Genomic DNA, 72,089 nt, shown 5'->3' on the forward strand with positions numbered 1-72,089 from the left:
AGCCCATTTTATGGCGAGACATTCTTTCTCCACAGTGGCATATTTTTGTTCCCTTGGAAGCAACTTACGGCTTAGGTACAGGACAGGATTTTCTACTCCATTCTTTTCCTGTGACAGGACTGCACCTAAGCCAACACCAGAAGCATCAGTTTGGAGGAAGAACCTCCAGGTAAAATCTGGTGCTTGTAGAACTGGGGAGGAACAAAGAGCTAACCGAAGATCAGACCAGGCGGTTTCTGCAGAATCAGACCAGGTTAATCTATCTGGACAACTTTTTTTTTTAACATGTCCGTTAGTGGAGCAGCTCTAGTGGCGAAGTGGCTTACAAACCGCCTGTAGTAACCTACTAAGCCTAAAAAGGTTCTTAACTGTGACTTTTTCTCTGGTCTTGCCCAATTTTTGACTGCCTCCACTTTGTCTAGCTGGGGTTTGACATGCCCTCGACCAACAACGTACCCCAAATATTTGGCTTCTCTCATGGCTATGGCACATTTCTCTGGGTTAGCTGTTAACCCTGCTGACCTTAATGAAGCTAAGACCGCCTCAACTTTGGCTAAATGTGATCCCCAGTCTGGGGTATAAATCACTTTATCGTCCAGGTATGCGGCTGCATAACCTGTGTGAGGTCGTAGCAATTTATTCATGGCCCTTTGGAAGGTGGCAGGTGCCCCATGCAATCCAAAGTTTAGGACTTTATATTGATAGAGACCATCAGGGGTGGAAAATGCAGTCTTTGGCTTGGCCGTGGAAGTCAGGGGAACTTGCCAATAACCCTTTGTTAGATCAAGGGTTGTCAAATAATTGCCACCAGCAAGATTTTCCACTAGTTCATCCACACGTGGCATTGGATAGGCATCAAACTGCGACATACTGTTTAGGCGCCTAAAGTCATTGCAGAACCTAATTGTCCCATTGGGTTTCGGGACAAGCACAATGGGACTATTCCACTCACTAGTGGACTCTTCAATCACATCTAACTGGAGCATCTTCTCGACCTCCTTTCTCACGTCCACCCGTCTGGCCTCTGGAATACGATAAGGCTTCTGCTTTATAATGACTCCTGGTGCAGTGACAATGTCGTGTTCGAATAAGGTAGTGCGCCCAGGAATGGAAGAGAAGACATCCCTGTTCCGGCGAATCATTTCTTCAGTCTGTTGTCTCTGCTGAATGGACAAAGCTGGCTCTATGGGCACTTCAGACTTTTCAATGGCAGTACTCACTACCTGAGGAGAGGTTTCCTCATCATGCCAAGGTTTAAGGAGGTTGACATGATATATTTGCTCCTCCCTTCTCCTACCTAACTGGCGGACTCTGTAATTGACAGGACCAACAGCCTCTAGAACTTCATATGGACCCTGCCAATGGGTGAAAAGTTTGCTTTTCTGGGTGGGAACCAGGACTAGGACCTTGTCCCCAGGCTTGAAAGATCAAACAACAGCACTTTTATCATAACTTTTTCTCTGTCGTTCCTGAGCCTCATTTACATGTTGCTGCACAATGGGCCCTATCTTTCCTAGCCTCTCATACATTTGTGACACAAATTGTACCAGATTTGGCTCCCTGGGACCTTGCTGCTCCCACCCTTCTTTTAACATATCCAAGATACCCCTGGGCTGTCTCCCAAAAAATAACTCAAAGGGACTAAACCCTGTTGAAGCTTGAGGTACCTCACGGATGGCAAACATCAAATAGGGAATAAGAGTGTCCCAATCTTTTTTCTCTTGAGCCACTGCTTTCCTGAGCATGTGATTTAATGTGCGGTTAAAGCGTTCCACCAAGCCATCTGTTTGTGGATGGTATACAGAGGTGTGAAGCGCCGTAACCCCTAGCAACTGGCACATGTCCTTCATCAGTTTAGACATGAATGGAGTACCCTGATCTGTGAGAATTTCTTTGGGTATTCCCAAGCGTGTAAACATCAATACAAGTTCCTAAGCTATGGTGCTGGACTTTATGTTTCGTAGGGGAATTGCCTCTGGATACCTGGTTGCATAGTCAAGCACCACTAGTATATATTGGTGCCCACGTGCAGATTTTTCCTGTGGCCCCACAAGGTCCATAGCTATCCATTCAAAGGGAACTTGTACTATTGGAATTGGAATGAGAGGTGCCCTGTACATGGGTTTGGGACAGGTTCTCTGACAAATGGGACATGACCGGCAATACTTTTTCACTGCCATGTGTACATCGGGCCAGTAAAACCTAAGCAGAACTCATTCCCGTGTTTTATCCTCCCCTAGGTGTCCCCCACAGACATGTGTATGTGCCGCTTTTAACACTAGGGTTACATGGACCTGAGGAACCATTAATTGTTCTACTTGATCCCCCTGTACAGTAGCAACTCCATACAGGAAATTATTTTTAACAATAAAATATGGTACACCTTCTGCAGGCTGGGCGGCTTTTGCTACCCCATTTACCTCAGTCACACTTTTAAAGGCATGTTCCAAAGTGGCATCATTAAGTTGGTCTCGAGCAAAGTCCTGCAAAGGAAACAAAATTGGTATTGCGGACCAGTCCGTATCCTCACTGACAGGAGGGGTGGACTCATCTGCGACATTAATGACCAATGCTAGTTTGGACTGTCCATGTTTCCCCGCAGATGGATGCTTTTGTGGAACTCCTGCTGTGACTCCCAGGATGGCATTCCGGTTTGGCGGTTCCCAAAGATCGATGCCCAGATGTTGTGGATTCTTAGGCGGTTCCTTTAAGACCAGGCTTCCGACTGTGGAATTAATTGCCGGCGTGTCCGGCCGGATCCGTTCACCGAGGACATCATTAAACAGTGGGAAGTCTCGCCCCAAAATGAGTGGATATGGGAGTTTAGGTGCTATGGCAGCTACCACCATAACAGTTTTGTCATTGAGTGTGACTGGTAGTATTGTTCTTTCATACTCCTCTGTCGTGCCATGTACGCAAAGAACCTTCACCTTGGGAAACCGAGACGTTGTGGTTTCGGGTAAGGCAGAGCTGGAAACCAATGAGAGTTCACTCCCCGAGTCAACCAAGGCCAGAACAAGGTTTTGGTTGATTAGCACAGTCACCCGGAACAAACAAGAACTTCCTGATGTGGGACTCATGGTAAAACAGCTTGGAAAAGCAGGCCCAATATGTGCCACGGAACAGTCCATGGGTTCCGGTAGTTTAGGACACTGCCTTAAAGTGGCCTGGCTCACCACATTCAAAACACTTCAGATTAGACAGCTTTGCACCTGGCCCTCTGTCCGTAGCAGTTTTGCCATTGGGCCCTGTAGCAAGGATTGTGGTGTGGCAGCGGCTTTGGCACAAATGCAGGTTCTTTAGTCATTTGCTGTAGCGCACAAAACCTTTCTACCACGGTGGCTAGTTCTTCATAAACAAATCGCGGTTCAGCCCCCGGATGCAGTGATCTATCGCCAGAACTTTAATAATCCGAGAAGGTGAATTCTCCTCAGGCTGCAGCCATTTCTTTAAAATTTTAGAAAGCTCAACCACTTGCGCTCTGACCAGTTTTTCTTTATCATAGCGCCATTGGTGATAGCGCTGGGCTCGGCCTGGCACGGAAACTCCAATGCGAGCCAATATCTTAGACTTTAGGCACAGATAGTCAGAGGCCCGTTCCTCATCTAGATCCATATAAGCTCGCTGAGCTTCACCAGTCAGATATGGCGCCAGCCTCTCAGCCCAGTCTTTAGGAGGCCATTTTGCCCTTTTTGCAAGTCTCTCAAAGGACACCAGATATGCTTCTATGTCATCACCTGGCGACATTTTCTGGAGAACAGGACCAAGTGATTCATTTCTGTCATGCCTCACCTGGCTTAACTCTTCTCTTAAGAGCCTTGTGTTTTCCACCTGTGCCTCGGCAACTCGTAGCATCTGAGCTTGCTGTTCTTGCTGCACAGCGGCCACATTCACGAGGGTTCTCAGTACTTCCTCCATGTTGATGTCTGCGTGGGTTGGGTAGCGGAAACTTGCTTCCCGGAGTATCCCACTTCTGACACCACTTGTGGCAAAAGCCCACTACTGCAGAAGCACACGCGAACAACTTCTTCCTTTTTACGTAGCTTTATTATCAGGATGGTAAATGTTTGACATCGTACAGATTCCGCAGCATTTCCTGGAGACCCTAAACGCTAGCTAGACATAGCTCAGCTCTCTCAAGACCAGCCAGCTTCCCCAGCGTTGATCTCCGTGCACAAATGATACAAACAAGCTTTTATACCTGATACTCCTCCCCCAGCCTTAGCTTGATGGACAGGTGACACACCCACCTTCTCTTTAAAAGGAAACGCCCATCACTGGCTCTGTAATTCAAACAGACACACTCTGTTTGCTGAGAGGAAGGATTTCAAGTCATGTAAGTTAAACCAAATTTAAACTATTGCTTTTCATACATAGGTCTTTACATTCAATCTAGGTGCATTACTGCACAAATGTTTTACTCTACTTCCCTGCTTTCTCTGCATATTGCCAGCTAAATGCCTCCTTTTGTTACAATATATATAATGTGTATGTGTGTGTGTATATATATATGTATATATATATATATATATATAATATATGTGTGTATGTGGTCGAAGTGGGCCAGGATACTGTCACTTCCCACTGCGCAGTCTAATTCACCACTTGGTGATCACCACTTGATGATCAATTGTAACAATTTGTCACCAAAGCAGAAACCATATTGGGTGAGCTATTTGCATAGACTTCAGTGAATTTTGGTCTACCCTGGACTGTTGCCTGTATATCTTAGTCAGTAATAGAGACACATTGTAAAGTAGAGGTTAATTCATCTGAAATTGATGTTCTTTTAGAATTAACAAATCAAGAGTTCTATTTATTTCTTAATTACTCAACACTATTCTCAGCATCTATCCCAGAACGTAGGCAGGTCTATGTCTGTCTGTGTCCCTTGTGTGTGTCAGTATATGTGTCCCCTATATGTTTATATCCAAAGGTCAGGCACAAGCAAAGATCTTAAAGGTTTACTTAGCATAAAGCAGAAACACAATTCAGAGTAAAGTGTTGCGTCCACTATCTGTTGGTCAAAGTGGATAGGGATTGGACTTCCCTGTTTGAGCAACTTTAGATACTCACTTTTCATCCTTCGTTCATTTAGTGATGGATTATATTTTTCTTTTTTATGTTACTGTCATCAGTTAATTATACTAGAGCACAATTTTTGACCTACAAATGTATGTTAGATCAATGTGACTGATAAACACCTGAAAGGTGCTGTAGATAACTTGTGTTATTGTTTTAATATATATTTAGACTTAGATGAAGATAAATCACATTGTAAGTCATATTGATGCAAAATTACAGAACAACCTAAAGGCATATACTTATTGGTGTGTGTAGAGCCTCCACTTGTATATTGCTTTGAACTGCATTTATCAGAAGGTGAATGCAGCATTAACAGACCTAAAAATGATGATCTTCTGATCACTATAAAAAATGCTTTCTCAGAACTTGCGATACATGTGACAGACCAGAAATGCCTCAAGTGCATCTCCAGAGTCCATCCAACATTTGAGTCGGCACTGTAAGTACTGACATGTTTCTTATTGTGATCAGGTGCTGCTCTACAATGGATATGTACTCATAGAAGATGAATACATATCCTTAGAGAGAACTAGTCACCTAAACATGCAAAATACACCTTTACATGATGTTTATGATTGTCAATTATAAGTAATGCATCTGAAATATACTCATTGTTTTAGCATTCTCATTATATTGAAATGCATTATTATATTTTATGCACCACATTGTATCTGTTAATTGTTGGCTTGAGCCCAGTCATGAAGTCAACACTTTGTTCTTATATATCCCAACAACTAAATTACCTGGTGCTTCTGACTGAACGGAATCAGTCATCCTGGATCCAATTTCATTTTACAAATAATTATACTCCGGTATTTCTATGCTATGGGGTGCTCTCCCTAATCAGTATGGAAAATAGTGCTAAGCTCATACTGTTGAACTCTCTCTGATTATTTTTGCAGAGACAAGTGTACATTTGCCTGATGGCAAATTTGTCAATATTTTAATTCTCAACCCATCTGTGCTGATAATAATTCATCATCATCATCATCATCATCAACATTTATTTATCTAGCGCCAGCAAATTCCGTAGTGCTTTACAATTGGGAACAAACAGTAATAAAACAATACTGGGTAATACATACAGAGAGGTTAGAGGCCCCTGCTCGCAAGATTACTATCAATTGCCAAATTGGGAAGAAATAATTTGATGAGTCTTCAAGTTACCATAAAAAACTATGTTACTATGCTTCACATTTAAAACACTCATATGATTATGATTAAATGTTCAGACCCAAGGTAACTGATTAATTATAATATGCAATGTATTTTCACCCCTGTACAGCAGAAAGGTATGTATTTGCCTAGAGGCAGTGTGTAGTTACAATTTGAACACCCCTTGTACTAATTAGAGTTTTAGGGATTCTTTTTTAAGTCCCAGTTTTATACAGAGCTGAATGTGCCCCCAGTCTCAGCATTGATCCTCCTCCTTGTGCCAGATCTTCATAGGCAAGTGTATGCCACATATTGATTGGTAACATTTGATGTTGAATTATCTGAATATGCATTCTTGTAATTATGCTGGAGTTTCCTAATGGTTCTTGGCAAAAATAAAAATAAGATTTATTTTGAACAATGCCCTTTATCAACAATTATAATAGATTAAATGACTTTAAGTGCTGTTCCTCTGGCTACCGCACCTTGCATTGCACAATACCGAACAAAAAATCAAATTAACAAATCCCATTTTACGTTTTCATACAAGTACAGGTTGTAACAACCTACAGTTTAGATAAAGGTAACATAGGTTTACATTTCTACTGCAGGGATTCTCTATTACCCTGATAGGAAAACATTCAGCCAGCTGCTTCTAGATTTTACTTGCAGCATTAACAGCTTCTGTTCATTCCCCCACTCTCCCTCCTCCTGCACAGCCTTTGTGTCAGCTTCAGTGCTAAGAGAACTAGCTATGCTTTGCCCAGACAGAGAATGGCACCGCTGCCGCAAGTGCTGGTACAATGTACTGAGGTAAAGGATTATTTTTCTTTGTTGGAAACTGTGAGAGGATATTTAAAGATTCCTAAAATGCAAGACATGTTTTCAATGAGCTTCCCTTGCTGCAGATGGAACCAGATACATTGTGAGAGCACACAGCAAGGTGTGATAATTGTTTTGGAGTGACATTAGATGAAGAGATACTGTATAGAAGGGAGGAGAGAGGCTGTCTCGTTTACAGCCCCTACACAGGCGCAGAGAATCGTCTTGTAAAACCTGCAGGCGGGGCTCTTCAGTACTTCTCTACATGTACAGCAGTGACAGCAGCAGTACAGCCAGGGAGAAGCAGCTTCAGAGGCAGAGGTCTCTCTGCTCCTGCTCCTTGACAACCCACAGAGCTTCACCTTATTCTCACTTATCTAGAACACAGACAAAGGAAAATTAAATGGAATTGTCTATTTCCCTGTGAATGGCTGATCTCACTAGCTTTTTATGCCCAGCCTTTAATCTGATCTCATGACATCTCTGCAACCTGTTTACTCGGAGGCTGAGAGGGATTATTTTCATTTGTGCTTAATAAGAGGAGAAAGAGCTGTGTCTTTGCAGTGAAGCAAAGGAAGACAATGTAAATGAGCAGTCAGGATAAAGCTAACAGTTCTTACAAAGACAGTGGCACAAGAAGGGTGGAGCCCCGGTATTTGTATGGATGTACAGCGTTAGCAATCTTAACTTTTTCTACTTGCAGCTTGTGCACCAATACTGGAATGGCTTCAGCACACTGAATTGCCTTGTCATTTACATTCTGTATCTTCAGTACTATACACCTGTAAAGAAAGGTGAAACTTAATCCCAGGAAGTGTGTAATTTATTTACACCATATCATTTCTCTCGTCTCACTGCTTTTGTCTAGCACCTTTGGATCAAGTGACATGTATGGAACAATCAATTTATTTCTTGTTTTTTTAACTGAATGTTGAATTATAAACATGCGGTTACCATATTACTCCCTTTTTTTTGCATTCTTTGGAACTTCAATAGTAATCAACCATGAATTGCAAGATTTAAACAATGTGGCACATGAAGATGGCACAAGATGGTGTCATGGTCTCTCTCTTTCTCCAGACAAAGTTTATTCTAGAGAATCAAGCAGTCAAACTGTTGGTGAGAACTCTACCCGTGAAGGGATTTTAAGGAATATTATTTGTAAATTTATACATGGGAGCTTAAGGAAGTCTATGGATCCCAGTTTGATTCAACAAAATAGACATCAACAAAATGACAAGCAAAAAGGAAACAGAACACCTGCACCACATAAGCAATCTGAAACCTTTCTCTGGGAGTATAGAAAGGTGAGCAACACAGCCGTGGACACCAGGTATAGTGCTGACACACCTGACAATGGGGCAATGATAAACATCAATTCTAGAAATAAAAGGGATACCTATGAGCACCAATGGAAGACAGGCGATGACAACTCAAACAAAATCAAGAATGAAAAAATAATTTTAGTGGATTTCAACGAAACTTCTCAAAACCCAAATGCACGAAAAGAGAGAGAACCCCACACATTATTCTTAAATGGATCAGTTCCCTTTGCGACCAATGATTTGAAAGTGTTTTCCGATAGCATGGAAGTTAATCAAGCGTTGGTACCAAAAAATACAACCAATAAAAAGCTGCACATAAAGAATCCATTTTATCCATTAACAGAAGATTCATATGGTGCCTATGCAGTTATGTGCTTATCCATTATTATATTTGTTATTGGGATTATGGGCAACATGGCTGTAATGTGCATAGTTTGCCACAATTACTATATGAGAAGTATATCCAACTCACTTTTGGCAAACTTGGCTTTTTGGGACTTTTTGATTATTTTTTTCTGCCTTCCACTGGTAATATTTCATGAACTCACTAAAAAGTGGCTACTGGAGGATTTCTCTTGCAAAATCATTCCGTATATTGAGGTAACATTCATAACCTTTATTAAATGGTTTGTTGATTCACATATGAACATGTCTAACAGATAGATATTAGCCCACCACCAAGATTTTAGGATCTATTTAGTGCCAGATTTCCTAAACAAGGCCTAAGTGTCATAATGTGTGGTGTATATATTTAATGTTTTTACTTTTGATTTCTGTGACCACTTTACAATTAATGTTTAGTGTTGCAATTTTCATTCATACTGCAAGCAGTGTAATATGAAAATATCCCTCAGAAATGTTTTTTTATGCACTTAATGTAAAGTTAATCAAAAATGGTGTGGACAATGTTGACACCATTCACATGTCTGGCATACTTAAGCAGGATTTGTTCCATTTTTAATCTTCTGCACATATCATAGTTAATTTGTGATAAAGTTATTTTTACTAGTTTAACATTTTTCTCCTCCATTCAATGGCCCTGTGATTTCATTGTCTGTTTAGCGTATGCATATCAGACATATGGGACCTTGCGCATGAACGTTTTTTCCTATGTTCTTCATCCCTCTTTTTGCTAATTTCTTTTACTCAGTCCTTTTCTTTACAGTTTTCTCTTTTTTTAAACATTGAGTATACAGGTGCAGATTTAAAAACATACAATGTGCTTTTCAAACCATTATAACATGATAATTGCATTTAAAAAGAAAATTGGGGGAAATTTTATTAATAAAAATAAAAAATCCTTTTTTTTTTTTTTTTTTTAACCAAAACATTTAATAATGTTCTTTCTTTTCATGGTAAAAACATTCTTGTTCGCATACCTTAACAAAATTTCGCTTCACAAGTCACAGCTGACATAGTATCCAGCAATAGACAGCATGGAAGATAGGATGCCAAGTTTTGGTCTGGGCTATGGAATGAAATATGGACTCCAAAAGCTGTTTGCCTGCTCTCAATTGCCATGCATATTTGTTCCTTATTTAAAAGTGACCAGCTTTACATCGGTGCCAGTTTTTCCCTTATTCACCTTGTTTCTCTGCCAAGATCACAGCTGTCAGTCCACCCATCATTCAAATCGTACATGATTGGAAAACAAAATAAATATTAGTGGATTCTATGCATCACTTTGGTTGCAAGCATTAGAATACTTTTTTTTTTATTTATTTTTTTGCTCTAATGAGTATATGGTGGGCTCTATCTAGCAGTGTTTGACCTACAAACAAGATACATGATATATTATTTTTAGAAACATTATTTTTCAAATGCTATGTTGTTTCTATTAGCTTCTGTCTGAATTACATAGATTTGATCTAATTGGTGTTGATGGAATGTGAATCATTTTCAAAGTCCTTCACAAGATCCAACTTGCAATGTTTTTCTTTATCTGTGAATGCTCTACTCATACCTTCGATACACTCTGCTTTATAACTCCAAATTTTTCTCTTAAACAAAACATACAGAATACTGCAATTATATTCCCTATATACAATTGACAAATGTTTGCCGAATATATTATCATTTATTTTATCAGGTTTTGTAATTTTTCTAATGTGGAATCAGACTAGATAAGATCATATACATCCATGAAAATAACTTTGGAACATTGACCATTGACAGTTATTGTTATTGTGTGAGTGAATGATGCTAGAAGCAAATAGTTGAACTATACATCAAAAGATGTAACGTTTATAGTAGCATGGGGTGCAGCCGCTACTGGGCCTGCAGCTGGGAGAGGGCAAGTGCCCCTGCTTAACCTCCTTTACTAAATCCACTGACCCTGCTGTCTTGTACAATCCGAGTGGTGACTTCTCCCAGGTGTTAAACAGTAGCTGGAAGCCCCTTCTCACCACCTACTTTTATTTAACATGGAGGTTTAGGCACCCGGTCTAAAGAAAGTAGTTTTCTAGGAGATTGGCATGGGTGCTAAACACTGATCTGGAATGAAGAGGAATACGGGAGACAGCAGCGGTCAACTTTTGTCTGACAGCTGGGAAAAGTCCAGAATTGTGTAAACCTACTAGCCAGCAGGGGATAGTTGTATGGTAAGAGGTAAATTGGCACAGTACTGACATAGCTGGAAGGGAGAGCCCCCTTTGTAATATTGCTTTGGGGCTTGGTAGTGTCTGGTTATGCTCCTGTGTACATAACTGCATTTTTTTTAGTTTTTAGGTTGATGAGATTTTTGAGTTTTCAGCACTTATTTCCAGGTTAAATGTGTTCATGTAGATCAATGATTGCTATTTAACCCAACAATGTAGATGATTTATCAACTGGTATATACTCCTAAGCTGTGGTCATTGTCTCTAGTTGTTTGACTTTACATTAAGTCGGTAGTTCCTGGCTCATAGAGATTGCTAACCCCATGCATCACAATGGTGCGCCAGTGACGTGCAGGAAACATAGTGACACTGACGTGATAAATTGCAGGCAGACTAAACTCTGCAGGAGCACCACAGGTTTACTTTACTGGCTGTGGCTATTTTTCTGATTAAAAATAAAACATTCAGATTTTTTAATATGTTTTAGAAAAGTATAATAAACATCACAAATTATGTATATTATTTCTCAGAATTTTTAGTTTAACAAACCAGTTGACTAAAATAACCCCATGGCACAAATCTTTAATCAGATTAATCACCCAATAGGCGTCAACTGGCGGTTCATGACTGCAGCGGGGAGCTTGTCATAAGCCCAGAGTGGTTATTATCACTTTTATTCCCTGGAGGTGGTCAGTTCAGCTCACTGGCTGGTGAAGTCTGCAGGAGTGAACTTTACTTCCCCAATGGGGCGGAGTGAGTCAACAGTTGAGGCTTTGCCAGCAAGAGCTCAGGGCTTGAGTGTAGTTCTCAGTTTGTGAGATTTAAGTTAACTTAGAACACAAATTATACATACACTTGCACTCCCTTCTTTGCACAATGGGATGATCACAACTTCAGATATATTCTTCCTCAGATGTAGTTTTATACACAAATATGCATGATCCTAATAGGACTCATATGTCCAGGAAAAAAAAAAGAAAATACCAAACATAGTGAAATATGTCACAATATGAATATTCAATAGCAAGTCCACCACCATACAGAAGGGGGTCTTCGACTTTCCACCATGGATGCCAGATGTGTAAATGGAAGTTCACCAGTTCTCTTCTACTTCCTAAATCCCCTTAGGGTATATGCTTACTGGAAACAATAAGCTTCTCAAAATCAGGCTTCTTCCTCCACTTTTTCGTCAAAATCTTCAATCCATACACTTGACCATGTGAACAGAAGAAATGACACCAAAAAAGGCGTTCTTATTGTTTCCAGTATTGTGTAAGCATATACCCTAAGGGGATGTGGGAAGTAGAAGAGCACTGTTGAACTTCCATTTACACATCTGGCATCCATGGTGAAAAGTCGAATACCCCCTTCTGTATGGTGGTGGACTTGCTATTGAATATTCATATTGTGACATATTACACTGTTTGGTATATTTTTTTTACCTGGACATATGAGTCCTATTAGGATCATGCATATTTGTGTATAAAACTGCATCTGGGAAAGAATATACCTGGAGTTTTGATCATCCCGTTGTGCAAAGAACGGAGCACAAATGTATGTATAATTTTGTGTTCTATACTATTTTCTGAATATTGGTGGATATTCTATTTACATGCATGGCTGCATACCTTAGTGAAGCAGCCCAACAGAATTCATTTCCATTATCTATGGATTTCAGTTAACCTGTCGGGGCTGAAGTCTTGGAATGACATAGTGGAGGACGCCTTTAGAGAGGATACGTAGAGCTCATCTCAAGGGATAAGACCTGCATCAAGTGAGGCTTCGGGGATATATGATATTGGGAAGAGGGCAGAGGGTTTAGATCTTATCTGCTGTTACTACAGGATTACGAAAGAGCAAAATTGGGGACAAGTAAAAATGAGGGGGGTTATTCCAGGGCATATACTGTATATCCTTGGAACTCTAATGTAGAAAAATGGATAAGAAAGTACAATAGTGTACACTGTGTGATAAGTGAATTTCTTTTACACATTGGTGTAATATTGTCCAAAGTGTTTACATGACCAACTTTGGGTGAGTGCTTTTCATTATCTAAAAGAAATCTACTTATCGCACAGTGTACACTATTGTTCTTCCTTAACCATTTTTTTACATTAGAGTTCCAAAGAACTATATGTGTCAGAATAACTCTGAAGGTTGCAAGCTTCATTTTTCCTGGCTGCTATTTTTTATTCTATATTTGATGCTACACATTTGGCATTGGCCATTCTTGTTTTAATTTGACAGGCAGGAAAGGCCAGGCCACTGGCAACATGCAGTTCTGTGAGTAGTGTTGTTACATGGTGCAGGTGAGACTGTGGCCTATAACAGTGTCAAACACCACATCTGACACATTAAAGAGGCATTGTGTGCATTGCTGGCTCAGCACGGGGTGGTAGGCAGATGTGGTCAACACCTGGTGGCACATTTGACTGCAGACATTAGACTTTGAGTTGAGACAGGAAATGCAGCAGACATTCATGGGGAAGCAATGGAGGAGATTAAGTGCTCAAACAAGGGCAGAGAATGGGGATTTAAAAGATGCTGGGTCTGCACAGTTAAATATGTGTGAAGCACTACTGGAAGCTCAAAATCCTGCAGCAATGGAATTGTAGCCAGACCCTAAAAAGGTGAAAGACACCAAACCTAGTCAGCCTCTAGTCAGGTGTGTTTTCTGTTTATTTAGGAGTTTTGGTTTAGTTAGTTAGCTATTCTTTTTCTCTCTTCCTAATGGGTAAAAAAAAGTAGAAAGTCTCACTACTTAGTGTGTGGTTATGTTGGAGTTTACTATACAGCTTGTGATACTGAGACTGATAATACTCAACCCTCTGAACGTGTTTAAGAAATAATTAGCTGGATGATGAAATCAATGAAAGATTATTTTGTTTTTAAATAAGACAATAAACAAGGGACAACAAGATGTCACATATTATTGAAAATATAAAGGATATAAGCCCTGATCTTTCTGTCTGTTAGTCATTTGATATGACTATAATTAATTATTTGTCCACCATTTTCCCAGGTTCTTTAACCTTGACATTGTTGAACACATTAATAAGTCTATGGGAATTAATTATTATGCGCAAGCTCCTATTTCCACCCATCCTTATTTTTCCATCCTTTTTCAAGATCATCAGAAAAATAGAGTTTTCATGTACACAAAGTTCTTACAAATATGGTTAATACATAATAACAACTACAGGCCAACCTAATAGGAAGATAATGGACCATAGGTATTCTTTCCAGGCAGATGAAGTCACAAAATGTGGTTTCAAGAAATTGCATATATCCTCCAGGATTATACTTAAGGGTGCGACAGTGGCTTCAGCTTCAAGAGCATTCTGATTAAGGGCCAGTACCCTACATGTGAACATAGAGAGAAGATTAGTAGACTATGACTACTTAAATACTTGGGTTTGCAAAACGGAATTGACTTTTTTGTGAATCATTTTTAGATTCTATTTTTTATGCTAGAGCTATGGCTTCAGCAGTGGTAGAATCCATGGGCATCCAGTTGGCTGCATCCATGGTAAACAGATCTAGAATAAAAATAGCGCCTAGCCCATGCTTCCTTTTGAATGTTCTTTCCTTTCGGTCAAAAAAAGGGCTGTATCATTTAAAGGATCACAGGAGATAGTCCATTCATTTTCCACAGGGCAGAGATCAAAATAATGTTTTCTTTTTTCTAGGCAGCCAATCAAGGAAGCACATAGTTATAGGCTTGGCTAACAATATTTCAGACAATATGGTAACATCTCTCTTAACCAGCACTTAATCTATTTATTCTTATTTAAGAATGTATCTATTCAAGCCACAAGAGAGTGTGGCTTGGAAATGACAACTAATCCAGCAACTTTTGTCATCCTGTTTCTGCACTCTTATTTAAAAAATAAAAGTATATTCCCCCCCACCACCACCACTATTCAGTTTCTACCATGCCACTGTCCTATACCTTGTCTCATTCACAACATTGTTGAACTGATTTTCGAAGTGGAGAAATGTTCTGAATAGTGCTGATGTTACAAATGTTAAAGTCATGCAAAGTTTGTTGCTCTGCTTAATCTCAGGTACGGTGATTTATGATAGAGCCTAGTGTATACGCCCTCTGCACCTATTGCATCTGCTTTTATGTGGAATTGCATGAATTTGCAGGTAAAGATGGCAGCGTCTGTGGGGGTGTAATGTTTGGGTAATCTTGTGATGAGACAAGCTCAGTAGATTGGTTGTGTTCCATGCTCAGTGCAGCCTAGGTAGATGAATATTTCTAGTTATGCATCCACATAAAGAATATTTCATTTTGCAGGACAAGATTATGTAAATGAGATTAATAGGTGTGTTTCCTTTTTATGGAGCCGCAGAGAAAATTTCCAGATGACTGGAATAGTACATGTCTTTGGAGATGTGGCGGCCTACACTTTCAATGAAATAACTGTTTTGCTTTCCAGGTACATGTCATACAGCAAAGAACATTTCTAACCATATTTCAACCAAATGTTATAACCACGTCTAGATAAATTAGTAACTTAGGTGCCACGACAAAAAGTTAGGAGGTGGCAATTTTCTAACAATCTACAGGCCGTGTAAAAGTTTTTACAGTTATGGCATGTTACAGAATATATCTGTCAGAATATTTCAGTGCCCCTGAAATCAGTGCAATCTACTTTTGTTCCTTCGTCCTTCTGCTGGGAACTATTCAGATTGGATCCAATTGATGAGTACTCGCATGCACTACATTGTAACACTGTGTAATTACAGCAGTCAAAGCTGCACTCTTTACTGATATATTAAAAACATCACTGGGGTTTCTGGGAAACTGGAATTTTAGCAGCTGTAAAAGAAAAGCACATTATATGGCCATCAACAAGGCTGCACCAACATACATCTCCTCTCTTGTCTCAAAATATCTCCCAACTCGGCAACTCCGTTCTGCAAAAGATCTGCGTCTCTCATCCACCCTCTTTACATCCTCCCATTCCCGGTTACAGGACTTTTTTCGGGCTGCACCCACTCTATGGAACTCTCTCCCTCGCACAATAAGACTCTCCTCTGTTCTACAAACTTTCAAGCGTTCTCTGAAAACCTACCTATTCAGACAAGCGTATAATATTCCTCAACCACCATCTTAACCTCACTACCTTTAGCCTGTTACACAATTTCACACAAGACAACTACCCCCGGACCAACATTATTGTGTGACAGGATCATTTAGCTTATGAGTCACCCTACCTTTGCAGTCTGGCTGGGCCAAGATGCAAAATGTATACTTAACCTCATGTGTCAATCTCCCATTGTCCCATAGATTGTAAGCTTGCGAGCAGGGCCTTCTCTCCTCTTTGTCTGTTTTACCCAGTTTGTTTATTAGTTTATTACGTTTGTCCCCAATTGTAAAGCGCTACGGAATATGTTGGCGCTATATAAATAACTGATGATGATGATGATGATGATAATGCTGTACATGAGGGATCTGAAGACCCTGAACCAGTTTTAATGGTTCCATTTAGAGGCATTGCAGATGGGATTCATTCACAGCCCGTATGCATTTACAGTCAGACCAATGTGACATTTACCAATCAAAACATTTGACATTAAAGAGCTTACATTGTAAGTGGTAGAGGGCACAGCTGAAACAAGAGGAGCAAGTGTGACTCAGAGTTGAGATTGGGGCAGTTGTGAGAGTGCATTAGTGTTTATAGTATAATCTGTGATAAGGTAAGCTCTAAAACAAGACTGGGTTTTCAGAGAGCGTCTAAAGATTTGAAGGTTGGTTGGATATGGTAGGGAATTCTGCAAGTGGGTAGCTGTGTGGGAGAAGTTTTGTAGGCAGGAGTGAGAGGTGGTTACCAGGGACGAGACAAGGCACAGGTCAGATGTAGATCTAAGAAGGAAGGAGAGTATTTTGGTATGAAATTTGAGATGTATGAAGGGAATGGTGGTGGTAAAGGCTTTGTAGGCAAGGGGGAGTAATTTGAATTGGATTAAGGAGGACACAGGAAGTGTTGGAATATGCAAAATGGTGCCGCAGATGTGGAATGGTGAGTGAGGTAGATCAATGTTGCAGGAGCATTTAGGATGCAATAATGTTGGGATACATGGGTATCGGGAATTCCAGATAGTAGGAGGTTGCTGTAGTCAAGATGGGAGTTGATGAGAGAATGTATAAGAATTTTGGTAGCATGTTGTTTAAGAAACTGGCACATACTGGCAATGTTTTTAAGGTGGAGTCAACAGGACTGGTAGAGATTCTGTATGTGAGGAATAAAGCAGAGGGAGGAGTAAAGTGTGACACCAAGGCATCAGGCTTGGGGAACTGAGGAAATTCTGGTGTTATTTACAGTAATGAAGATTTACGGGAGGTGGTAAATCTGGGAGGAGGAAAGATCATAGTTCTGTTTTGGACATGTTGAGCTTCAGGTAGCGTTGAGTTATCCATGTGGAGATAGCTGGAAGACATTTGGTTACACAAGATAGTACAGAAGGGGAGAGGTCAGGGGAAGAGATATAGATTTTTGTGTTTTCAGCGTAGAGGTGGTACTGGAGGCCGACTGAGTTAATTATTTTCCCAAGAGAAGAGGTGTACAGTGAAAAGAGTAAAGGGCCGTTAATAGAGCCTTGTGGGACCCCAACATATAATGGGATGGAGGGGTGGATGTGCCAGAGGTACAAACACTAAAGGAGTGGTTCAATAGGTAGGACGTGAACCAGAAAAGAACTGTATCATAAGGGCCAATGGAGAAGAAGAGAGATCAACAGTGTCAAAAGCAACAGAGGGGTCCAGGAGAAGGAGTATGGAGAAATGACCCTTAGACTTTGCAGTAAGTATATAATTAATCACTTTTGTGAGAGCTGTTTCAGTGGAATGTCGGGGGAAGAAGCCTGATTGCAGAGAGTCGAAAATGTAGTGAGAAGAGAGAAAGTGATACAGGCATTTGTACACTAATCGCTCAAATAGTTTAGTTGGCAAAGGAGAGGAGAGAAATAGAGCGGTAGTTGGAAAGAGTGGCTCGATTGAGAAATGGTTACTTTACAATTTGTGAGATGAATGCATGTTTAAAAGAGAATGAAAGTTTGCCACTGAAGAAAGACAGGTTGAAGAGGTGAGCTAGAAGTGGGGTTGCAGCAGGGGAGAGGGATTAGGGTTGATGGTGCGATGAGTGCAGAAAATACGTCTTCAGATACTTTATATATGCTATGTGCCTATGCAATTAAATGTTTTATTTACATTTCTTGTTAATATTAAGTCCAGAAGAATACAGTATTTTCATTACCTACATTACATCTATAATTTTGTCCAATACTGCTTATTTCATCAGATCAATGTCTAGTCCCTCTTTGCGCCTCTGGTCTTTCTTTCTTTCTCGATCACTCTTGTTTCTTGCTTTTGCTTTCTCCCTCTTTTTCATACTAATTTTTACTTTCCCACTTTACACCTCTCTTTTTTCTTTTTTCCCTTTAATTGTCCTTTGCTTACCCTCATTTCCCATAAGGCTATTGAAGTGTAACTTGACTAATACACATCATTCTCCATCTATGCTTGCAACCAAAACCACCTACCTAACTCCACTCATCTTTCTTAGCAATAACCATATGCAGCTTGGCCTCTGGTGCAACACCACTTCAGACAGCACTCCATGGCAACAAACAGCTTATACAGTATATCAAATGTTTCCTACCTATTAGATTGTAAGCTTGAGAAGGGTCATCTCTGCTATATATATATATATATATATATATATATAATTAGATATCACAAAAGCACTTGTAGTATTGGCTAGGCCTTACTTTTGTGATAAGTTTATATCCGCTAAACCTTTCTGCATGTCCTTTTCAATAATATGCAGGTTCTACTTTGCACATCTGACCAATTTGAGTCCTTTTTCGGGTACTTCCATATCTTGCCTTGGTTTCAATAGTTCCATATCTTAATCATGTCTCTAATAGTGGAATATATCCTTATAATATTCTCCTGCTTTGTAATAATCAGTTTTCTTTATTTTCAAGATTCATTGTTGAGAGTAGACACAATATCCTGAAAGGTTAGAAGGATCAGAGTATTTATTCAACTCTGGAAAATTTTAGCCCCTTACACCTGGAGAGGTAGAACGGGTGTCAGGCAAACATGAGTTGAGTAGAGTACCAGTGTGTACGTATGTGTAGCACCCTCCTGGAGAATTAGACTTGGCCTCATCACCAGATGTGCTTCATAAAAGGTGTATATTTTGCAGGTACCAGATGTCTGGTTTAAAGATATGTGCTGATGGTGATGACAACATCCGTGCTATCTAGCCAATTCTAATTGGCTGTTTGCATATTGACCGCTCCAGAGTCATAACTATATTATAATTATAAGTTGGGGTCTGTCTATTCAGATTTCTTCTTTTCATTTCCATTTCGATAATTACAGGAAAGAAGATTGATTCCCATTAAATTTAAAAAACTGTAAACAATGAAAATGGGGGTGTTTGTATTCAATTACATTTTATATGGAATATGCAACGTTCTCATTTATTGATAACATTGTACAAATACTATTCTTGGTTGTAAACATGACCCTTCTTTACATGATATTATGTATGAATAGAGTAATTCCACTTTCACATTTACACTGATAAGCCACATCTCTACACTATGGTTGGGTGTGCTAGAAAGTGTGAAGTTGGAACTCTGAATGGGTATCCTACTGTTACACTAACACTAAGGGTTGACACACTTCTAAGAAGCAAATCTGGTGATGTGGCCAAATCTAATTAGACTGCATCTCCAAGTGTGGTGATACACTTACATATGCTCGCCGTTACTGTACTCGGCTTACACTTGCTTGATCTCTATTCTCCAGACGTAAAAGGCCAAAAGTTTGAGATACATTATTATTATTATTATCCTTTATTTGTTAGGCGCCACAAGAGTTCCGCAGCGCCGTACAATGCACAAACAGTAGACAGTACAGGGTATTACATTACTGAACAGTAAACAAAAAATACTGACACTTCAGGAGCTCTAAGCAGGCTAATGCGGTAGAGATGGAGCAGAAGAGCTGGTAAGGACACAAGAGGGAGGAGGGCCCTGCTCAATGAGCTTAATTCCCAAGGGAGGGTGAACAAAACACAAGTACAGAGGGAGTGAGTTGGCGTATAAAGGAGGGGAGGCAGGCTTTAAGGAAAAGGTGGGTTTTTAGTGCCCGTTTGAAGGAGCTAAGAGTGGGAGAGAGACGGATGGAGCGAGGCAGGTCATTCCAGTGAAGGGGGCAGTGCGGGAGAAGTCTTGGATTCTGGAGTGGGAAGAGGTAATCAGAGTGGAGGAGAGGCGACGGTCATTGGCCGAGCGCAGAGAGCGGGCAGGAGTGTGAATGGAGAGGAGGTCAGTGATATAGGGGGCAGTGGACTGGGAGAGCGCCTTGTACGTTGTGGTCAGGAGTTTGAAAAGGATTCTGTGGGGTATGGGGAGCCAGTGTAGGGCAAGGCAGAGAGGGGATGCGGAGGAGGAGCGGCGAGATAGGAAGATGAGTCTAGCAGCCACGTTAAGAATAGAGCAGAGGGGGGCAAGATGGGGGAGGCCGGAGAGGAGGAGGTTGCAGTAGTCCAGGCGGGAGATAATGAGTGCATGAATGATAGTTTTGGTGGCATCCTGAGAGAGGAAAGGTCGGATGCGGGCAATGTTGCGAAGTTGGAAGCGACAGGCTTGGGCAAGGGATTGAATGTGGGGGGTGAAGGAGAGAGAAGAGTCGAAGGTAACGCCTAGGCAGCGAAATTGGGTGACAGAAGAGATGGAGGTGTTATTAACAGTGATAGAGAGGTCGTGGTGGGAGGGGAGCCTGGGGGGAGGAAAGACAATGAGCTCCGTTTTGGAGATGTTGATCTTGAGAAATCGCGAGGACATCCAGGAGGAGATGGCGGAGAGGCAGTCGGATATACGAGAGAGAAGGGAGGGGGAGAGGTCAGGCGAGGAGATGTAGAGTTGAATGTCGTCAGCGTAGAGATGATACTGAAGACCGAAGGAGGAGATGAGAGCGCCAAGGGAGGAGGTGTAGAGTGAAAAGAGTAGAGGGCCAAGAACAGAGCCTTGAGGGACTCCAACAGGGAGAGGGGAGGGGGTTGAGGAAGAGCCAGAGGTGGAAACCGAGAAGGAGCGGTTAGCGAGGTAAGAGGTGAACCAGGCGAGGACAGAACCCGATAGGCCAAGAGAGAGAAGAGTTTGTAGCAGGAGGGGGTGATCAACGGTATCAAAGGCCGCAGAGAGGTCGAGTAGGATGAGTAGGGAGAAGTGACCCTTGGATTTGGCTAGTAGGAGGTCATTGGTAACTTTGGCCAGGGCAGTTTCGGTGGAGTGGACGGGGCGGGAGCCTGATTGGAGAGGGTCAAGGAGGGAGTAGTCCGAGAGGTGTCTGGTGAGGCGTTGTAGACAATCCTCTCAAGTAATTTGGAAGCATAGGGGAGAAGAGAGATAGGGCGATAGTTAGCAGGAGAGGTAGGGTCAAGATTAGGTTTCTTGAGGATGGGAGAGATAAGAGCATGTTTAAAAGAAGAGGGGACCACGCCAGAGGAGAGTGAGAGGTTGAAGAGGTGAGCGAGGTAAGAGCAGGCCGTGGGGAGAGAGAGCGAAGGAGGCGAGAGGGGATAGGATCGAGAGGACAGGTGGAGGGTGGAGAGGATAGAATAAGTGAGCGAACTTCATCACCCGAGGTGGGGCAGAAGGAGCACCAGAGTTGGTTGGTGGAGGGAGGTGAAGGGAAAAGGGGGGAAAGAGAGGGAAGGGAGGAGGAGATGTTAAGTCTGATGGCCTCAATTTTGAAAGAGAAAAAGGTGGGGAAGTCAGAGGCGGAAAGTGGGAGGGGGGGGGTGGAGAGAGGAGGGAGTTGAAGGTGGCAAAGAGGCGGCGGGGATTGGAGGACTGAGAAGAAATGAGGGACTTAAAGAAGGATTGTTTGGCAAGGGAGAGGGCGGAGCAGAGTGAGGTGAGGATAAATTTAAAGTGAAGGAAGTCAGCCAGGGAACGAGATTTCCTCCAGAGGCGTTCGGCGGTGCGAGAGCATTTTTGGAGGAAACAGGTGAGGTTGGAGGGCCAGGGTTGGGGAATGAGGCGGCGTTGGGGGATGGAGGAGGCCGGGGCAACAGCATCAAGGGCAGTAGTGAGGGAGAGGTTGTAGAGAGAGGATGCCTGGTCAGGGCAGGCCAAGGAGGGAATAGGTGAGAGGAGAGTTTCTAGAGAGGAGGAGAAAGCTGTAGTGTCAATAGCGTCAAGGTTGTGCCTAGTGAGGGTAGATTTAGGCGAGGTGGGAGCCTGGGAGGAAGACAGAGTGAAGGAGAGGAGATGGTGGTCAGAGAGTGGGAAGGGAGAGATAGAGAAGTCGGAGAGGTCGCAGTGATGAGAGAAGACTAGGTCTGAGGCGTGGCCAAGACTGTGAGTGGGAGAGGAGGTCCACTGGGTGAGGCCAAGTGAGGTGGAAAGGGCGAGAAGTTTAGTGGTGGCGGGGTCAGAGCAGTTGTCAATGGGGATGTAAAAGTCGCCAAGTATCATGGAGGGAAGGTCAGAGGAAAGGTAGTGAGGGAGCTAGGCAGCAAAGTTGTCAAGGAAGAGGGAGGTAGGGCCAGGGGGACGGTAGATGACAGAGACACGGAGGAGGATGGGGAAGAAGAGACGGATAGAGTGAACTTCAAAGGAGGAGAAAGAGAGGGAAGGTATAGTGGGAATGACCCGAAAGGTGCAGCTAGGGGATAGGAGGCCCACTCCGCCTCCTTGGCGTCCATCAGGTCTGGTGGAGTGGGTGAAGGAGAGACCCCCGTAGGAGAGAGCAGCAGGAGAGACAGTGTCAGAAGTGGAAAGCCAGGTTTCAGTGATGGCGACGAGGTTAAGAGAGTGGGAGATGAAGAGGTCGTGGATGGAGGGGAGTTTGTTACAGATGGACCTGGAGTTCCAGAGGGCACATGAGAAGGGGAGGGAGGGGAGATTTGGATAAGATTGTCAGGGTTGATGGAGCGAGGCGGAGGGTGTGAGATGGGGCGGTGAGAGTTGGCGCCAAGAGGGTGGCGAGGGGAGAGGATGGGTATGGGAGCCGAGCGGGGCGGCATGGTGAGAGACAGGGAAACGGGAGCAACACAGATAAAAAGGAGAGGAAAGGGTGTGGCAATTACAAAGACGCGAGGACAAAACAGTAGATGGGGAACAATAAAAACAACTGACCAATTAAGCAATCAGGTACATCAATAGTGAGTGTACCGCAGGACACAACAGAAAGGATAACCAGAGAGTGAAGTGGTAAGAGGAGAGCAAAAACAGTCAGTAAAGCTAGATATAGAGCAATACAATACGTTCAGCATAGATTTCAATCAGGAGAAGGCAGAGTGATCACGGCAGCAGGATGTCCACGAAGGGTGTCCACGTGAACAGGACTGGGAAGCAAGTCCACAGGAGCTGAGGAGGCCGGTGGTGGGTAGATGGACGAATCCCAGATGTGCGCCGGGCAGTAACAGAGACCAAGTGCAGGGAGAAAGACGTGAAGGACCGTCGGACCGGACCAGGAGACCAAATGCAGGGAGAAAAAAACGTGGAGGACCGGAGGAGCAGGAGGCTGGAGCAGGAGACCAAATACAGGGTGGAAAATGTGGAGGACCGGAGGAGTAGGAGGCTGGAGCAGGAGACCGGACCTGGAGACCAAATGCAGGGGGGAAAACGTGGAGGACCGGAGACCAGAGGACAAGATGAGGATGAACAGGAGGCGACAGGCGGGAAACTCGGCTGTGTGCAGCGTGCAGGAGACACAGGCAGGCAGCGGCGATGTAACTGGAACCAGTCGGGCAGCAGCAAGGCATCCAGAGCAAGGGACAGCTGGAGGCGGCGGGACCAGAGAGCGGAGATCGCAGGAGGACCAGAACGGAGACCAGCAGAAGGTAGGCCGAGACCGCGGCCTATAGTAGGTGGAAGTCGCGGCGGCCGGAAGTCACACTCCAACGGAGGTCAGGACGGGAAGACCCGGGTTGAGGCAGCGACACTCTCAACAGGCACATTTTGGCGGAGGAGGCCACGCAGATGTTGGATGGCCCTCAGAGTAATTGGAGACCAGCTTGATGGAAGGCCGAAGCCGGGGCCAGCAGTGGATGGAAGAGGCGGCGGCAGCCGGGAGTCACGAGAGGATAAAGTCATGGATGGCGTCAATCGAGGTCAGTGAAGAGGCAGCGTGAGGAGGCATCCCAGGTAAGAGATTCGGGCCAGATGGGTGATCCCAGCAGGGCTCCAGCGGGAGCGCTCAGCAGACACGTCTGCACACCTCCAGGAACACTGATGAAAGTGGGGGCTGACACCACATGCAAATCTAAATAAGTACACATTTTGGTACGCATACACAGCATTATTTTAAGTATATTTTGTAATTTGTCCTTTAACAGTTAAATGGAAGGTGTGTTCATTATCACATCTCAAAGTGTCCCTGCAGCATAGTGAACTTTGCACTTCAATGTATGTTCACATGCTCTACAGTATTTTACCAAGTGTTAATGTTTCTGACCTTGCAAGCAACATCACATTTGAGTGTGTCGGTGTGTATATAAATGCAGTTGCATATAATATTTTTGTGACTCAACGTCAAGGAGCTTTAATAGGCTTTGAGAAGCATGATAAATGCTTTAAAATAACTCCCGTTTGTATGTAATGGAACTGTTTGTCCATTCTCACTTACTTGTAGAAAGAGATATCCAAGGTCTTATCCTAAACACTTCATGGCTGTTTTTGCTACTAAAAAGTTGTACTCTGGGCATGAATAGCTATGGTATATCTTCATAATGAAGTTTAGATTGTTTTTATGTGGGTTTTTTAGCATTTAAAGTGCATGGTATGCTGTTCAGATTAGTAAAGCAGTTTCTGCATTTTATTCATGTTGATTATTTACTACATATTACCATAAAATACCGTAGTGCCTAATAAAGAGGAATTGGCACAACAGACTTATAAATTACTACATATTCCAGAACTGACCACTGTTCTACAGTGATTTAGTTACACTTTTTGTTAACCTACAAAGCACCGAAAACAATATTGGTTAAGATCTAATATACCGTTTCAAAATGTTTTATTTTTTTACTATTCAATAAGTAATCTAAAAATGTACCCAGCCATTAAAGTGCATTTTGAAAAATATCTGGGATGTTTTATTAATGCTAGTTATTAAAAGGAAACGCATTAAAATTCATGGGAAAATGTACTATTACCAAGAAATGCATAATCACGTGCACCGGAATGTTTAATCTTCACAGTGCCTGTTTATGCTTGGCCTGAAATACTGTATAATAATTAGTTTAATGACCTATATACATAATACAGAGTAAAGCATTTTCTTTGTGGTCATCATGTGCATTTTTAATGAATTGTTATAATGAATGGCTGTAACAAAGGTTCTCTGTTTTACAGCACTATGTCAAGTAACAATGCACTTTGGTACAGAACTGGTGGGAAAGTACACAAGCTTTGTTAAACCATTAATCTTTTAGGAACCAGCCAACAAGTAAATATATGGGGATGTGATGATTTTGAGTTACCCATTTTGTAAAACTTTTCACATCTTCAGACTACCAAATAAAATATTCTAAAATAAAATAATATTTTGAAACATTTTGCATACAAAGTAGAGTTAATAATAATGTAGTTTAATCAAATACATTCATATATCAGCTAATAGTATCTGACAGTAGCCTGAGTAACACTTTCAATAACGGAGAGCTGTATCCTAAATCTTGATAGAGGACTCAGACAGGACCATGTCATAATCCACCATCTTTCTCAAAGAAAGTTGAGGCAAGTTTGCACAAGTGTGTAATAAGAATTCAACATAATTAATTCAAAATTGTTATGGCTTTATTCTCATAGCATCATGCTATATTATAGTCTACATTTTATAAAGGATTCTTCTTATCTACCCATGTAGCCTCCTATCTAAGGTCAATTACTGAGAAGTCTATTGGTAGCACCCTTGTCCTGGGTAAATGCTCACGCTGCCCACTTTTTTAAAAAAAACAAACTCAAATTAACTGTGAGGAAACCACCCTATGCTGGGATGGTGGTTGCTCTCTGTGATAGTAAACGCACTTGGGTAGACCAGAGTATATCCAAAATAATTCTTTGTTACAAGAGCACATCACCATAAGATGTTCACAAGCTACAGGGTAAATGGTAACGTGTACCCTCCAGCAACCTCTTGCAGTCAGCACTCCAAGCAATAATCTCAGTTTCAGAATCATATCTTCCCGCAGTATTACCACAACCATTTACCGAGACAGTTACCACGTTGCCCAGCCTTGGATACTTGCTCACACAGACCCTGTCCTGGTAGGTGTTCCTCCGGTGGCACTACATTGCCTGGTCCAGAGTACTTTTTGCTGATGTATTCTACACCAGTATCCTCCAAGATAGAATAGCCTTTATTGGCATTTGCTCTTGTTATATTCCTGGCTGTTTACACAGGGTATAGGGTAAAATGTCTCACTCCTCCCCTTTTCAGCAATGGGTCTATCATTGGACACTTAAATTATTTAACTGTTCAACATGCTGACTCTGTTATCTTGATTATACAATGGAATGGCTTGACTGAATTAGCTATTTGGCTGGACACACTTAACAAAGGGTTACAATATTGTACCAGGGAATGACACTACACACTTGCATGTAATATTAAGACATTTGACACATTGTATCTGCAGCATTATTACAATCTGTGTCTGTGATAGTTTGATACAGTAACATTTATATTAATACATATAATACATTTTCCAATGCTATTTCAGCCTGTATAGTACTGTGGAGGCACATTGCATATAATCTATAAGTTCTAACCTGATTTACCTGTTGACCTAGCTAATTAACTTTGGCTGCCAGCTAGCTACCTTAACAGTTACTCAGACATTGTTCTGATTACAAACCAGATCTAAACCACACCTCATTACAAAGGACATTTGAGACAAATGGTAATTACCTTAGCTAGCAGGAGCAAAATGACTTCTGTTGTCCTGTTGTTTTCACGCAATATGGAATATTCATTATATATCTAATACATATAATATTGCAGGTAATAGCAAGGGCAATATGTACGAAATAACAAAACACAGAATACATTGATGCTCTGGTGTATATACTTAGACTGGGCCAAGTATATTAAACTGAGAAATGGGTGATGAATAAAAAGTATTATAACCAAAAAGAAAAAAGAGACTAAACAAGTACTGCATGCAAAATTAACCAACTTTATTAATAGTGTACTGTAACATGTAAATGCTTAGTGGTTATGATGCTGATTTATACCCAGACAGTGGGATGGTTGTTTGATAGAAAAGGGACAGTAAAGGACTGTAGACTGCATAGTTGTTGGAATAGAAAGACCCTATCCTATCATGTTTAATCTTTTTTAAAATGCTGTGTTGATCCAGAGGGAGGTAAAACAAACCCCTAGTAATTGCTGCCAATTTAACCTCAGTAGAGGAGAATAATACTTCCTGTCCTTATAAAATGCTTTCTGATTTAATTCCTTGCAACTTTCAGTAGCGTAATTTGCTAATTACAGCTACATATACCATTTTAATAAGAATGGCATCATATCCCTTTTTAAATACAATTATTAAATTAGCCCTATAATAGGGAATTCCAGTGTGTGCACCGTTGCAGTACAAACTGCTGCTCATCGAATACCCTTTCTTTCAGTAACCATAATGTGCTTTTGTCACTTGTCTTGGGTACAAAAAGTTTGTGAAATTTTTGTATTGCCTTTTTCAGTGTAAACAAAACCAATGTATCTAACCTTTCCTTATAACATAACAGCTCTGTTATGTAAGTAACATAACTGTTACCATTCGCAACATAACCTTATATTTATCAACTATTTCTGCCAGTTAGGTACCCAAATTGCCATTTTGTTCAAGCTGTTCTAGTTCTATTGAGAGTTGCTATCATACTCTGTGCTACAAACCCCACAAAACTTAGTTTTAAGTGCAAACATGGAAGACTTACAGGATATTATTATTCATTAGATTAGTACTGGGTCACTGGTACTTTCAGTAAAAAGTAAGTGGGGCATTTGAGGAGCATTTTCTATTACATTTTAGGGATGTGAAGAATTTGAGGGGTGATTGGGTGCATTAGAACAAGTTGTAGGTGTTATAGGGTTAATAGGCTTCTAAATGGCACATCAGGGTCCTTTGGGGTGAGAGGATTGAGTGGTATGTGTGAAACTCTGAATTTTGTAATACATGTGATATCTGTTTTATGGTAATGTGGTGTTGCTGACTGGTTAAATGTTATTTATTACTGAGATTAAGTGTAATGTGTGGCCATTGTAAAGGTTTTAGGGCTGTACATTTGGCCTTTGACTCCCTAATACAGATGACAAACACAAGAAAATACTTTGGAGACGATTTTGCCACAAAAAAGATGCAAACTTGACCATCATTGGAGATATATTAACAAACAATACAAAATGTAAGTTGCATCATAAGTGTCTCTTCAAATCAGCAATGTGCACAAACCTTGATGCCCAAGTGCACATTTAGAAGTAAAATGCAAGACAATTGTTATTATACGTACTTACAGTACAGAAGCAGGACAGACAGAGTAAACAATTGGTACAGGGCTACGTTTTAGGAACGATTAGGGGTATCAGGTGATGCAAAGGCATGTAGGAGCAGTGCTGGCTTAATAATTTGGTGTAGTTTACAAGTACTTATTTCCATATTGAATATATAATTCATATTAATAAGTCCAAATAATTAGCAGTCATCCCCTCAAAATTGTAGGTGCATATTATAATCATGTATTTGCGCTCTGACTTTACAATGAACTATCACAACTGATATTATAATTAGTAAATCTGTTTTATATATATATTATCATACTTAAATTGTTTTTTTCCCCAGCAAATTGGGTATGCTTACAAATTTCTCATATTTTATACCTACGATATGGTTGTAGGCTAAGGAGAGGAAAAGTTGTGTTCTAGTTCTTGGATCTTATGAGCAAAAAGAAAAGTCTTGCTTAATTGAATGTGTATGACTTTCCATATCAATTAGCTGAAACAGCCTCATGAGATAAAACATGTTCAATTAAGCAAGTGTTCTTCCTGTACCAGATCTCCATTGCACTGCCCTGCACAGTGTACACTCAACCGCTTCCACTTTTATTGGTTAGAAGAGAAAACAGAAGTCAAGGATTCTCAGTTTACACTTCCAAAAGGTCTGTGATCTCCCTGGCCGAATCAGTCTACTTCTTCTCCAGGACTGATGACAAACTGTAGGGTGTTGACAACAGTTTCATCAGTGTCAGCTATTTCCTCTCTCTCATAAGACAAAAGCGAAACACTAACTTTAGTGCTTTCAGGTGGTGTGGTCACTTCTGAGATAAATATTCAGAGGTCTGGCAAAAACAGGCTGATAGACAAAAAGCCCTCTTATGTCTGTTTTAATACCACTGGTTGTACACATGTAAATAATAGTAATAATCTGTTGCCTCTCCTCTTTCTAAAACAAATGTATTAAGCAGGCAGTTCCCTTAAAGCCCCATTACCATCTAATGTGGTGAATATTTTCATTCACCCTTTTAAATGGCTGCTGGATTGGGGAAGGAGGACCTATCAGCCGCAATGTTAGCGATTGTGACCTCTCTTTGTTCCTCCGCCCCTCCTCACCACTACACTGCATCTCACAGCCCAAATTTTGCATGTAGTAGACCCCTTTGTAGTACGGAGCTAATTAGCTCCTAGTGGCAGTGTAGGTTTAAAGCCTTGTATACTTTCTCAAAGGTTCTAGACCTGTACTCACACACTTGTCACTTTGCGTTATGTCAATTTCAACATTGCATGCAGTGTTCAGATGCATTAATTGTAGGTCTTCTATATAAACACTTATTAATTATATGGTACACTGTGCAGCAGTGAAGCTTTTAGACATGATAATGAGCGTGCTTCAAATATTCTTTTTCCATGCTTTAACTAGTGGTGTTTTTAATGCCCATATGTACAAATCCTAAGAAATATCAATGTAAATAAAGTATGGGTTCAAATTACAGTATTTGGGTTATGTTTGTAACTATGTGGTCAGAAGTATGCTGTTTTTGAATTTGGTTTATGAATGAAACTTTGAATTTCTTTAATGAGAGATTGCTCCCTAAACAAAACACTTGGGGCATTGTATTCATTCTGTCCATTTTAATAAAAATAGCAGATTGTTAGGAAATGTAAGATGTGCAGAAAACTGTTCCCCCACACTAAACCTTCTTCCACATGTCTTGCATTTAAAAAAAAAAAAACTGATTACGGTTTAACAAACATCAACTTGTGCTCATTGTCTCACACAGTAGTAGCAGAATAATTTGCAATGAATTATTTAACATGCTAATATTTACAGTGCTGATTTTGAAAATTAATTAGGAGAGAAAATGGTGTGTTAGATAAAGTGAAGTAAGTAAAGACACATTTCAACGAATAATTGTTTACAGGAAGAGATGTGGTCATCCAGTGTAATAGTTTAATTATAAAATACAGTCACATACAACATGAAATAATGCTGCTATGTAGTACTCATTTGTATACTAGAGACAATCAGAAACAAAGCAGGAGCAGGTACTAAGGTTGGATTTATTCTCTGATTCTAAAATACTGTCACAGACAACATCAACATTGAGAAGCATTGCAGTTTGTATATATTGTCCACTACAAGATCCAACTAGTCATTTGATGACTATAGCAGAATTTTTAAGGGGCCACAAAGTTTCAAGGAGAGACACACTCGCCTCACTTTCTCAGGCTGGCTGCCTAACTCTGCTCTGCTAAGTACAACTCTGCACGTTTTACTCAGAGAGGAAGGAAACATCAGCATTTATGTCCCCAGAATTTAATATTGGAGCCCTAGCATACCAGCTTGTCTGCACAGCTTTCAGGTAACTCATAGGCTTTCCTTCAGATTGCGGACACATCGCTATTTTCAACTGGGTCCTGCAGCTGAAGGGTTACCTTAGCTATCAGTCTTCATAGCAACTACTACCTTGTTAGTTAAACCCATAGTCCACTGCACTACATTTTATAAAGTAGAGCCCTCACAGATATACAAATCATACTAATTTTTTCCTTAGATCCCTGTATGTTATAGCTGTAAACCAGCAGTGGTAATCTTGGTTAGTGACATCACCAACCTACTTTTGTGCAGTTGTACTTGGGTTTACAAGGAAGTGTATGGAACAGGATAATAGTGCATTGCAGTCTTTCCTTGGTAAGTGTGGATAATTTGGTCAAGAGTGCCTGCTTTTGAGCGGAAGTGGAAAAACAAAATTGTATTTTGTGGGACAGAATTATTTTATTGAGATAAAGGTTTGGAGAGGGCTCATTTAAGGGTCTTAATATATCTACACTCTCATTCTAACTTTTAGTTATAAACGAAACTAAACCAAGGCCAAGAGGAAAATGGAAAATTTGCAGTTAGTCGTGGTCCTAAAGTGGTAGATTGTAGACTAAACAGATTGATTTTGTACAAAAAAGGCATGGGAGTGGACATGTACCTTGAGATGCACTTGATGGAGTAGCAAGCAAATTTGTGCACAATCATTAAGGGTCAACGGTTTTTTTCAGTTCATTACTGACCTATGTTGATTTCAGACATAATCTTCTAGAATAAGTTACTTAACCATAATTATTAAAATAGTATAACTTCATTTTTACCTAATTTACTGCTTGGTTTAGCCTAATTCACAGCATTAATGAATCGTGAGAGTGATGAGACATAAGGGCTGTCTTTATTACATGTAGTAATTGTGCATGTGAAACATTTTCTTATATTACTTGGAAATGCAGTTTCTCCGCTGAAGAGCACCATTAAACGTATAGGACGTGATACAAAGACCACCTTGTCTGAGCTGTTCCAAAACTGAAGCCCTATTAAAGAGTGAAAATGGCTGTGCACCCCTGTGCATGACATGGAACACCTCAAAACACATGCATTCTCCAAGCATTTATCTCATTACAATAATCTTTCTCCACAAAATTAAATCTTGTTCCTACACAGTTCCAGGAAATAAGACACAGCGATGCACTGCTCCATACTTTGTTAGGACACCTTTTCTCCACTGCACTCCCATCTGTCAGTTCAACCTTCTGCTCCTCTGCAAATTCTGCCATCTTGCTCCATAAACATATGGGCATCAGTGTAAATATAAGTGCTTTTGTGCAACTCAAGGAGCACAGTGGGTCCACTTAATTTTTTGGGGTAGATTTACGGCTATAGTTTAGAGTGCAATATCTGTTAAAAACTGATACAAGTATTTTTACAGATTTCTGTTCATCTTAATTATGAGCAATAAAGCAAATAAACATATTACTAACTATACCATAATGACCAAACAGACATTTGCTTTAATTGATCTATATTGTACTAGGCATAGGCAATAACAAAAATATCCCCACAGTAGTAGTAATGAGAAATGTATCGCTATAACGATATATATCATGATAAATATCTATTTAGTAGAGAAAGTACTTGTATTTATTTGCAAACAAAAGGGAGGTTTAATCCACAGTGTCAATCAATGTGTGCCAATGTTTCAACCAGTTGACATTGTTCACTCTTAGCCCTGGCACCTTTATGGATTACATTTACCTTTTTTTGATGATCTGTAAATATCATTATTTTCACATATGACTTGAGTTTCCCCTTCTCTCCTCTGCAGCTTTGCACCCTTATTCTCCTCCTTGTTCCCTCCTTTCTTCTGAAAAGGGGAAATGGTTAGAGCAGTGGCGGATTGGGAACATAAAGTGGCCCTGGAAAAAAATCTGGAAGTGGGCGGGACCAAATCAAGTGTAGGTAGGGCAAACACAAAAGGAGGCGGGATTAATACAAAGTTGATTATACCATCAAAAGGCTGAATATTGCTAGACTGCCCATTACATACCACCGTTGTCCCAACATTCCCACTCATGGGACAGAGCCCTAATTCAGGACTGTCCCGCTGAAACATATTCATGTTTATTTAATAACATATTGTAGAGGAACTGCCAATATAGAAAAACAGTTGGCAGACTGTCCTGCTCTCTCCTACCTGTGTTGCTTTCCCTACCTGTGGTTGCTGGTGTCTCTTGATCAGTTGCCACTTGTCTGGATCCTGGAATGCTGGGGGCCCTATTTGGAAAAAAAATAAGTACATGAAATATATAAAACTCCAACAAGCTCCGGTATTAAATCAAAAGCACCCACATTTAATAAATAGGCTTCCCTCCAGCCCCAACATTAAAATGCTAGAATTCACATTTAATAAATAAACCTATTTCCCTCCAAACAGCCCCAGCAATAAATTAACAGCATTTACATTTAATATATATAACCATTTCCCATGACCGTGCCGGCATTAAATAATTCATATTTAATAAATAGCCCTCTTCCCAAACTCAGCCCCACATTCAATAGCCCCAAACCACCCCACCATTAAATTACAGGTCCTGTCACCTCACCTTAAATCAATAGACTCCACTAATAAATTAAATAGCACCCACCATTAAATAATTTGCTGCAACTTGCAGTCCACCATTAAATTACTAGCCTACCTCCCACCCAAATTAAAGTAGAGAACGTCCACAGCTCCAGCAATAAATCAATAGCATTTATGTTTAATAAACCTATTTCCTGCAAAAATCACTGGCATCAAATAAATCAAATTCAATTTAATAAATAGACCTCATTCTTCCCAAACTCACCCCCACATTCAATTAATAGCCCCCAAACCATCTCTTCTTAAATAGTCCCGCTATTAAATTAAATTGCCCCACCATCACTCCACAAACAAAATAGCACCCATTAATTAGCCACCACCTACCTCACACCCATATTACAATGCTACAAGCCCCCTTTGCTAAAACACTACATTGCCACAAGCCCCCTTTGCCAAAACACTACATTGCCACATGCCCCCTTTGCCAAAACACTACAATGCCACAAGCCCCCTTTGCCAAAACACTACAATGCCACAAGCCCCCTTTGCCAAAATACTACATTGCCACAAGCCCCCCCTGCAGCCTTCACACACACACACATTGTCCTCAGCCCCCCCCTGCTGCCTACATGTACACACACACATTGTCATCAGCCCCCCCTGATGCCTACACACACACAGTCCTCAGACCCCCCTGCTGCCTACACACAGACACATTGTCAACAGCCCCCCTCCTGCCTTCACACACACAGTCATCAGCCCCCCCTGCTGCCTACACACAGACACATTGTCCTCAGCCCCCCCCTGCTGCCTACACACATTGTCCTCAGCCCCCCCCTGCTGCCTACACACATTGTCCTCAGCCCCCCCCTTGCTGCCTACCCACATGTTCATCAGCCCCCCCTGCTGCCTACACACATGGTTTTCAGCCCCCCCTGCTGCCTACACACATGGTCATCAGCCCCCCCCCTGCTGCCTACACACATGGTCATCAGCCCCCCCTGCTGCCTACACACATTGTCCTCAGCCCCCCCTGCTGCCTACACATATTGTCCTCAGCCCCCCCTTGCTGCCTACACACATGTTCATCAGTCCCCCCTGCTGCCTACACACATGGTCATCAGCCCCCCCCCCCCGCTGCCTACACACACACATTGTCAGCAGCCCTCCGCCCTGCTGCCTTCACACATACACCTTGCAATCAGCCCCCCTGCTGCCTTCATTCACACACACATTACCATCAGCCCTGCCTCCGCTCACATATACACTCACAGGAATCACCCCCACTCCGCTCATACACACACTAGAATCAGCACCCCGCCGCTGCGCTCCGCTCACTTACCTTTCAGTCGCTTCCAAGCTGCGCTTCTCTGCTCACATGGGACGGCACCTGTCACATGGTGCGCGTCCCATGTGATATCCACTTCTTGTCGGATAGGCCACAGGGGGGGGAGCGACAGGTCTCGGGATATAAAAAAAAAAAAAAAAATCAAAGGAAAAAAAAACAGACAGGCGGCCTCATTAGGTCATCGGCCTACCGGTAAAGTTCCTTGTAAGGCCTATGACCAATCCGCCCCTGGGTTAGAGTAAAATGAAAACTTTTGCTCTAACCATTTTCCCTTTGCAGGTCTCTCTTACCACTACTAGAGACTGAGACTCCTCTCTAAAGCTTAATAGCAGCAAAAGGCCAATGCTGAAAATTTTTTTTGCAGCTCTGCATATTTCAGTATTACCTCTGTAATAAAAAAAAACATATTGCTTAACTGCCATCTTTTATTACCACAGTATTACTATGATCTTGGTATATTTCTATCTCTACATCATAATAGACCAATCATAGCTAATTACATATTGGTAAACTATGAGTAACTATTCTCTGCAAGTCTTAATTTACAATATGTTAGTAGATAGCCCCCACATAATTCGATGTAATCTGTTTATAGGCATTTTCTGAGCAGATTGAAAACATGAAATCTACCTGCACATATGTAGGGTGTTCAGTAACTGCTAGCTCCTGCACCCTATTTAAAAGTGAACTTTATAGGTTTTGGGGAACAAAAACAGCTAATGCCAATGATACTCGACCCCTATACTGTGAATGAGTGCTGCAAGCAGGAAGTAAAGTACTACCATAACAAAGAGCCCCCCTCCCCCATTGCTTGTTTGCTCTGTTGGCCCAGTCCTTACCTTGTCTCTGCATCTTATATTGTCTAATAATAGTGGGTTTCTAAGTGTGTTCAAATGCTGCTGATACAAAGTTTTACCAGCACAAAGTGTATAGTCATTTCCTGTCGTTACTACACACTAGAATGTCATTAAGGGTAAGGAAGTGCTATGAAAATCTGAGGCCATTTAATGAATTACAAATGTAAATAATCTTAGAATGTTAAATATATTTAACTATACTCCATCGTGTCTTATGAAAATAATTGACATTTGTAACATGTCCATATCCAGTGTCAATGTATATGCAATGTAAACCATTCCCAAGTTCATATTCTCTAAACATTGATGTAGCAATGTTGTAAATGATAAAATGCACAATGTGAACACAAATCTGCAAAATATTTTTTTTTATAGGGAGAGAAATGTTATGACATTGTCAACCTTTGGAGTAGCAGCGGTTCCCAAAGTGTGCGCCTCGGCTCCCAAGGGTGCCGCGGCGCTGCCACTGGGGTGCCGCGACCAGCCAGAGGAAAAAGAAAAAACACTTACCAATCCGCGCGGCGTCGGGACCCAGCATCCTTCTCTCTCCTGCAGCTGTCACTGATTGTCGGGCGCGCTGCAGGAGAGAGAAGGATGCTGGGTCCTGGCGCCGCGCGGATTGGTAAGTGTTTTTTCTTTTTTTTTTCTTTTTCCTCTGGCTGGCCGCGGCGGAGGGGGGGTCAGAGTGGCTAAGAGGGGGTCAGAGTGGCGGAGGGGGGCAGAGTGGCGGCCAAGTGAGAGAGAAGCATAGAGAAAGGGGCAGAGAGTGAGTGGCAGAGTGAGAGAGAGTGGCAGGGGCAGAGTGGCAGGGGCAAAGTGAGAGGGGGGGCAGAGTGAGAAGGGGGCAGCGGGGACAGAGTGAAAGGGCAGCGTGAGAGAGGGCAGAGTAAGAGGAGGCAGCGTAAGAGAGGTCAGAGGGGCAGCGTGAGATGAGGCAGCGTGAGAGAGGGCAGAGGGGCAGCATGAGAGGAGGCACCCTGAGAGAGGGCAGAGGGGCAGTGTAAGAGGAGGCAGCGTGAGAGAGGTCAGAGGGGCAGCATGAGATGAGGCAGCGTGAGAGAGGGCAGAGGGGCAGTGTGAGAGGAGGCAGCGTGAGAGAGGGCAGAGGGGCAGTGTGAGAGGAGGCAGCATGAGAGAGGTCAGAGGGGCAGAGTGAGAGGAGGCAGCGTGAGAGAGGACAGAGTGGCAGCGTGAGAGAGGGCAGAGGGGCAGGGTGAGAGGCAGAAGCGTGAGAGAGGGCAGAGGGGCAGCGTGAGAGAGGGCAGAGAGGCAGCGTGAGAGAGGGCAGACGGGGCAGCGTGACAGGGAGCAGACGGGGCAGAGTGAGAGGAGGCAGCATGAGAGAGGGCAGAGGGGCAGAGTGAGAGGAGGAAGCGTGAGAGGGGCAGAGAGAGGAGGCAGCGTGAGAGAGGGCAGAGGGGCAGCGTGAGAGAGGGCAAAGGGGCAGCATGAGAGGAGGCAGCGTGAGAGAGGGCAGAGGGGCAGTGTAAGAGGAGGCAGCATTAGAGAGGGCAGAGTGGCAGCGTGAGAGAGGGCAGAGTGGCAGCGTGAGAGAGGTCAGAGGGGCAGCATGAGATGAGGCAGCGTGAGAGAGGGCAGAGGGGCAGTGTGAGAGGAGGCAGTGTGAGAGAGGGCAGAGTGGCAGCGTGAGAGAGGTCAGAGGGGCAGAGTGAGAGGAGGCAGCGTGAGAGAGGACAGAGGGGCAGTGTAAGAGGAGGCAGCGTGAGAGAGGACAGAGGGGCAGTGTAAGAGGAGGCAGCATTAGAGAGGGCAGAGTGGCAGCGTGAGAGAGGTCAGAGGGGCAGCATGAGATGAGGCAGCGTGAGAGAGGGCAGAGGGGCAGTGTGAGAGGAGGCAGTGTGAGAGAGGGCAGAGGGGCAGTGTGAGAGGAGGCAGCTTGAGAGAGGTCAGAGGGGCAGAGTGAGAGGAGGCAGCGTGAGAGAGGACAGAGGGGCAGTGTAAGAGGAGGCAGCATTAGAGAGGGCAGAGTGGCAGCGTGAGAGAGGTCAGAGGGGCAGCATGAGATGAGGCAGCGTGAGAGAGGGCAGAGGGGCAGTGTGAGAGAGGGCAGAGGGGCAGTGTGAGAGGAGGCAGCTTGAGAGAGGGCAGAGGGGCAGTGTGAGAGGAGGCAGTGTGAGAGAGGGCAGAGGGGCAGTGTGAGAGGAGACAGCGTGAGAGAGGGCAGAGGGGCAGCATGAGAGAGGGCAGAGGGCAGCGCTGAGAGAGGGCAGACGGGGCAGCGTGAGAGGGGGCAGAGTGTGTGGAGATGAAGGAGGTCACAGTGTGAGTTAGTTGTCAATTATTCTTTGACAGAAATATAATTGAAAAAAATATATAAAATATTATTTTTTCCTTGGATCTATGCGTATTATTTTTGCATACAACTAAATAAGTATTTCTGTCCTGACCTAAATACTTATTATGTTTTTTTGACCCAACTACTTCTAAAACAGGACTGCTCTGTAATTATTTTGGAGGGGTGCCTTGAAAAAATTATGGAGACTCTAAGGGTGCCGCGAACTGCAAAAGTTTGGGAACCACTGGAGTAAGGCCTTCCTTGCATTATTTAGTGACTACTATTTACCAAACACTAGTATGGAGTATTTTATTGACATTTGTAATCCTTAGTAATTCTCAGCTGTGGCATCATAGTTCCAATTAAAGGATCAGTTTTGTATAGTCACATTTCAGAATATATATTTAAGGTATACCTAATAAAAGTAATATTTGACTCTCAATCTTTAAATTAAGTTTTCTTAAAATTCCCCACTAAATAGTTCAGAGGTTTGGTTAATGTATCACTAAGCAAACATAACAATAAAACTGTTGTTTGTTTTTTCCATCTAATCACCTACAATGTCTGTGTCTCATTTGACTTTGCATTGCGATGTGTACTATGTTTTTACAGCATGTTCAAGTTCACATTTTCATTTAATTGTCTTTCAGGTAGCCTCTCTTGGAGTTACCACATTCACATTGTGTGCACTTTGCATCGACCGCTTCCGTGCTGCCACTAATGTACAAATGTATTACGAAATGATTGAGAACTGCACTTCAACTACCGCCAAGCTAGCTGTTATATGGGTGGGTGCTCTCCTTTTAGCCCTGCCTGAGGTTGTTCTTCGGCAATTAACCAAGGATGAGTCGGCAATAAGTGTCAACACTCTCTCTCAGCGATGTGTCGTTAAAATTTCCACTGATCTTCCAGATAGTATTTATGTTTTAGCTCTTACATATGACAGTGCAAGACTATGGTGGTACTTTGGCTGTTATTTTTGTTTGCCTACCCTTTTCACAATAACATGCTCATTGGTAACAGCAAGAAAAATCAAAAGAGCAGAGAAGGCTTGTACAAGAGGAAATAAACGCCAAATTCAACTGGAAAGTCAAATGAACTGTACCGTAGTAGCCCTCACAATTTTGTATGGCTTTTGCATAATCCCTGAAAATATCTGTAACATTGTTACAGCTTATATGTCCACTGGGGTCTCCAGGCAGACTTTGGATCTTCTTCATTTGATCAGCCAGTTTCTTTTGTTCTTTAAATCATGTGTTACCCCTGTCCTTCTATTTTGCCTTTGCAAGCCTTTTAGTCGAGCTTTCATGGAATGCTGCTGTTGCTGTTGTGATGAATGCATTCAGAAGTCCTCAACTGCAACAAGTGATGATAATGACAATGAATACACTACAGAGCTGGAACTTTCTCCTTTCAGTACTATACGTCGTGAAATGTCCACATTTGCTTCCGTTGGAACTCATTGTTGAACATAAATAGTTCATTTGGACTATATTTAAATTGTAAATATTCTGTGTAATACATTTTAAATAATTTTAGCTTATGATTTTTTTAATGACACATTCAACTTGTGCAAGAACAATTTTGGTATCTATATTTATTATGTTTTAGGTCTTCTAACAGGGTATGTTTCCGAGAAACTTTTAACTTGTTTCTGCACCTTAATTAGGTAGTTCTTAGCTTTTTGATAATCACAACCAGTAACTTTTTAAAGTATTATATATAAATCTAGGTGAAATGATTATACTCCAAGGTGGTTTGCACTGAAATAAAATATTGTAATGTTTAGTTTGAACATTTTAAAAACCTAGCTGTTCAATAAATTTTATTTTGTTTTTATTAAGTATTTTGGTCAGCATTATTTCACTAAAGGTATGACAATTGGATGTCATATAGCTTAAATACTGTATTCTGTAGCTGAACACTTAGAATTTTTGAATGGATTAAAAAATATAAATAGTAAATTCTATGAGACATAGGTATCAGAGTATGTTAAATTGATGCATATCAGGCTGTATATTTAAAAGTAAGAAATACTGTCATGCTTCCTAATTGTGTGTTGGGTAAACATCTGATCTCTCTCAAATAACATAACAATACTATTTTTTTCAGCAACCTTTCTGTAAAATCATGTTTCCACATACACAAAAAAACAAAACATTGCCTTTAAAATATGTCCCTTAAGTCTCTTATTCTGGAAAATAATCCCCCACTGAAACACGTTGATGGCAAACATTAGGTAAAATTATTTTATCTTGCCCCCTTTCTCTTCTTACCTCTAAACCATACCTATTAATTTTAAGATTTTTGACTATCTAATATGCAATAATGTCTAATATAATTTCTGGTTAGTTTTCGGTCTGTACAGTGTGATTTATTTATTTTTTTAGAAAATCCACAAATTACTAATTGGAGATTTATCTTTAGAGCCTGTGCATTATTTTAAGCAGTTAATATTTGTCGGTTTGGGTTTTCTTTCACTGTGCTACTATTTTTGATAAGTATATGTTTATCTGAGTTTTCATTTTAGAGTTTATAACTTTAAACATATATGTGCTTTCCACGCATTTCAGAGTGATATTTTGTTTGTTTTTATTATTATTTTGAAGCTGCTTATAACATTTTATGTAATTTACATTTAAGAAGATTAGGGGGTAAATGTATCAATCTCCGGTTTCTTCAACTCGCGGGAGTTCTGCGAGATGACAGCTAAAATTTAAAGCGGCGCTGCCTTGTAAAGGCAAGTTTCCCTTTACAAGGCAGCGCCGCTTTAAATTTTAGCTGTCATCTCGCCGAACTCCCACGAGTTGAAGAATCCGGAGATTGATACATTTACCCCTAGATTTCTCTGTGTCTTTTCACACATCTGTGTGTATATTCCAAACACTACATTACTTTTATAAGTTTATAGCTTTTTAAATATGTTTTTTAACTATTCCAAAGTAACATTTTTACTGTTGCTTTTATCATTATTTCGATGTTTCAAATATTTGTATTTAATTTACATTTAGTATTTTGAAGTATTTGTCGTTTAGTTGTATTACTCTGATTGGATAGAAACATATTGTTAGAACTATTCCGTATAGTTTTGTTAGTAGATTGACTGCTCTTCAAATTAATTTATTTGAAATTTATTGGCAAATGTGACCTAGAGAAATGTAACTACCTATGTAAGTAGAATAACACATTCAAATAAATACAAAATACACACAATAATTTATTCATGTATACCTACACCCAAAACTAAAGATATACTCTTGGGTGGATTTATGTGAGATAAGCAGAAGGAGAAAAAGTCACTTAGCAGCACTCCATCCATCCTCTTGATTGGGAAGCTCACAGTGAAGAGAAATTGTAAGCTCTGCAAACAGTTTTTAAAAAGCCCATCTTAAGCAGGGAGAGAGGATTAAAAGAAGCATTGTGTGATCTGCCGAATCAAGGGGCGCAAGTAAGTGTGCTTTTGTACTTTTACTTATCTATCCTCTAATTTTAGTTTTGGGTGTAATTTAAGTATCATAAATCTAAATGTGTAAAATTAATTATGTCATTGTGCTCACTAAGCTAAAATCTAAATTTAAAGTGTCACATTATAGATGCACACCAGTCTATGGCAAAATATCAAAATATGTATTTTAGTTTTGCGAATAAGAGTGCGTTACCGGATGCTGGTTTTTAATATGCCAGATGTGTAAACTTCAGTCTGTAATTGTAATGGTAAATATATTTCATGTCTTTAGGAAACTTTAAAGCAGTTTAAATCCACTGATATAAATATTCCTAATTAAAGATTTACTATGATGTGCCTCCCTTTTCAGTTAGTTCGCTTAAACAATGTTACTGTACGTGTCACAGTTTCTAGTCTTTATTCACAAATGTTTTCTTAAAGTAGCATATTCAGCTTGCAATGTGCTGTAGAACACAAGGGCTCCCAGTCACATACAGTATGTAATAGAATGAATACATTAAAAAATAAACATGATGGAATGGTTATTGTAGTGATCTAAATTGATAAAGATAAAATTGCTAAAGTATTTTCCCTTAGTTTTAATTCCATTTTTTGTTACCATTTACTGACCCAATTCTGTAGCTTAAATAGTCTATGATAGAAAGAGTAACCATTTTTGACTACCAAATATTTCAGCTATTGGTCTATAATCCAATATAATACATGTTTGATTACTAATTAAACAAATAGCAAATTTTGTTTTTCTCATTACAATATATTAGTTTTTTTAGAAAAATATATTAAGGGGTACTATCATGCAAAAAAATGTTTTTGTGTTCAGTACAAAAAATTTTAATCAAAGGACAGTGTCCTGCAATTATTGTTATAACTATTAAAAATCAAGTTAATATTACTTATGCTGTTTTATAGATTTGGAATATATATTTGTGAGTCTTTCCAGCAGCCTTGCACAGCAGTCAAGAGTCACTTGTTAAAATCTCTTGCTATATTCACTCTATTAGTCTGACTATGACTAACTAGACTATGACTGTCCAGCTGGTAATCTGTGTCAGATCCTACCTTCAAAAAAAGTTTTAACAGAAATGTGTCCCTCTTAAAAATTAAAATAATTGGATGGCACTGACTAGATCATATACAATGCTAGTCTATATACTAGACTAGAGACTATTTTTAACACTGTCAGTTTACTGGTGATACTGCAACATAAGGAAAAATGAGAAGCATTTGGGCTCAGTCAGTGAAGTGTTTTTTTTTTTTTAATAAACTACTCCATTGCTTTCGAAATTGAAAGCAATGTAGGCATAACACTGATAAATAAAACTATTGGTCCTTGGCCAGTAAGTTGTCCACAAGGAGATCAGAGAAATATGTGGCACAAAAGTGACTGCTAGAATATAGATGGAAGAAGTCAACTGCAAACACAGGGCCAGAGAGGGAGAGAGACATATCTACCTTTATCACTTCAGAACTTCAGGGAGCAACAGAAGGTTCTGGATCAGGACTTTCCAAAAGTACTATCCAATTCAAGTACACAGGACCTCCTAGGCCTCGTCCAGACGAATAAGTGCCCAAAAAACTGACACTTATAACTATTTTGTACGTCCTGGCCAGGTGAATAGAAATTTCTTTGTGACATCCGTAAACTACGCCACTCACCTTTGTTCTCAGTGTAACAGGTTAACCAGTGCTGTACTTTCAAAAGCAAAACACAGACTCCAAGGTCATTAGTACAAGAGAATGATACCCTCAGTTAATTTATATCCGTGAACTTGTTGAGACTAAACTATAATTTGAATTTATTGACATGTAATGAACAATGACAGACAATTGAACAATTATTTCTTTACGTCTTTTAGCAAAATTGTTTCAGAAACAGTTAAGATTTGTAGTTTTGATATAAAATGTTTTTATTGACATTAACAGTAATCGTAGTTAATTATTAAAAGTATGCATATAACTTTGATAAGTAATTGTCACCTGTTAAGAGGACCCGGTCCTACCTGTAATTTAAATGATATTCCATTCATATTGCATTGCCTCACTATCTTCCCTCAAATAAAAGATTTCACTGTAAATGTATCTGATTCTTGGGGTCTTGATTTGATTGTGGGTAGCCTCACTTTTCTTGCTCTAATCCAGTGACAAAAATGTATATCAGAGAAGAGTACCACAAAAGAGGAAAGATTATTAATGGAGGGACAAACAATGGATCACAATGCTTATTTACAGATAATTTGTCCCAAAAACTAAAAAATAGGAGTCCCAGCTCTAGTTTCTACTAATAAAATTAAATGATATAAGCTTTATGGCCTTAACTATGTTCCACATTATCCACTATACCTGCAACAGTAAGCTGTATTGTATTCACTTGCAAAACATAATCTGTAGATTGTATTTGTGGATTTGCATGGGGCTTTGATAGTAGCTGCCTTCAGCAATTCGCATTCCTATCATTTAGCTAAAGCAAAGCCTTCAGCTGGATGTGAGCTCATTTTTATGTGTTGGCATGGGATTAAAGCCCTTTGTATACTGTTTTGATGTCTTCGTTTTTACTGTAAAACTCCATAATGAAACCATATGCATTAATATAAACCAAAAACTTAACAATATGTTTTATTTATCATATTAACAATATATAGCAAGTCCTTTAAGATTACATGTGTTTTAAAAGAAACACATACTTCAAGGACAGGACAGGGTCCCATATCAATGCACATATAAGTATTTTAATTAAAGAGCAAATATAGCCACTGTTTAACTTTATTAAATGGCAGCCATGACATTTTGAATGCAGAATTCGGCAGGGACGTGATGGAATTCAGTCCCTGTGTCTGAAATAAGTGGCGTTCTGTTACTTGATCTCCCCACTGTAGAGAAAAAAAGCAAAACAACCCCACTTATCTCAACACCAGCAATAAATCCACAGGGTAGGTTGACCTTAGTGTTTGTGTGGTAGAGAATTTAGACTATAGATAGGAACATTGCCATTGTCAGCTGATATGAACAATATTTTATAGGTATAACTATTTCCAAGTACACAATTTGCAGCCAGAAGAATTTTGAAGTCCCAGAATTTGTCTTTTAAACTACCAGTGTAGTTGTATTTTGCAGCGTAGGCTTAACTCATGGGAAAAGGGAAAAAAAATATAGTGTGTACTGCACATTAATTCACATTGCAAGTGTTTTTTGCACTCGTCTGTGCTTAGGGGAAATTTCAAACGAGAGTACCACTGATAAATATCAGGTTTATTTGGTTTGGGAACATGTGAAAGAGAAAAGTGATATGGGGATGATCTAGAGTTGGAGGCATTTGCACACTGAATATACCTAGGAAAAGTTGCACACAAGAAATAGCTTACTTGTATGCGCTGAGTTGGATGCTTCCAGCTCAGAATAGTGGACATTTTTGCCAGTTATATCATACACACAAGTGTGTATTCTTATACCCAAATATAGAGTAGAGATGTGGCCTGACATAAAATGCAATGAAATATAAACACCTTCACAACTGTTGTTTTCCCCTTTAAAAACTAAACTGGCTTCTTCTTTCCTGCAGTAGTCCAAATTGAAATGTCAAGTAATACAAATTGATGGTTGAGACTCGATAAAATATAGCTATCTTTTTTCTGATTTCAGTACAATCAGCCAATCATAAGCAACCAGATAGTGCTGCTGATTGTCAACATGATCATTGTGAATTGTTGCACCAGCCCTACAGTGCACGCAAGTGAGACGCATTTTTAAAGGCCCACCCTTACTGTACTCAGCCTACAGTTGTCTGACACTGCCCTCCCCAGTTCCACCTCTTCGTGGATGCAAGTTAATAATATGCAAGTGTCTACATACAAACTTTATTATATTTTTTGGAGCTATCTTTCGGGTGAACAACGAAACTGACTTTTTCAGTAAATTTAAGTTTTCACTTCTGTCACGAACGCGCTCCCAGCTGCCGTGACTTTGGGGTGTTTGCTGTATGAGGTCACACACGATTTCAGCCCGCAGTCTCTCTCACCTATCACACAGGTTCTACACCTACGGAATCGCCCCCAAACACAGCGCTCTCACACCCCCCCAGACACCTCAAGGATCAGCCACCACCTATTGGGTACGGGCAATAGGACCCCAATATACTCACACTGGCACACAGGCTTCTAGTTTCACAAACTAGCAAGACTTACACCAGCACACACAGGGTTAACTCTTCACACCTCCAGACTGTTAGACAAATGTAAATACAAGCACACACAGCTTATTAATCAAATGTAGCAACAAATCACACACAGGGTAACATGGACTAGCAATCTCTCTGCTAAACAGGCTATGGATTCTTCTTATGGAGTATCAATGACGCAACTTATTAAATTTTAGATTTAATATACAAAAGGTACAGGGCATTCAGATATAAAGAAAAATAATGAATAAACAAATAATAAGTTTGACATAAAAAGCAAATACAGTTTAAAATAAAAAGGATTACATTCAGATTTGCACTTACATTAATTGCATCTCTGGCCAAGGGAAATGTGGCTATGAAGATGGACAGCTTATCAAGGTGAACTTGATTTCCCAAAAAGTCTGACAATTTGTTCCCTCAGAACACAGATTTTTAAGCAACCTCAAATGGGACGGCATTCACAGGGGCAGCGTGAATGCTAATGTGGGGGCGGAAATGTCCCCTGGGTGTTACCTCAGGTTTGGTCAAACTATTCTTAAGTTTTGACCTGTTAGTAATTCTTCACAGATATATCTCAGAGAAATAACACCCCCCTCAATAACCCGGTCATAATCTCCCACACGTTTACATATCAAACATAATGGAATTACAACAATATCCCATCTCATCCTGAAATACATGTGTCTATGGCTGTTCCCTATGTAGTTGGTATCTATCTTTCAAGACCCCTTTGTGTTCCTTGCCCCTCAGCACAGAGTGGCATCCCGATTTCCCCAAAATATATGAACGATGTAGCCATTTTCCTTTGAAACCCATATTTCCATATATCTTTATAAGCAGTCTTTAAAAGCTATCTTTGTCTACAAAGATCTAACTGAGGCATATGGTTCTCCAATTTACACCCAGGTGTTAGTTTGTGTTTACACTACCTATTGAAAGGAAGTAAATTAGCTAGGGAAATACATGATCAAATACAATGGATGTCTGTGATCTGCATATCTTAAGCTGGTCTCAATTACCTGTTCCTGGGCTCATTTGGTCACACCTTTATCTAAATTGAACATCAGGTTAATTTAGGTATTCCTGCAAAGATTTATTTGGGTCCCGACATCCAATATTCTATTTCAGCATATCAGATCTATGCTTTATCCTGACAACTTCTATAACATTTGTCCAACAAATCACCCTCTGACCTCCCTGTAACAAAATGTATCTTATTCAATTCTTGGGGACTATAGGCTTGAAAGGAAGCGAGAGAAGAGGTGAGCTCTTGGAGGATAACCAACTTTTCTTTAGCATTTTAGTCTGTGTAAAGTGGTTTCTATGTTTGACTGAAGCCTTTATGGAGTTACCCATAACCAGAAATGTTTGTGAAATCCACTATTTAAATAATTTCAAGAACTCCACTATGTATCTGGTTATTTGAGACCTTCTACCACTCCTCTTGTCATAACTGTGGGTGTTTGGTGTAATTAACGATCTTTTCCCACCCACCTCCCCAAAGTCTCTGTCCCTTTTGGAGTCTGTGACTTGGGACTGTGCTGAGTATGCCACTGATCTATTGCATTCTGACTTGTATTGGTTAAGTAGATGGAAGCAGTTGTGAAAAAAAAAAGTATTAGATGTAAGGCCCTTAACAAGCACACAGAGCTGTGTTACAGGAGGGTAACCGGGCGATAGCCCCCCAGAAACTAATTGGTCCACAACATTATAGGCCCACATGGTTACACCCACTAAGCTGTACACTTTGCATCAGCATTGAATCCATGGGGGAAACTTGCCCTAGGGCTGCAACAAGTCTTAATCCATCCCTGCAAACATGTATCCCACCTTCTTCTGCAAGTGGAAAAAGACCTGTATCTCAAGAAGGCTGTCACAACTCTTGTTGTCAAAGTAGTCACTTTGTATGACTTAAGAAATGTGTATGTTTCAGTGTGAGGGCTTTGTGAGCACTAAAATAATCCTGCTGATGACAAGCAATGTCTTCATTATTTTTATGCAATTAATTAAGTAACTGGGCTATTATCTGGAGAATTAAAAGCAGTTATTTTCATACAATTACTGAAGGTACTTGTGATAGTTCCTAGAAAAAAAGCAGTCTGTTAGATAACTACAACTAATATTGCAGTATAAATCAACAATATAATGTCAGAAAGGGAGGGGGCATGGGAAAAGATAAATGACAAATATGTCATGAACAATGTATGCCAGGTGCAAATACACCTGACTGTCAGATAGATCATGAGCATGATGAGGAAAAAGTAGTATTTCCCTATCAAACAAGATTTGTTATGACCTATCCAGGATAGTGATCATTACATTGATTGGTGTAAGAGAACACCTTAGAGCTAAGTATATAATTTTATGTACACAACTGCAAGTTACGCTATGCACACTGTACATTGTGTGGCAAAATATGCTCTGTTTCTTATTCCTTCAAGTTTCTAGAAACATAAACATTATTAGATTAAAGCAAAGTGTGGTAAAAAAAAGGTATACAAGTATTGAAATGGTAAATGTGTAGCACAAATAGGTGAAGAAAACCATTGAGGAGAGAGCTGGGACTATAAGAAACATGCCTATCAGACTTTGTAGTAGACCCTTTGGTTCACTGTTGAAACCTGTTTTCATTTATCTTGAGTACTGAGGCTTTAGGTTGTTTAAGTAAAACCACTGCACCAACTAGAGGCCTTGGACGTCCAGTACCGCTTGCCATCTGTTCTTTTCATTGGTTGGCCTGTCTACTATCTGCTATTCTGCTCCATTGTCAGCTGACCAATGCTCTGGGTTGAGAATGACAGTGTTCCATTTGGGAGCAACACTTCTGGTAGCTGTAATTGAGACAAAAAAGTGAATCTGCAGGAGAGTGTAAATATAACATCTACCATTGTGTATCAGCAAAAGGAAAAAGCAAACTTTCCACATACTGTATTTGTTACCACCAGCCCTTACACCCATAGCAGTAGGGGCATATCAACTTAGGGAATTTGTGGGTGTAGACGGAAAATAGCAGGAGACTGACGGGGAAAGTACAGAGACACTGAGGATGCTGATACAGAGTACCGGTGGTAGACCTGTTCCCGAGCACAAAAATGCAGACAAGGATTACAACGACTTGAAAAAGCTGATTACAATAAATACAACATAGATGAAATAAAGACATTACATAATGTTGATATCCGGTATGCCCGTCACTCGTTATAGCTGAGAGGGATAAAATGCGATCGCGTAATTTTCATTGGTCAGAGGCAGATAGTCGGTTTTAAGGTGGCAATGCCATGATCAGACGCTGGTATAATGGATAAAGGCATCTGGTTGTGGCAATACAGCCTTATACAACCAACTATCTGCCTCTGACCAATGAAAATTACGCGATAAAGAGTCGTCGCCCTTTTCTACAATCGCATTTTATCCCTCTCAGCTATAACATGTGTCTGGCATACCAAACATCTAAATTATGGTTGTCTTTATTTCATCTGTGTCGTATTTATTGTAATCAGCGTTTTCAAGTCGTTGTAATTCTTGTCAGCATTTTTGTATTCGTGAACAGGTCTACAGCCAGAGATAATAGGCTGAAAACAAGCTGACAGTTATCCGAGACAGAGTTGTGAAACAGACTAGGGTCAGGGCTCCCAGAAACCCAAAACAATGTATTAGAACAGGGTTAGATTAGGACTGGCAGCAGACTAAGACAAATCCAGAAAACAGTCTAAGGTCAACAATCAGGCACCAGTAAAATGTATGGTCAATAAACAGTCCGGGTGAAAGCTAGAGAGTCTGTAAAAATTCACAGCATATTGGGTCATACACAGCTATAACCAGTACGGATGGTAGGGAGAAAGAGGTATATAAAGACTGAACAACCAATAGGAAGAAGTCATTGCCATAGATTTACTTATCCTGCACCTGTACTGAATAGAAAGTTCAAGCAGCTGCTGCCTTTTAGCAACCATCTAGACACACAAAAAATAGTGAACATAACAGGCACAACAGCTGGTTGCTGTTGTCTAAGCAACCATTTGAGTGGAGGTGGTGCCTGTGGCAGCTCATTGGACTCTAAACGCCGTCACCACTACTAGATTACTGGCTAAATAAGTGGCGGCACACGCTACTTTTGTGTCATTGTATGTACTGCAATGATTATGAAGAAAAGAAAGCCAGAGAATTGTCTGCGGAGGTCAGACGGAACATTGTAGCCAAGTATGGACAATCTCACGGCTACAAATCAATCTCTATAGAACATGATGTAAGCAGGAAGTTTAAGGCTATGGTACTGTAGCCAACCTACCTGGACGTGGTCGCAAAGGTATAACTTGATCGAAAGTTGCAGTGCGGAACTAATTAAATGGCGGAGAAAGCACCCAATCAGCTGCCAGATTAAAGCTGACCTTCATACAAAGATACAACAGTTTCAACTCCACCATCAGTGACCAACTGAATAAAAGAGGGCTATGTAGTAGGAGGACCCCACTGCTGAGAGAGACATAAGAAAACTTGTCACGAATGCCCAGCCTGTCCCAGATACAGCAATCTGAACAGCTGGCTGTGACTGGCGTCACCTTAGTCACTTAGCAATGAATACACCTTTTCTGCCACCACAAAGGATTTATTATGGTGTCTTTATGTTCACCAAAACCACTTATTAAAGTTTCACACTTAAATCACATACACATGTAGCATGAGCTTTGTAAGTTCACAGAGAATCACGGGGAATACACTAGATTAAATTTATTTAATCTGAAAAATGTTTCCAAGGTTTATTTACAAAAATTAATAACAGAGACATACAATATGTTGTACAAAAGAGTTTCAGAAAATAAAATAGGAAATAAAATCAGAGTACTACTTACGAGGTAGACTGGCTGTGTGTGAGGGAATACAATTGAAAAGTATGTGACATTTCAGTCTTGGTAGACCCCTCATGAAATGCACAATCTGATGTCTAAGGCAGAACATTTTAAACCATTTCTTGTTGACTCTTCACCCCCCAACTTAGGAATTTAGCTGTCAATAAAGACAGATTGATTTCCCAAATGTCACAGGGCTTGGAAGTGAGCTGAGATCGGAATGTCCACAGGCCCTTGAAGTCTCACCTCTGCTCGTTCGTTCGCCTTGGCTAAATCTAACTTCTCTTTACACACAAACTACTCAAAGATTTATCTGTCTCTGGGCCTGGCTACTTTCACAAGACCATTGACACTTGTCTAGGTCAGACTCAGTTCAGTTAACAAAATACACTTTGAAAAGGTTACATAAAATATTCACAGTGTAATACATAAATTCAACAGAAAATAACAATCCGTTATTAGATATGCTATCTATTTCATCACAAATCTCAATTGGAGTTTGCCAAACACCCACCTGAACAAGCCAAATTCTTTCTGGAAGAATGTCCTTTGTATAGATGAGATTGAAAGGTTTTTGGAAAAGAACATCATCCCTACATTTACAGAAAGCAAAATGAAGCTTTCATAAAAAAGAACACCTTCCCTACAATAAAACGTGAAGAAGGATCAGTGATGATTTGGGATTGCTATGCTGCATCTGGCAATGGGTGCCTTAAACGTGTGCATGGCATCATGCAATCTGGGGATTAGCAAGCACTTTTGTAGGGCAATGTTGAGCTCAATGTCAGAAAGCTAGGTCTCTGCCAAAGGTTATGGGTCTTCCAGCTGGACAATGACCCCAAATACAGTTAAAAAAAACACCCAGGAATGGTTCAAGACAGAATGCTAGACTTTCCTGAAGTGGCGATCAATGAATCAAGATCTAAATTTCATACGACATCTGCAGAGAGATCTGAAAACAGTAATTGGAAGAACTGGAGCAGTTTGCACAAGAGTGTACCAAACTGCCAGTAGAGAGGTGCAGGAATCACACCCATGGACGAGATTCATTGCAGTTATTTTGATGTCTAGTGTGTCAAAAATGTTGTCAATGCCAATTATTTTAATTTTCTAATTTAAAAGGATGTATTAAATTCAGATTAAAAAAACTAATGATCTCCAATATTAACAGAATAGAATTGTGCAGACCAAACACTGTTGTTAATTTCAACTTTTGTTTAGAGGAAATTGTAAATTATTTCAAAACAGTGCAATGGTGCCAATAGTTTTAGCTGCACCCTTATGCAAAAGTGTCGAAATGCGTATTAGTACGTCACTCTAATTAGTCCCTTACTGTTAGAAGTAAATACAGCTAGAACGTACAATTTTATACTTTGACAAAAAATGCTGTGCTGAGGGAGGGGCAGACTTAAATTGTGCAGACACATTTAGGATTGGGAAGGGCATTATCCTAGCTCATCTCTAAAATAAAGTGTCACGCTGTAGGCCTATGAGGCCTATGAGGCTGAAGATGATATGACACTAACCGGTATTGGTGCCACTGGTCAAACAGGCGCGGAGTCTAACGTACCCCTGGTGTTCACCAGGGACCCCTGCAAGGAGGTTTGGACTTCGCAGCAGAGAGCACGCAGGTCGCGGTCCTGTTAGCCAGTTACCAGTGTAGCGTAGAGAGGTCAGACGGTTCCGGGTCACAGCAATCAGGAATATCAGGTACAAAAGGGTAATCCAAAGAATAGTCGCCAAGCCGAAGTCACAGAACAGAATGGGTCACACAGAAGAGTAGAATGGTCGCCAAGCCGGAGTCACAACAGGTAATCAGGAATCAGAATACTCAGGAGTATGGAGGAATAGGGAAGCCAGGAACACTGGTGGTGAACCTGTTACTCTGGCACCCTAATGGCGCCAGAGGCAGGTTTAAATAGAGTCTAGACTGAACTGATTGGTGGAGAGCGGAGGCGGCAGCGGGAACAGAAGCAGCGTCCCGTTGCCTAGCAACGGAACTGAGACCAGGGCGCATGCGCCCGCTATCTGGAAGTCCAGCGGCAGCCGACGGGGAGATCAGACGTCCGTTCCCCGTCTGACAGGAGAATCAGCGGGGACGGCGTCTGACAGTACCCCCTCCCCTCCTCCCTCTCAGAGAAGGATTGCCTTTCCTCAGAAATTTTGCAAGGAGACGAGGAGCATGAAGGTCGGCCTCCGAGACCCACGATCTCTCCTCCGGACCATAACCTCTCCAGTGTACAAGATACTGAGGTTTGCGCTGGAAGAAACGTCTCTTCAGAATCCTCTCGATCTCAAATTCATCCCCTTAAGATGTTTTAATAGGTGGAGGAGGAGCAGGTTCTCTAAAGAATTCGTTGAGAATCAACGGTTTCAGCAATGAAATATGAAATGTGTTATGGATTCTAAGAGACGGAGGTAATGCAAGTTTAAAGGAGAAGGGATTAATGACTTGTGATATGGCAAAGGGACCAATAAACTTAGGAGCCAATTTCATGGATGGAACTTGAAGTCGAAGATTGCGTGTAGACAACCAAACACGGTCTCCTACCCTTAGTACTGGAGCAACTCTTCTATGAAGGTCAGCCGCTTTTTTCTGTCTCTGTACAGAAGTAGACAGTGCTTCTTTGGTTTGAGACCAGATTTGAGAGAAGTCATGGATGAGAGTATCAGCCGCTGGTACTAGAGAGGAGGGAGCTTCGGACAAGAGAGGAGGAGTGGGATGTCTGCCGTAGATAATAAAAAATGGAGAACACCCAGAGGAGGAATGTAGAAGATTGTTGTGTAGGCGAATTCGGCCCAATACAGAAGATCATTCCATGTCGTTTGATGATCAGAAGCAAAACACCGTAGAAAACACTCCAAGTCTTGATTCACTCGTTCTGTCTGTCCGTTAGTTTGGGGGTGATATCCGGAAGAAAATTTGAGACTGACTCCAATCTTTTTACAAAAAGCTCTCCAGAACTTAGCGACAAATTGTACTCCTCTGTCAGAGATGATCTCTTGAGGGCATCCATGAAGACGGAAGATGTTCTTTAGAAACAAATCTGCGAGTTTAGGAGCTGAAGGGAGTCCTTTACAAGGAGTGAAGTGTGACATTTTTGAAAAGCGGTCTACCACGACCCAGATGGTATTGTAGCCATTGCTCAAAGGAAGATCGGTGATGAAGTCCATCGTAATGCTGGTCCAGGGAGAATCCGGAATAGGCAGAGGAAGGAGAAGACCAGGAGGACTTTGTCTTGGCACCTTGTGGCGTGCACAAACCGAACATGCGGATACGAATTTTTGAACATCTGAAGCCAGTTTAGGCCACCAATAATATCTTGAGAGTAATTCTTTGGTTCTCTTGTAACCGGCATGGCCAACAAATTTGGAGTCGTGAGCCCAACATAGTAGTTTAGAGCGGAGATGAGGTTCCACGAATGAACGCCCTGGAGGGGGAGAGATTACTGAAGAATTGGTGATGGCCACTGTTTGTATTGGATTTAGAATCATCTTGTTGTCTAAACAAGTGAGAGTACCGTCATTATCAAAGGACCTGGAGAGAGCATCGGCCTTGGAATTTTTGGAACCGGGACGAAAGGTGAGAATGAGTTGGAACCTGGCAAAGAAAAGAGACCAGCGAGCTTGACGGGGGTTAAGACATTGTGCTTCCTGGAGATAAGTAAGATTTTTATGATCTGTCATGACCGTGACGGGATGTAAGGCACCCTCTAGTAAGTGACGCCACTTCTCAAGGGCAATCTTGATGGCTAATAATTCCTTGTCACCGATCCCATAATTTAGTTCAGTGCTAGAGAATTTCTTAGACAGGAATCCACAAGTCTCTAATGTTCCTGAAGCAGATTTTTGGGAAAGTATAGCTCCAATCCCGACTGAAGAAGTGTCCACTTCAATAAAAAACGGTCTCCCTTGGTCTGGCTGTTTGAGTATAGGGGCCGAAAGAAATGCTTCTTTAAGAGTTTTGAAGGCCAATATGGCTTCGACAGGCCATGGTTTGCTGCAGGCACCTTTTCAAGTTAAAGCTGTAATTGGACAGATAATGGACGAAAAGCCTTTAATGAACTGCCGGTAATAATTGGCGAAGCCGATAAATCGTTGGGTAGCTTTGAGACCAATAGGTAATGGCCAGTTGACAATGGCCTTCACTTTCTGCGGATCCATCAGCAGGCTGGTGCCAGAAACTATGTATCCTAGAAATGGAACTTGTGAACGCTCAAAAAGGCATTTCTCCAGCCTGCAATATAAGGAATGTTTCCGGAGGCGAGAAAGAACAGTCTTGACATGGAGACGATGAACATGTAAGTCAGATGAAAATATCAAAATATCGTCCAGGTAGACAATTACAAATTGATACAGAAGATCCCTGAAGATCTCGTTAAAAAAAACTTGGAACAATGCAGGGGCATTGCAAAGTCCAAACGGCATGACTAAGTACTCATAGTGCCCGTCACGGGTGTTAAATGCCGTTTTCCACTCATCGCCCTTTCGAATGCGGATTAAGTTGTAGGCCCCTCTGAGATCTAATTTAGAGAAGATTTTGGCTCCTCTAATCCGGTCGAACAATTCAGTGATCAATGGGAGCGGATAGCGGTTCTTGATAGTAATATCATTAAGACAGCGGTAGTCTATGCACGGTCTTAATGAACCGCCTTTTTTCTTTACAAAAAAGAATCCGGCTCCTGCTGGCGAGGTAGACTTTCTTATGAATCCTCTTTGAAGGTTATCTGATATATATAAAGACATTGCCTTAGTCTCAGGGAGAGCTAGAGGATAAACTCTACCTTTGGGAATAGTTTTGCCGGGAATTAGCTCAATAGGACAATCCCATGCTCGATGTGGAGGGAGCATCTCTGCAGCGGTTTTGCTAAACACATCAATAAAGTCTAAATATGGCTCTGGTAGTTTGAGGTGGGAGTCCAGAGAGAGACAAGTAAGTTGGTTAGGAGGAAGTATTTTCGAGAGGCATTGATTGAAGCATGAGGAGCCCCAGGAGGTAACTTGAGCGAGAGCCCAATCGAATTGTGGCGAATGTTTCCTGAGCCATGGTAGCCCTAAAATGATGGAATTAACGGACTGTGGGATAACCAGCAACTGAATCCACTCTTGATGGAGAACCCATACCTGCAACTGAACTGGAGCAGTAGTGTCAAAAGCAGTGCAATTTAGGGAAGAGTCCGAAAATGAGAGGGTGACAGGCATCAGAAAGCTGTTATCTTTGGAAGGAGAGGGAGAATGGAGACATGAACCTAGAACAACCTCCCTGGTGTTGCCTAGGCGGTGAAGTTTTCCGGCCTCTTGGGACAAGAAGATAGCAGATGGCCGGATTCTCCACAGTACAAACACAAACGATTCTTGATCCTGCGTTCTCTCTCATTCCGTGACAGACGAGAGCGTTAAATTTGCATCGGCTCTACCGCCGGGAGAGCTGGAGATTGAAAATGAGGAGCCAAACATACAGTGCGACGGCCTTGGACCCTCTCCTGAGAGCGCTCTTGAAGGCGAATGTCTACCTTGACACACAAAGAGACCAAGTCGTCAAGCTTGGATGGAAGCTCTTGCGAAACCAGTGCGTCCTTGATAGGGTCTGACAGGCCTTGCCAATAGGTGGCGGAGAGAGCTTCATCATTCCAGACTAATTCTGAGGCTAAGGTATGGAACTGAACCGCGTATTGACCTGCAGTTAAAGAACCTTGGCGAAGAGCTAACAAACTGGATGCAGCTGAAGACATACGACCTGGTTCATCAAATACCCTCCGGAAGTTCTCAATGAAAGTGTCAGAATGAAGGAGAGATCTATCTCTTCATTCCCACAGTGGCGAGGCCCAAGCTAGGGCCTGTCCCGTCAAGAGGGAAATTATATAGCCCACCTTAGCTCTCTCAGATGCGAAGTTTTCTGGTGAAAGTTCAAACTGGATGGAACACTGGTTTAGGAATCCACGGCATCCTTTGGGATTACCGTCGTATTTCTCTGGGGTTGGAATCCGTAGTGTTCTAGAGGTAGCCAGTGCTGCGCTTGGTGGAACAGCAGCCGGAGCAGGATCAGGAACTGGGGCTGCTGCCTGAGAAGTGCTCAGGGCATCCAAGCGGGAAATCACTCCTTGTAAACACTGCAAGAGTTGTGCTTGGTTGGCCTCCTGGTGTTCTACCCATACTCCTAAATGGATGAGGAGGTCTCGGGAGGAGGGTTCTCCGGTACCGTCAGTCATGGCCAGAGTAAACTGTCACGCTGTAGGCCTATGAGGCTGAAGATGATATGACACTAACCGGTATTGGTGCCACTGGTCAAACAGGCGCGGAGTCTAACGTACCCCTGGTGTTCACCAGGGACCCCCGCAAGGAGGTTTGGACTTCGCAGCAGAGAGCACGCAGGTCGCGGTCCTGTTAGCCAGTTACCAGTGTAGCGTAGAGAGGTCAGACGGTTCCGGGTCACAGCAATCAGGAATATCAGGTACAAAAGGGTAATCCAAAGAATAGTCGCCAAGCCGAAGTCACAGAACAAAATGGGTCACACAGAAGAGTAGAATGGTCGCCAAGCCGGGGTCACAACAGGTAATCGGGAATCAGAATACTCAGGAGTATGGAGGAATAGGGAAGCCAGGAACACTGGTGGTGAACCTGTTACTCTGGCACCCTAATGGCGCCAGAGGCAGGTTTAAATAAAGTCTAGACTAAACTGATTGGTGGAGAGCGGAGGCGGCAGCGGGAACAGAAGCAGTGTCCCGTTGCCTAGCAACGGAACTGAGACCAGGGCGCATGCGCACGCTATCCGGAAGTCCAGCGGCAGCCGACGGGGAGATCAGACGTCCGTTCCCCGTCTGACAGGAGAATCAGCGGGGACGGCGTCTGACATAAAGCTGTCCTGGTGTGTGCTACATGTAAAAGCCGGCAGTTCTTTTCATCCAATTATTCCACTTCAACAGAGTACAATTGGATAATTTTTTGCATGCAGTCAGCCCAATTGCTTAATATTGGTATACCGCGCAATTGCGATTAGTATGCTGCGTCACACTAGGGTTAAATAATGCACTTGCACTTGTAAATAGCACATACAGTTACATTCACACCTACATTTGTAAATAGGACACATTTATTAAAGTTCCAACCCACATTTATTTATTAATAAATGAATGAGAGATTATTTATACATAGATAAACGACAGTAACACTATTTATGGTTCAGATCCTTTGAAATGTATTGAGTTTAGTCTCATATTAATCCATATTGTACCAGCAGAAATCCAGTATCAACAGAGGAGCAATCAGACATAGCGATCGCTAGTTATGAAATGTATGAGATTAATACTCAAACACTTTGTATATGGGTCAATTTAAACTGGTTTTGCAGCAGGAATACATGTATGCAACAGTTGGAGTGAGTTGCCCCCACCTTTGGAATGAGGATCAATTGAACTGACCTATGACTAGCAGTCTACTGGAACATCGTAAACCCTGGGCCAATGAAGAACTTTCTTAGTGTTATCTGTGTACAATTGTGACATCATCATTGCTTTTTTCTAAATCAAACTGTATATAGACTGCCCTCTGGTACAGGAACTGCCTCTTTGCCAACAGACATCAACTTTGACGACTGTTCCTGGATCCAGGGTGTGCTGCGTATGTATTGGTTATACTTTGCAACATTGTTATTGTATTTTGCTGCTAATTGCAATCAACCACATTGATTGCTTTGGAACCACATTGATCGCATTGGACAATATTTATTGATGACGATAGACACGGACATAACAACTCCTTGCATTGCAACATGGTTTGTCCAGGTGTATTTGCTCCTAAAGCTAAATGAAACTATTACTGTAATCTTCATTTAGCTTATGTAATGCTCCAAGCAACAGACAATAAAGAAAAGAACATAACTATTGACTCAAAAGCTTGCCACTTAAATAAATATATGTATCCAACAAATGATTTGCTGAAATAGATCTGTGATTTGAAGTTAAACAAGTTTCCCTGTACATGCAGGTTTGGATAGAGCAAGTGTAATGCAGATGCAGCAGGTGTAGTGATGCACAGTTCCCTGTAATGAAAACAATGGTCACCAGTTCACCTTAGTTGGCTAAATAAATAAGTCTCTTATTTACAGTCTTTGCTTCATACACACTTTGAACTCTCCATCATGTTGTATTGCAGCACTCTGTACCTCTGGAATGAAAAGCTGACACTCAAGCATTGTGAGATTGTCCCTCTCACTTCTCTAAGCGGGTACCATGCTCTCAACATCTGACTAAAATGCAAATCAGTTTAGCAGTACTCTGGCTATTTTCATCTATTCTTTCTTAACTTCTACAGAATATTTTCAGTCCCACTGGTTCATATCTCTCCCTCTCTAACATCTTTCTAAGACATTTGGACTATTATGTTCTGGAACTTGACCCTCTCAATAGCCTCTCCAAAAAGCTCAGCTGTGAGCTGCATCGCAGTAAGGTTTCTAGAGGATGCTATTTCCTGCTCATGGGGAGAGTGGGTGATCCCTTTAAGTTTCAGCTACTGCTAAAATTCCACTTTTTATGTAGTTTTGGGTTGAGGAAAAGATATTGCACTTTGAAGTTTATTTAAACATAATTTGAATGGATCACACATAAGATCATTAAGTGAAGGAAGTTTGTGGGAAAGGCTTGCCTTTTCCTTAGTTTGTACATGTTTTTACAACTATACAGATTACTAGGGTGGTTCTAAGATTTCTGGACTTGTGTCTCTTGAAGTGGCATACATCCAGCATGATTCATCAAACACTTTTTTTGTAATTATGTAAGATCAGCATTTAAACCCTTTGAAGTGGCTTTCATCTGCCTTACTCTTTTCAGATGCTTGTTATAGTATGTTTTGTGCACAGGTTATCTTCAGCTTCATAGCAAAATAGAAAATAAACACAATGGTGTTTAACCCGACACAACTGATTTCACCTAAGCTAGGTTACTACAAGACAATACATGTTGCAGAACAAACATAAAAGAGAGATCCTTATGACAATACATGGGTACATATGTACATACTTTATGTACATTATTATGACTAGAGATAACTGAAACATCAGCAAAGTTTGAGTTCCCTTGAGTTTCATTATTTTGTAGCCACCAAATTAGTTAGAGAGCATCATATTGGGAAAAAAAAGTTTTAGAATATGTATCAAAATATTTTTTTTTAGTTTTTTTTGTCTTGTTAAACAGCAAACTTTGAAGATGATGACACACCAGTGGTCACCTTATCATTGAATGAGTGACATATTGCTTTTAATGCCACCGAAGTGCCCCACACTAAACACCAGCCAATGACATGCAGGAGCAGCTTCTTACCTGTGAAACTTCCTACTGCGACTCTTCAATGTCAATGATTGGCTTGCAGTGTAACACTTGTAACACTGGGCTATGATGTCATAGTCCAATGCTACACTCCCAGTATGACAGGAGCAGAGAATGCCACCCTCTTCCCTTTCACTTAATAAGGTAAGATGCAGGGGGGGGAGGAGAAGGGGAAGGCATTAGGCACCTAAGGACACCCATGCACCTTCTGCAGGTCCTGTCAAACTCAGGCCAATAACAATCATCTTCTAACTGGATTTGCCAACATGTCAGATAGTATTTTCATACATTTAATGAGATTATTGCTGTCATTGCTGGCCACCCATGCTGTATGACCAACATTGAACATCATAAATGTAGAAAGGAATTGAACTGTTGCACTTTATTGCTGCCTATTTTAATCATAATTTAATAGGAGAGCTTAAGTGTTCTTTGTACTTTACATCCATGAGTGAAGAGAATGAAAAGTAATTGATGATGCTGTCATGTTTAATAGGATTTGTTTAAGTATTTCTGTGTTGCCCATTATTTGGATCTAAAAACTGTAATACAGCGAGAGTGTCACTTGGAAATTTATTTTTAACAGAAAGGAAATTAGTCTATATTTCCATTCTGTCTGCCTTGTTTTATTAGCTTTAGTTATTACTCTTTACTGAGAGCTGCCCATATTAAACTCAGACAGTGAACATTGCTACTGAAAATAAGTACAGCTAACTTTTGTCTATTTTTCTTCTAAGCCACAGTTAATGTGGTCTTCACCTTTAATACAGACATCACCTTTAATACAGTATATGACATGCTTAAATGCTGTAGGATAAGACTTACCGAAGACCATCAATATAGCTTCCTATATTCAACAAAGTTATCCTGATCTTAAAAGTATTTACTGCTTCTGGCCAATCTGTAGTGAAGTAATATTACACACATCCTGGCCGCACGGTATGATGAAAACATGTTGTCTTCTCACACTCCAAGTGGCAATGTAACAGTGCAGAAATGCAGTTTCTAAGTAGGTTTCCTGCTCTGTTTAAACTTATCTCATACTTGCCTACCCTCCCGGAATTCCCGGGAGGCTCCCGAATTTCGGGGAGTCCTCCCGGACTCCTAGAAGAGAAGAGGGAGAAGTTTTGAAAGTTGGCATGCATGACTTAAATTTGTTGTCCTGCTCCCTCTGATTACACTGCATGACTACCATTGCTAAGCAGAGTTTCGACTCTTTTTAAGCTTTGACGTCACAGCCCCCTCGGACTGTGCCTTTTCAAGACCAAAAACCTTATTTGACAACTACAATGTTTTTCTCATATCAGCTACCTTATTATTGTATAATTAGTATTGATGAACAGATAAAGAGTTTTTTATTTAAAAACAAAACTAATGTACTCTATCAGACAATTATATGCATGACTTGAACAGCATGTAGCTTCATATGGCAATCGAGTGCATAAATATAAGTCATAAATTCAGTCTTGAGAAAGAAGAGATGATATAACAACCACCAATAATTGGCTTTTAAAAGGGAAATCTTTCAATCACATTTAAACATAATGACTCTGATTCTTTAACAAATGCAAAATGAACGTACTGTGTGTGTGTTCTTTTTCTTAAAAAAAGACAGCTATATAGGGTACACGCACGTCCGTATTTAGCAAGGAGCGGGTATAAAGATATGTCTATTGTTGAATATAGGCCCAGGTCCACTTTAATCTAACAGACAATACAATGCAGTATATGTCCAATATATATGTGGAAAATAAAGTTCCAAAAGTATGCACAGGAAAAAAGTCCTTTTCAACTAATGTTGCCTGTCAATAATATAGTCATTAAAAAATAAAAATAAAAATTTGTAACTTTTTTCCCCATAAAAGTGAATAATTATTAGTGAATACGTCCAATCCCCTCCCTGTTCCGCTCATGAAATCATAGGCTGTAGCAAGGGTCCTTTGCACTCAAATATGAATTGGCCTTTGCTGAGGTCTCTGGTGTATTCTTCCGGATCGGGGGATTCACAGTGCGATTTTACACAAAATACGACACATATCGGCATTTACAATCCTTAATGGATCAGGTCCTATGTACTTTACAGAGGTCATTTACAAAGTGCAAAACATCCGCTGCACAGTGAAAAAGCAGCATTGTGTCCGCAGTTAGCCATCATTTGCACCTAAAATTTGACCGAGTCATACAGGTTTGCAGAGCAAAAAGACAGCATTTGAGAAGAAGCTGAAGTTTGGACAGGCCAAAGGCAGAGACTTGGATGGAGCGAAAGTATTCCTTGTAAAGTAGGATTAGGCACAACAGTATGACTAGTTTTTCAGACCTGTGCAGAAACAAGATTTCCTTTTGCAGAGAATGAAGAGGGAACACTTTTATGTATATTCCTTGTTGTGCTACAGGACACATGCCCATTTCACACACACAAAAGGGACACATGTAACAAAAACAGTCCAGGGGTTTCCTCACACGTATGATTAATTTAAGCCAAAAATTATCCTTCACCGAGCAGTATTTTGAATAGGGTAAAGTGGTAGAAGGTTGGACTGATATGCAGGGCCGGACTGGGACTAAAAATCAGCCCTGGCATTTAAAATACACAGGCCCACCCCAGTTCAAGCATGAAAAGAACTGTGTGCCGCCGCGGATGCGGCAGCGGCGAAAAGGGTGTGACCACCTTGTGTTGTGAGTGTGGCCAACATGGGGCATTGATACATACATTATAATAAAACATTACATTTATCACGCCCTCCCAGCCACATCACGCCATCCCCAGCCCACTGTACTTATCTATGCTTCTGGTGCTGCTGACATCCATAAGGGTGGGAACTTCCTGTAGAGTGAGCAGGGAAGCTCTTTGTCTCACGTGATTACCAAATCTTGTGATACTTAGAGCTCCTCGGCTTGCTCTGCAGGCTGCGTCCTGTCCGGGAACTGAGAGCAGTTATCAGTTCCTTTCCCCTAACCAGAGCTGGATTAAGGCTCAGGAGGCAGGGGTATTTAAGACAGCAGGGCCCCTATTATGTAACATGGTTATCATTTTAGACAAATACACAGGCAATACTGTGTGCAATACTGTTAGAAGCACACAGCTCTGCCTTCACAAGCAGTACGTTGTGAAGCGAGACATACCTCCCAACTGTCCTTGCAGTCGGACCAAATCCTGACTAAGTGAGACAGTCACCCAAATTCAAGACTGCCCCACCAGATTCAGGACAGTTGGCAGACTGTCCTGCTCTCTCATACCTGTCTTGCTCACTTTCACCACTTGTAGCAGCTGGTTTCTTTAGCTCAGTTCTGTCTTGTCTTGATCCTGGAATATTGGATGCCCTATTTTGAAAAAAATGGGGTACATGAGATTTAGATAACTCCAACCAGCCCTGGGGGTAAATGTATCAAGCTGAGAGTTTTCCGGCGGGTTTGAAAAACCAATCAGATTCTAGCTATCATTTATTTAGTACATTCTACAAAATGATAGCTAGAATCTGATTGGTTGCTATAGGCAACATCTCCACTTTTCAAACCCGCCGGAAAACTCTCAGCTTGATACATTTACCCCCAGGTGTTAAAACAATAGCACTCATATTTTATAATTAGGCTTCCCTCCAGTCCCTACAATAATAATATTCACATTTAATAAGTATACCTATTTCCATCCAACTAGCCCCAACATTAAATTAACAATATACCCATTTACTCAAAACATATTTCCCTCCCTCCAAACAGTCCCAGCAATAAATTAAATAGCATTAAAGTTTAATAAATAAAGCCATTTTCCACAACCATCGCCAGCAATAAATAATTAATATTCACATTAAATAAATAGCCTTCCTCCTCCAAATCAGCCCCATATTCAATTAATAGCCCTAAACCACCACCCCACCCAGTTCCTTCACCTCACCTTAAAAAATTAGCCCCCACCCACACTCCACCATCGCCTACCTCAAACACGATATTAAGATCCTCCCCTCTCTCACTAAAATACTGCGCCCACAATATGAACATGGCCACACATTATATATATATATATGTCTATATGTCCAGACTCCACACAATGTACTGATACACACAATTGTCAGTCAGACACACAGCCCCCCCCAGAGACATACACAGCCCCCCCAGAGAGAGAGAGAGAGAGAGAAAGAGACACAGCCCTCCCCAGAGAGAGAGGCACACACAGACCCCCCCCAGTCAGTGAAACACAGCCCCCTCAGTGAACCAAACACAGCCCCCTCAGTGAACCAAACACAGCCCCCTCAGTGAACCAAACACAGCCCCCCTCAGTGAACCAAACACAGCCCCCCTCTGTAATACAAACACAGCCCCCCTCTGTCTGTAATACAAACACAGCCCCCCTCTGTAATACAAACACAGCCCCCTTCTGTCTGTAATACAAACAGCCCCCCTCTGTAATACAAACACAGCCCCCTCTGTAATACAAACACAGCCCCCTCTGTCTGTAATACAAACACAGCCCCCCTCTGTAATACAAAAACAGGCCCCCTCTGTAATACAAACACAGCCCCCCTCTGTCTGTAATACAAACACAGCCCCCTCTGTCTGTAATACAAACACAGCCCCCCTCTGTAATACAAACACAGCCCCCCTCTGTCTGTAATACAAACATAGCCCCCCTCTTTAATACAAACACAGCCCCCCTCTGTCTGTAATACAAACACAGCCCCCCTCTGTCTGTAATACAAACATAGCCCCCCTCTTTAATACAAACACAGCCCCCCTCTGTCTGTAATACAAACACAGCCCCCCTCTGTCTGTAATACAAACACAGCCCCCCTCTGTAATACAAACACAGCCCCCCTCTGTCTGTAATACAAACACAGCCCCCCTCTGTCTGTAATAAAAACACAGCCCCCCTCTGTCTGTAATACAAACACAGGCCCCCTCTGTCTGTAATGCAAACACAGCCCCCCTATGTCTGTAATAAAAACACTTACCTTATTGCTCGGCAGAGGGAGTTTCAATGTGATGTGCGGCCGATGTTAGTAATCACATGGGACGCGCACCATGGGACAGGTGCCGTCCCATGTGATTAATACTCACACATCACATTGAAAGTTTCAACTCCCTCCGCCGAGCAGCGCGCAGTGAGCTGCGCTGCTCAGGTGGGCATGGCGCCCCAATGAATCGGCCCAACTAGCCATCGGCCCTTCTGGCATTTGCCAGAATTGCCCGATGGCCAGTCCGGCCCTGCTGATATGACATTTATACTTTTGCACAGTGGGTCTGTGAAGATTTTTTTTCCAGCTCTCTACACACCTTGGTACACTTATAGCTTGTGGAGAGTATGTTTACACCTTGAAGTGTTCTGATGTGCAAAACCACAGCATTTCACAGTGTGCATTGAGTGCGTTTGGTAAATGACCACCTCAGACTGCATTGTTAAGTATTCCACTTTGCTATATAAGCTCAGACATATTTATATACATAACGTAATGAGGCTTATGGTGGTAAACCACTGTGGTTTAGACATGGCTCTCAGACGTACTTTAACTAATAAACATAATTAAGCATACATTTGCAGTGTTGCTCTGTGGGTAACCCCAATTCTCCCTAGAATAACTAGAAATCATCTAGAAAACTATCGTTTGTAAATATATATATATATATATATATATATATATATATCCGTTAGAAAAGGTTAAATATTGGAATATTTTAGTAGCCAAGCAACCTTGTAAAATTCATAATTAGTATTGATTAGTGCAAAAATATTGTTTTCAAAGTCTCCTGTGCATTAGGTTTGCATAATGGATTTGACTTTTTATTTGATGCGGGAAACATTTCATACGCCATGGTTTAAAGAGTGAAACTACTGGAATTTAACAATATAAATATCATCAATTAAGTACACTGAATTCATGTGGGGGAGACAAAAGCCAAGCTTTAAAAAGGTTAAATAATCTCAGAAAGAAAATGTTAGATTACTAACAATACTTAGAAATAATAAGTATGACAATTCTATTTAATTGACTATTGCATAATAAACATTGCACAAGCCTCACATATCCCACCGTAAAAATGAGCTACATGTTTAAAACTCTTCTGCAACATATTTGCTTTGTTCCACATTTGCTACTAAAAGAGGAAGCCACAGCTTGTATTAGCAGGACTTTGCTCCTTTTTGAAAATTGCCTGTTCCATGGCCAAACATGATATTCATTTTGCCCCAATTTCATTCATCTCTATCCCAGCGCCATTAGATAAATAGTTTGATAGCGTCCGAGTATGTGAAATTCTCAGGTGGATTAGTGGGGAGTTTAGAGAAAATTGCAGACACTCGGAACATCCACTGACAGTGAGGGTCATTGAACCTGATTCATTAATGAAAGAAAAAAGGAATAATTTTGCATCTTAACAAAGTCATGTTGCATTGGAGTGGATGTAAATTTAAAAAATGGGAACAGATTTATAGGTGGGGCAGCACATGTTCTAGATCAACTTTAAATTTCAGTGTAAAAATAAAGCTACCAAGTATTTGTGTGCTAGATGAAAAAGCAGCCACTACTTAACTTATGTGCAAGATAATAAACTAATTTGCACCCCTAGCATTGTAACATGATTTGTCCAGGAGCAAATCTACTCTTTTTTGCCTTACACTCCTTAATGAATCAGGCCCAGTGTGTTCAGGCATCAGTGTAAATATATAAATTACAAGCTGCTCATGCTGCCATTTATGTAACCCACCATATTGTTTTTAGGTAACAGCACATCTCTTTGCAGAGAATTTCCAAAAATAGGTCTCAATTGACCCTTTTTTTACATGTAGTAGCATTTTTCTGCCACTGGATATTGCCGCACTGGATTTCTCATTTACACTATATGTAAAAAATAAAATGGCCAGTGGTTTCCTGACAGAATGGACTGGCTGGAACATGCATTTTCACAATAATACGTAATAGAAAGCAAGCACAGACATATTTTTAAAACATTTTTTTAAAATAAAGACACCCAAACCCTTTATTACAATTTTATTAAACTGATAAATCCAGAGGGAATCTTCTCCCTGAAGCAGTCCATAGGGAATATTCATCCAACATGTAATCCAAAGGGAGATAAAGTAAACAAGCCTTATGTCTACTACCTAAGTGTAGTTTGTGTTATGTGTATGACACATCTTACATATATATTTGTCAATTAAAAGAAGTGGAACTCAAAAACATGACATATGCTGGGAAGATATGAAAAATTATATATATATATCCATATTGTCTGCCTGTCCTTTACATTTGTGCACTTCCTTTACTGTATAACATTTTTGCCTCATTCATTTATTCTCTTACATCTTATTAATTCCTGATCCCCTGTTCCTCCTTTATTCCTTCCTCCATTTGCAGCACAGTCACCCCTGACACTCAGTCTGCTTCCACAAAACCCCTTGTGATTCCACTTTGTGACCCCCTTTATTTCACCTGTCCCCCTCAGTAATGGCACCATCCATGCTAACCGCCGTGGAGTCACTGTCACTGCACACTGCCTCCCCAGTTGGCACTGGAGCTCATCTGGAACTCCAGACATCAAACGCTGGCAACTGCACGAGGCTGGCTATCAAATGCTCTGGAGCAGCCGCCTCCCCATGATTATTCTCCAAAGATTCCCTGTGACCCACTCCTCCCTGGTCCTATTTCAGTGCCCAATTCCCACCATTCCAGGGGCACCACCCCCCACCGGAGACACAGTTTTTCAATCCCCCATCAGTTTTCCCACACCAGGCCCTTCCAAAACTCCTAACCAGTCACTTCCGGCAACCCAGCTGTCTCCTGGCCCTTCCCGCCATCCTTACCAGCCACAGCCTACACAAGTACCCCTTTTGCCCCCCCCTCGCAACTTCCCCGCCCATGCCCTTCCCTGCATCCCAGCTTAACACTGCAATATGTACCAGGTACTAATGTTTCCTCTCATTTAGCACTGTAGGTTCATGGTACACAGGATGAAGTATCATATCACGCACGGCTGCTGTCTGTTGAGAGACTGACGCATCTGTCCGGAACTGGTGTTCCCACTCCCGTACAGCAAACTATGGTGACTGCGGGTGATGACAGTGATCCTTTCTGGTGAGTATGAGCCTCATTAATCCACACTCACTCACACATATAATCTTCCATTAGACAGTACATGGGAGGAATCTTCAGATGCAGACCAGGGTCTGCACAAATTAATGAAACTCTTGCACACGTATTTTGGTGGCTATAAGATCACAAGGCTACAGGCGCGGTGCTTAGATAGTAATCTATGTTTACTTATTCTTGCTCACAGAGACAGCAAAAAGTGAACTCTTTACAGTTAAGAAGAAAGGGGGCATGGGCGAAGACGCCCATAAATCTTTTCTGAGATGGGTGACAAGTTAGTGCTCTTTCTGATTCTTTCTGCTCTTTTGCAGCGTCTTATATCGAGTCTAGGCCCACCGCCACGATAGACATCTGGCGATATCTCCACCTGATTACGGACATGTTTGTTAATGACAGACCTACCAACTGGCGCACGTATGACAAATGTTTAAGGCGCAAGATTCCAGGACAACCCTTTATTTTTTTTAATTGTAAGGATGTGGAGATATGGCTGAAATTGGAGCAGTTGGGTGGTACTGTGGCGCCACAGAGTGCCAGCACAAGGTTTCCTACCCAGGGGAGGCACAGCACTCCCCAGCCACCCAGAAATAGATGCTTTGCTTTCAGTAACGGGAAGTGCACCCGAGGAGCGGCCTGTAGATTCTGACATGCCTGCTCTCATTGTCGCAACCCACATCCTGCTGAAGATTGTCTCTGACCATCAAACGGGTCCGGTAGAGGGCAAGGCACCCCACCTACCCCATCTTAAGGGCCATTTCTCGATACAACTTAGGGAGCTGATTCAATGACTTCACCTCTTCCCAGACACAGAGCTAGCATCTTTTTAAGAACATGGTTTTCAGTATGGTTTCATGCCTCTAGTTAGCGGTGAAGTTAAGGCAGTTGCTGTAAAGAATTTACGCTCAGCCTGTGCATTTCCCGATGTGGTAATGTACAAAGTGCGTGAAGAAGTTGTTCTTGGGCGCATGGTTCTTTCTCCTTCCCCCAATGCAGAGTTTAGTTATATCCACTGTCAGCATAGTCTCTTAAAAAGCATCTGGTAAATTCAGGTTAATTCAACACTTATTGCACCTCCCCAGTTACATCAATTAAAGAAGCCATAGACACGCTTTGCAGTTCGATATCATGCCAGTCTTTCAAGTCGGTGTTACACCTGGTTAGATCATTTGTTTAGAGAGCCCTGTTAGCTGATCTGGACATCAAGTCCACTTTCTGCCTCTTGCCCCTGCATCCGTTCTCTTTAGGGTGCATGAGTTCCTACTTTGCTTAGCGTTGTACATTGTCTATGGCCGCATACTTACATTTCCACCTTAACAGCAAGGAGAAGAGCGTCGCGGTCGGCAGTGACGTCATGCAGAGTGATCGGATTCTTCATTGGTTGCGATCCCTGGCAGTCGGCGGTCACAGCAGTCGTCCTTGAGCATGTCGTGAAGTAGCCGTTCGGGGTCGCCGTGTCGGGGTAAGTATTGTCAAGGTAGTCAGTATTGATATGCTGACTACCACCGGAAAAATTGTCGGAAAATAAAGGTCACAATGTATTAAACACAAGATTTGGTTGTGGTGAAAGATAATTGTGAGTCAACAGTCACAGCAGTCATCCTGGAGTCAGGTCGTGAAGTAGACGTTCAGGGTCGCAGCGTTGGGGTAAGTATTGTCGGAATAACAGCAGCCATTATTCTGTACCCCATCCAAATTTTCGGTGTCAGTGTCTTTATTTTATTGCAAGTACAGGTTAACTCTTAACATGTGAGTGGGGTTTGGGGCAATGAAAGTGAAGCATCAACAGTCTGCAGTATGTTGTAATTTAAAAGAAAAACAAGAAAATAGAACCTATTTCATGACTTAATTGCAATGTTGCATACCATGAACAACAAAATATTTTAATAACATAGAAGTTGCAGCATAAAAATGCTCAATTATGTTGCAACAAAAGGGATTCATAATGTGCTTTTTTCTAGTAGCATATACTGCAAAATGGTGGTATGACTAACACAACACAAACATCCTTCAAAAGATAACTATCATAAAGGTCAATAAATGACTAGAAGCAATACTTCTGTTAAATGTCAGCACAGTGTTGGGTATAGTCATCAAACTGGCTGCTATTCAACAACATTCATCCAATTTTTTGACTGTCATATTTGGTCTTTTCTCTGTCAAAGACAGTACTAAGAATGTCATATCAAGTAGTTTAAGCTAGCAATTATTCATTTTTGATATTTCACTTCATTTAAGAATCATTAAAATTATACTTCACAAAACTAATATAGGAAAACCTAGATTGTGCTGGTTTTTTGCATGTGTCTGTTTTAAGAAAAGCAATATTCATGCATAACACATAGCATGAGCTCTCAGAAGTGGACATTGGTGAACATTAGTTCAATACCAAACATAAAGTTTGTAGTAGTCATGCTCTGTTTAAAGTTGACATTATTAGTATTGTCAGAATTAATATTCAAATTAGTATTTCTGCTACAATTATCAATGCTCATAAGAGTTTGTGATTTAAAGGGATTGTATAGATTTAGACTAGGGATGTGCACCGGCCACTTTTCGCGTTTTGGGTTTTGGGTTCTGATTACCTTCAGGTTTTGGGTTCTAATGGGTTTTGCCAAAACACCCCCTCAAGGTTTTGGGTTCTGATTTTTTTTTTTAAAAAGCATAAAAAGTGCTAAAATCCAGATTTTTTGTTTTTTTTTCACTCCTACGCTATTATTTACCTCAATAACATTCATTTTCACTCATTTCCAGTCTATTCTGAACACCTCACACCTCACAATATTGTTTTTAGGCCAAAAGGTTGCACTGAGGTAGCTGGATGACTAAGCAAAGCGACACTAGTTGGCGGCACAAACACGTGGCCCATCTAGAAGTGGCACTGCAGTGGCAGACAGGATGGCAACCGTCTAAATCCCACTCCACTGATGGTGGACACGGGACGCACGTCTAACACCAACATAGCTGTCAAGGCCGCAGTTATTCGCTTTGCCATAGGATGACTGCTGTCGTACTTCGTCCTCATGGCAAACGACTGTTGTGCGGTCAATTGCTTAGTGAAAGACGTAGCGGCAGGGCCATCTTAACAACATTATGGGCCCCCGGGCAAAGCAGTGCACCGGGGCCCCTAGAAATAGATATAGATATAGATATATAGTGTATATAGATACAGATATAGATATAGATATATAGAGATAGATAGATGTACTTGCTCAGTGACCCTTGAAGTTTTTTTTGCAGGTTTTTTTCTTTTGCAGGATTATTTATTCTCATTAAGAGCTGTGCCTATGGGGCCCCTTTGCCCGTGGGGCCCCCGGGCAGCTGCCCATCGTGCCCAATGGAAAAGATGGCGCCCTGCGTAGCGGTCTTACGACTTCCCCTCTGGGAAGATGACCAACTCCCAGCAGCAACAGCAGCAGCGGCAGTAGTAGGCGTAGCGCTGCAGGATCCTCCGGAAGAATCCAGGATTGAAGAGTACTCAGTCATGCCGGTGACATAGCCTGCAGGACTACCTCTGATCCGGATCGAGGAGAAAATTGACGAGGAGGGTGTTGCTGGTGTGGATACAACAGGACCAAGGGATTTAGGTGTCCCTGGACTGCTGACGGTCCTAGCCACAGTTCCTGAACTAAACACAGAATTATGAAGGGTCTTCAGGTGACGTATAAGGGAGGATGTCCCTAGGTGGCCAAGATCCTTATCCCCTGCTTATTGCAGCTTTACATAAGCTACATATGGCAATACATTTGTTGTCCGGATTGGGATAGAAATAATTCCAGACCGAAGAGGTGGATTTATTGGTCTTCTGCCCAGGCATGACGATGGGCTTTTTCATCCCATGGACAACAACTGTTTCCCCCCCTGGTGCCTCATTTAAGCAAACCACATCAGCATCCTCCTCGTCAACTTTCTCCTCAGCGCCAGCTACATCAATATCCTCCTCCTGGTGTACAACATTGACACCTTCACTATCAAAATCTGTAACTGCACTGTGGGTGATCCTTCCAGCATATGCAGAGGGCATGCTGCAAATGGTGGAAGGAGCCACCTCTTCCCGTACAGTGATGGGAAGGTCAGGCATCGCAAACACCAACACCCTTGGACACTCTTTTGGGATTTGTGATGCCATGTCTTTAGAAGGCAGAGTTGTTTGCTGTGTTTTTGATGACAGCTTAACTCTCTTAAATTTTCTAGAGGGGGGGGGAGGAGGAGGGCTTAGATCATTGTGTGAAGCTAAACCACTAGTCATGAACACGGGCCAGGGCCTAAGCCGTTCCTTGCCACTCCG

The 72,089-nt window shown here is 41.4% G+C and overlaps 1 protein-coding gene across 1 annotated transcript; it reads left to right on the forward strand.

Moving 5' to 3' along the window:
* The first annotated feature begins 7,034 nt into the window (after nucleotides 1–7,034).
* Nucleotides 7,035–39,758, forward strand: GPR37 (G protein-coupled receptor 37). Its single transcript, XM_075208925.1, has 2 exons — nucleotides 7,035–8,987; nucleotides 38,570–39,758. Exons 1-2 carry the CDS (start codon nucleotides 8,007–8,009, stop codon nucleotides 39,386–39,388), a joined length of 1,800 nt encoding a protein of 599 aa, XP_075065026.1. The 5' UTR covers nucleotides 7,035–8,006; the 3' UTR covers nucleotides 39,389–39,758.
* Nucleotides 39,759–72,089: the final 32,331 nt, after the last annotated feature.

Source organism: Mixophyes fleayi, chromosome 4 (genome assembly GCF_038048845.1).
Source record: "Mixophyes fleayi isolate aMixFle1 chromosome 4, aMixFle1.hap1, whole genome shotgun sequence".
Classification (NCBI taxonomy): domain Eukaryota; kingdom Metazoa; phylum Chordata; class Amphibia; order Anura; family Limnodynastidae; genus Mixophyes; species Mixophyes fleayi.

What these genes read in the sequence shown, in the direction of transcription:
- GPR37 (XM_075208925.1), top strand. Translation starts at nt 8,007, where the DNA reads ATGCGGTTACCATATTACTCCCTTTTTTTTGCATTCTTTGGAACTTCA. An exon ending in AAATCATTCCGTATATTGAG is followed by an intron (nt 8,988 to 38,569) that starts GTAACATTCATA and finishes ATTGTCTTTCAG; the next exon opens with GTAGCCTCTCTTGGAGTTAC.